Source organism: Cyanistes caeruleus, chromosome 16 (genome assembly GCF_971803275.1).
Source record: "Cyanistes caeruleus chromosome 16, bCyaCae1.hap1.1, whole genome shotgun sequence".
Classification (NCBI taxonomy): Eukaryota; Metazoa; Chordata; class Aves; order Passeriformes; family Paridae; genus Cyanistes; species Cyanistes caeruleus.
This window is the reverse complement of record NC_141716.1, coordinates 15,514,173-15,580,744: the sequence shown is the minus strand read 5'-3', so window position 1 is coordinate 15,580,744 and position 66,572 is coordinate 15,514,173. Positions and strand designations below refer to the sequence as shown.

Here is a 66,572-nt window from a genome sequence, read left to right as displayed (position 1 = left end):
GTTGCCTGCGAAGGACAGAGCAGCCTGAGTCAGTGCTCAGTGCTCAGGTGTCCATGTGGCAGGGCCCGAGCGTGGCAGGGAGAGGCCAGTGGAGATGTAGGGACAGCAGCCGGCCTGGTGGCCCTGGAGCTGCTCCTAGGCCAGGTTGGAGCCCAGTGCCTGATGCAGGGAGATGCCATGGGAGGAGGGAGGATGGAGACCTGAGGGAGAGGTGACCTTGGGGTGAGCAAAGGTCAGCTGCAGAAACTCACAGCCAGGGCAAGGACAGCCGTGTGGTCCCCGTCGGAGGTGCACATGCTGAGCTCTGGCCAGGTGCCCAGCACATCCAGAAGTATCAGCATGGCTGGCTCTGCAGCCCTGCACGAGCACATGATGCTCTTCCACATGGTGGTAGCAGCTCTGTGGGGACAGAGTTCTGTGTCAGGGGGGTCTGGGACACATCCCCGTGGCCTGGGCAGCAGCAGGGAGCTGAGCTGGCTGCCAGCCCTGCCTCTGCCCACTTTCCCTCTGTGGCAGCCCAGCCCTGTGGGGACTGGCCCCTGAGGGCAGCAGGCTCGGGGGCTGCTGTGCCAGGGCTGACAAAGGGAGGAGCCACAGGGCCCTGGAATCCTCTGTTTGTCTGACACCTGGGCCAGGCTGTGCAGGGGGATGCCCTGAGCCCTCTGGGCACGTGGGCCCTGTACCTGTCACACCATGGGGCCACACGCAGGAGAGCCATCACCACGTCAGCAGGCTGTGCCTCTGTCAGATCCAGAAGGGGCCTGCACAGATTGTACTCAGGAAACTCATTAGCCTTGAGCCACTGGTGGATGAACCTCACCATGGGGAGCACCTGGAGAAGGCACAGGGAAACTTGGAAAGCTGCCAGCAGGAGTAATGTGCCCAGCTTCCCAGAGAAGTGCTTCCCTTCCCACCGCACTGCCACGGCCTCAAAGGCTCGCAGTGAGCAGCTGGCGTGGCCAAGCAATTCCTGGGAGGATCGAAGCCAGGCCACAGGCTGCTTACTTGCTTTGGACTGGAAGGACCCTCCTCCACAAGCATGTCCAGCAGGGCAGCACTGGCCTTGGTTTTGAAGATGGGAGAGTATGCTCTGACCACAGTGCCCATGGCACTGGTCTCTTCCTCCCGAATTCTCTTCATGAATTTGCAAATCATCTGCAGCAGAAGGGCAAGAAATGAGGGACATTGTATGGATGCTCCAAGCGTGGTGCTGGGCTGAGCAGGAGAGGGGATGGCTGCAGGTACCTGCGCTGTTGTGCGGAAGAGGCCACGGCTGCGTTCCTGCTCTCGAGTGCGCTCCATGGCTGCTCCTGGCAAAGAGCGAGCACAGCTTGAGCTGAGGGGCTGCGGGAGAGGCCGGAGAACACAGCCCAGCCCTGCACTCCCCAGGCAGGGACAGCCCCGGGAGGCCCCAGGGCACAGAGTACAGCTCCAGGGTGTCTGCCCCAGCCCCACTTCTGTCCTGTCCATGGGCGTGTCCCCGGGGGATGGGATGGGATGGGATGGGATGGGATGGGATGGGATGGGATGGGATGGGATGGGATGGGATGGGATGGAACGAGGCCAAGCTGGCTGCAGGCCCAGGTCTGCCGCTCACCCTGCTGCGGTGGCTGGAATTGCTCCAGCTCTCCAGGCTGCTGTGCTGGGGCAGTCCCAGGGCCTTCTTTCTCCTCCTTCACCCAGGTCATCTTGGGGACACTCGGAGGTCTCTGCTCAACATCACTGCCTGGATTCATGGCTACTTGCTGCAGAGATGGCTCGGAAAAGGGCTGAGTTGGCAAGTCCTGCAGCTGTGCCTGGAAGGCACCTGCAGGAGTGAAGTCTTGGCAAGGCTGCAGGACAGCCTGTCCTGCACTTGGGTCTCAGGGGCTCGTGCCACAAGGACAGGAGACTCGTCGTCAAGGACCGCAGTGAGGAAATGCCACGGTCTGGGCTCGAGCACACCTGAGAAGTGTGGTGCTTCACCTCACCAGAAGTGAAGCCTCGGGAAGGCTGCAGGTCACCGAGTGCTGTGGTCTGGCCTCGAGGTGACCTGCAGGAGTAACGCCTCAGAAAGGCTCTGGGTCAGCAAGGAATGAGTGCGCTGTGCGGGGGCTCCTCACAGCACCACTCTGTCCCGTCCTGCCCTGTCACGTGCACCAGGCACTGTGGTGTGGCTGTGTCACCGCCAACACTAATGTCACCCCATGTCACAAAGGGCCCTTGGACACCCTGTCCCGTTCCATTCCACGGTTACCATGCTGCACCGTGTCACCAAGGGCCGTTGCACACGCTGCTCCCTGCCCTGGGGCTCCACTCAGCCCGGCCAAAGTGGCCCAGCTTGGAAGCAATGCCTTGGCCCAAGTGTCTCAGACAGCCCAACAGGATCTTTAGGAACAGCTCAAACAGCAAAGGCTGCCCTGCTCTGTGGGCTCAGGGCAGCAGAAGGAGCCCCCTGGGTTGCCGAGGCAGCCGTGGCGGGAAGGGCGCGGGGCCCTCCACAGAAGCTGTCACGGCCTCCTTGGGACATGTCCCGCCTGGTGGCCATCCTAAACGTGGCGGTGTGACACAGACCAGGAACGTGTGGGCCAGGGCCCGAGAGCTGTTCTGACCCCACTGAAATCAGCAGGGGTGTCAGAATCCTTGCCAAAGCAGGCCTGCCACCCCCCGAGCCCTGGCAGCGCTGGTGCCCATCTCCTGCCCCAGAGACCTGTGCCTTGGGGGGGCTTCTGTGCCAGAGGGCAGCCAAAGCCAACGTGCATTGGGGGCTGTGCTCCATCCTACAGGGACTGTTGGCCAGAGCACCTGGAACAACTGGTGACAACACTTGGGATGTGTCAGATGATGTTGCTCCTTCCTGGAATGTTGTTTTTCATGGAAAGGATTAGCAGTAGCACAAAAACACCAACAGCTACTGAATTTCGCTGGACAAAGAGACTCCACAGAGATGCTGTCATGTATCCTTGTGCCTTTCTGTCTTTCTTGCATTTTGGAAGAAAAAGAATTGGCCCAGCCTCTGCTGCAGTTGCTGTGTGTCTGCCTGTGGCAGCTCATGTGCAAACACAGCTGGTTGCCTGCTGAGCACGGCAATGGACGGCCACAAACAGGGAGGTCCCCAGTGAACATCGAGGCAGACACCTGGGGAAGTGCAGAGCATAGGGATAACTGTGGGAACAGAAGCTGGTCTGTGTCTCTGATCTTGGTGCTGATGCCATAAAGCTGGGCAAGAAAACAGTACTCCATGGTATAAAGGCCTATAGAGCAGGTATTTATTTATTTGATGCCGGGAGGGAGTGGCATAGCTTCTCAAAAGCTACAGCACAAACTCACTCCTCCATTCTTCACACAGTACTACCTTTTATACAGTTTTTTAACTTAATGTTCACATTATACTTTCCAAACCTTCATATTGCAACCTATTTCATAATCACATGCTAAATTTGCTGATTTCCAAAAAATTCTGCATTCACATACCCTTTTACAAAGTAATTAATTCTTTCTGCATCCAGCTTTTTGCATAGCTGAAGCATTATCTCACTGCCTCGGCACCAGCGTGCCTGGTGTCCAGCCTAGTGTCAAACTAGGACACTGCAATAAAATGGAACAAGGCAGTGTTGGTACCTCCAACACAACAGTGGCAGTAGAAAGCAGGGCTGTTGTTATCTCAAGCCAACCATTTGTGTATCCACTGGAGTCACAGAAGCACCTGGGCATTTCTGCAGCTCATTTAGGATCCAGCTGGGAGGCTCCAACCAAAGCAGCAGGGCTGCAGTTGATTTGTGCCCTGCGCTAGGAACATGTGAAGCCACAGATGGCTGCTGAGGAGACGGGGCTGTGATGCTCGCGCGCAGCCAAGAGAGCAAGAGCAGCACCTTTCCAGGGTGTGAAGGGGCTACAGAGAAGTGGGAGAGTGACTCTTTGTCAGGAACTGTAGTGACAGGACAAGGGGAAATGGGTTCCAATGGGGAATAGGAGTGGATTTGATGTTAGGAAAATATTCTTTGGTGTGAGGTGGGTGAGGCCCTGGCCAGGCTGTGCAGAGAGGCATTAAAGGACAGGCTGAACAGGGTCCTGAGCAACCTGGTGAGGTGGGAGGTTACTCAGGGCTGAACAAGAGGACCTATAGGGTCCCACCCAAGCCAAACCATTCCAGGATTCCATCATTCCAGGCCCTAATGGAAGTGGTCCCAGGACTCCTGTAACATCACTACCCCCAGAGTTGTGATGTCTCAGCCCGTGTTCCAGCAGCAGAAACGCAAGCAGGGCAGGATCCCCTCACTTGGCTTTTGTCTCTTGAACAATCTGAGCACGGGCAATGCAAAGCAGAGGAGGGCCAGAGCTTTTGGGGGCTCCAAGCCCTTAATATCAGCCCCTGCAGCTGCAAAAGCTGCTCCCCAGATGCTGGCTCCAGCAATTCCCAAGGCCATAAAGGCCTTCAGAGCCTGAATGTGGATTTTTCATCCGTGTAGCTTGGTGCCAGCTCTCAGCCCAGGAGTCCCTGTGGCTGCAGCAGGAAGGGTGGCAGAAGGTTTCCTGCCTGCTTTGCATTGCTGCAGGGGCTGCTCCTGTCAGAGCCCCCTCTCTGCTGGTGACAGCTTTGCTCTTGGGGACACCGCTCTGCAGCAGCCCAGGAACACGAGCGGTGCCCAGTGCCAGGAGCGCCACCAGTGGTTCCCTCCTGTGCACGGGGACCCCAGCCCCAGGGTGGCTGTGCCAGCACCCCCAGGGACCTCCAGCCTCAGGAACTCAGGACAAGGGGAAACCACAGCTGTGCAAATGCTGCCTGTGCCCAAAGCAAATGCAAAGACAGACAGCCTGTGACAAACAAGGACAATTTATTTACACGACAGCACCACCACCACCAATGAACTACAGAATGTATTTACGTTATAAGAATCTTCATAGCAACAATCTATAAAATGTATTTACAATGAAAGGACCTCTATAGCAATTGCAATCTAAGAAATGTATTTACATTAGAACCTAACTGCAGCCTATAGAACATATATACTGAAGGGACTGTGTCCATCATCTCTGTTATTCCTGCAAGAGAAGGAGGCATCTTGGCCACTCCAGCCCAGCCCTGAGGGCTGTTCCTGTGCACACTCTGGTGCCGTTTCTGCTCTGTCCAGAGCCGCTTCAGCAGCAGCGACTCAGCAGCGCTGCTCGAAGAGACATCACCACCCTCCCCATGGAGGCAGAAGCTGTGCAGACACAGAGCTCTGTGTCAGGGGAGCCTCGGTCTCAGCACCGTGGCCTGGGCAGGCGCGGGGGCCCGGGCTGGCCGCCAGCCCTGCCTCTGCCAGCTGCCCTGGCAGCACCCAGTGGCTGTGCCCTGCCAGGGCCTCCTTGCCCTCCTTGTCCCCAGCCAGCCCAGCCTGGGCACCTCGGGGCTGCTGAGGCCCAGCCTTGAGGGCTTCTGCTGCAGGCATGGCAGTCTCTCAGGGGAAGCACCAGAGCAGCGGGTGACAGGAACAAGGTGACTGCCCGGGGGCTGCTCGTGGCCTCTGACACCCAATTCCTCAGGGCTTCCACCACCCCGGCCCCTCAGGGGCCTCCTGTGCCCTTGGAGCCTCCTGCCACCTCCTCCCTCACACCTGCCCCTTGTGCCTTCCCACTGCCTTGTCCCGTCAAGGCCTCTGCAGCACCGCATTCCTTCCAGGCCTCCCTCCACCCCAGCCCCTCTGCTCTCCCCCAGCCCGGCCAACCTGCCCGGCAGCGGCGCAGCCCCGATGGAGCTCCAGAGGAACCGGATTGAGAGAGCCTCAGAGCCCTCAGCAATCCCGCCAGCAACCCACAGGCTGCAGGACACAGACGGCGCTTCCTGGCTGGGAGAAGCCTCGTGCCCATCTCCAGGCACCACAATCACAGCGATCCCCACAGCTCCAGCCCCTGCCCAGCTCCTCTGTGGGCAGCGTTAAGGCTTCAGCAGAAGCACCAAAGGCCGAGGGCCTTCTGGCCATTTTCCCTTCCCCACTGCACGCCTGGGCGGCTTGCTGAGCACAAGCACCCTTTTCCCCTCTCCCCCTATGCCCTGCGCACACTGGGCACCAGAGAAAGCACCTGAGACACTGGGTATGAGAACACATTCTATATTTCTATATATAATTCTGTATCTATATTCTATATATTTCTAATTCTATATTTCTATATTAAAGAAGAACAAAGAAAAAGGAAAAAAAAAAATCTTAAAGAAAAATCCTGCCCGGCTCAGATGGCCCCGGCAGACAGAGAGCCTCTCAAATCAGCTCTCCTCAGAGCTCCAGCAGCACAGCCAGCCACGGGCCCACAGACAAGGGCGGTTCTTGCGTGCCCTGCAGAATCCATCTTGCCACTTCTGCAAGATGGAGCCTGGAGCTGCCCGGAGGACAAAGGCTGTTTCCAGAGCCAGCCTTCTGATGGCAGGGCTGATGTCCTGTGCCTTGTCATCAAGGGCTGCAAGAGAGAGGAACAGAGCCATGGTCAGATCTGGATCTGCAGGGACCCGAGGAGAGCCCCATGCAAGGGCCAACCCAGGTGGCTCTGGCCATGGCCAGGAGGGAGCAGGGACCAAAGGGATCAGCCCAAAGCCACTGGACACTATTGGCACTCGTGCCCCTGAAATCTCTGTGTGTGCCCTGGCCACACCAGGCCTGGTCCGCACAGGGAGCAGAGCCCTGGGCAGCCGGGGCAGGGATTGCAGCTCCCCTTGGCAGCCGGGGCTGGCAGCCCGCTGCCCTCACTCACCCTGACAGATGCTCTGGAGCTCTCGTTTGTTCCCCCGGAGGTGCTGCCCGGCCATCCCTGGGAACACAGAGCCTGTCAGGGTCCCAGCAGCACAGCTCCCTGCCAGCGGCGCTGCCAGCCCTGGGGCCACACGGCCTCCTGCCCCGGCAGGGCTCAGCCCCGGCCCTTGCCGCATCCTGACTCAGCCCAAGGGCCCGGCTGCCAGAGGCCGGCAGCAGCAGCCCCGAGGGCAGCCGGGGCTCCAGGGCCGGGGCAGCAGCCGGGGCTGGGGCCGAGCTGCGGCGGGGCAGGGAGGGAGCCCAGCCCGGTTCGTGGCTCACCAATGAACCTGATGGCCGCCGCTCGCAGGGACTCCTGTGGGCTGTCCAGGTAGAGCAGGGCCCGGTGCAGGTGCTCAGCCGCTCGGCTCCTGTCCTGTGCCAGCTGCAGAGAGCGGCGGGAGGGAAGGGTTGGTGCGGGCTCTGCCCCTCGGCCGGGCACTGCTGCCTGCGGCCAGCCCCGGCCTCCCGTGCCCGCCCAGCCCTGAGGCACCGGGCAGCAGCCGCTGGCGCCGGGCTCTGGAGGGGGCAGAGGGCCGGGGGCTGCCCGGGGAGCCGCGCTGCTGCCCTGCCCGACAGACCAGCGGTGCCGGGGCTCCATGGGCACACGGCTCGGGGCCACAGGGGGCTGGAGTAGAGCCCGCGGGGCCCAGGGAAGGGAGCAGCGTGTGGGGCACAGGCTGGCGGCCCTGGGTGCGGCACTGGGCAGGGCACAGCTGCCAGCCGCACACACTGAGCTTCTCCAACCTGGGGCTGGGGCTTTCAGCCCGCCCTTACCAAGCCCTCGCCGAACCTCCAGGTCTGATCCACCCGCAGCATCTGCTGGAGATCCTTCCTCTTCAGGAATCAGGCGGAACAGAGCAGCGTTTCCCGGGAGGCCTGGAGAGCAGCAGAGACCCAGAGATGGCACCACAGCCCAGGGCACAGGACCCACGTCCCTGGACCAAGACCGGGAGGGAGCTGCAGCCTGCAAGGCAGCAGAGCAGGAGGCAGCCGAGCGCCCTGCCAGGGATCCACGGCAGCTGCCGAGTCCTCACATCAACCACGCACTGGTTCTCGTCATGGCAGTGCAAGGAGAGTGGGAGCCATCTCTTGTAACTCTGCATGGTGTCTTTCTTGCCCTTTTTTTTGAAGAGGGGAGAAAAATTTTCAAGATGAAGTTGCAGCGAAGCTCCCTGCTGAAAAAAGTGAAGCTTCATCCATCCCACAAACCCCAGCCTGAAAAGACAACAGCACTGGCTTTCTGCACTCCAGAATTCATGTCCTGCATGGGAATTTAAGAGGAGGCTCAGCAGCTGCAAGAATCACAGCCTCCTGGAATCATTTCTGTTGGGAAAAACCTTCACAAGCATTGAGCCCAAGCACTCACAAAAGGAGGTGTCACCTTCCCCTCCCTGATGCCCCAGCCACAAGCACTGAAGGACCAGGGGCCTGTTCCATTGGCTTCCAGCCCAAACCTAATCCCTTTGTCAATCATGGAAGCACAGCAAGAAAGGAACTGAGTTCCCACTCCTGCAGCCAGTGGCACTGATGGCATCTGCTCCATGTTGGCATCTGCTGCATGTTGGCATCTGCTCCGTGGCAGGAGGGATTCAGGGATGATCCTGCCCTGGGCTGTCACACTTTGGGTGGGCACTGCCCAACCTGCTCTGGAACTCCTCTTACGCCCTCACTGGAGCCGTGGCTGCATTTACTGTCCCAGCACCAGCCTGGGGGGCTTCACACACCTCCAAGTCTGAGATGCTGACTCTGCTGCCCAACCCAGCAGCTGGAAGCCTCTGGCAGAGGATTGCTACCCTTTCTCATCCTCAGGTTCTGCTTGAGCTAAACCTTCCCACAGGCCCAGATCAGACAATTCAGGAGCATATTGTCCCCTACCAGGTCTTGCAGGAGCTTCTTTATTTCCCTTTGATGATCCACAGGCTGTGCATCAGCAGGAGGGCTACTGCTGCTCCCCTGAGCTGCTGGAGCTTCTTTCAGAAGTTGACCTATTTTGCTGCTCAGACTTGGAGACACTGAACGTAAAGGACTCTGGGGGGAACACTCTCCTAAAAGTTCTGATTCTTCTTCCTTCACGTTCCACCTGCACATTGGATGGGAGAAAGGTCACAGAAACCTGTCAGCAAACATGGAGCAAAAGAACCTCTGGACATCAATGCAAGATCTCTGCTCTGAGAGCCTGAATTGCACCAGACAACACTGGGGGCAAAAAGCTCTCGCTGGGGGCTGCGCAAGAGAGGCCAGGGTGTGTCCAGGGACACGGGGCTAGGGAGGGAGACAGTGCAGTGAAGGCACCTTTGAGAAAGCCATGAGCTGCCGCAAGAGACAGAACAAACAAAAGGCTGTGCCTGCAGCAGGGACAGGGAGAGGCAAGGAAACAAGCAGGGCACTGCAAAGCACTGCCTGGGCAAACATGCTGTGCTCCAGAGGAGCCTGAGGCTCTGCACAGGTGGTGTACTTTACCTGCTCGAGAGTCCTCCTGGGCACAGTGGTTGATCCAAGATTCTCTGTCTTGTCTTTTGCTGATGTTGCAGCCACATCCCGTACATGTTCCACAACCTTCCTGGAGTGCTCTGATAGCTGCTTCCCTTCTGCTCCAACAGCCTGCTGGGTATTCAGAGAGGAGATGATTCCCTTATTTCAGACACCACAAAAGCTGTCCCTTGGAAATCTGTCTCACAAAGCATCCATGTGGCACCAGCAGTGCAGCTTCTGTTTGGCTCTCTCAGTACAAAACTACTCACTTGCTCCATTCCTTCCCACACCAAATCCAAATCCCCATGTGTTGCCATGATCTTGTGTGAGCACAGGAGAAGCAGCTCCCCATGCCCAGCATTTGGCTTGCAGCTGATCTGAACAGCAAACTCCAGAGCTGTAGCAGTCATTCTGGGTGTGCCAGGAAACAATCTGCCAGTCAATGGTCTCTGGCTGGGGCCAGGCAGACAGACAAGGCTGCCTGCCGCAGCTTGGGCTGCTTTGGCCAAGCAGGCCTGGACTCACAGGGATATAGAGTCCCACTTCTTTATGGGAAATATCACTGGAATCCTTCAGGGACATTGGAGTGGACTGAAGGTCAGTGCCTGTGCCTACCTGGAGATGAGACTGGCCCATGCAGTTGTCAGGAGATTTTCTCTGCAGGATTACAAAGTTTTTCTTCAGAGTCCCTTTGGCCATTTCGCTCTTCCTCAGTGCAGCACTCAGGAGTTGAGCATTCTCTGTCCCTTTGATTTCTTCTCTTCCTCTCTTCTTCAAGGCAGCAGCAGTCCCGTGGTCCAACTCTTCTTGCACGTCTTCCCTCTCCACTTCCAATTCCTGGGTTATCTTCTTCCCTCTTTGGATGTCAGGTGCACCCATGTCTTTTTCCAGGTCCCTCAGCTGCTGGTGGTACAATTCCCGTTCATGCTTCCAAAACAGGGAGAAGAAAACTCACTCATTGCCTCCCTTGGTTTGCTTCTCACACCAGATCTGGACTCCTGCTGCAGGGGCAGGCACGTGCTGCCCCCCTCTCTCTCTGCCTCTCGGGCTGCTGCAGACCTTGGCTGGGTCCCCCCATTGACGCTGCCTCTTTCCCAGCTCGCTCAGCCCATCCCAGCTTCCTTTCTGCCCGTCCCCGACCTCTGGCAGCTCCACTCCCGTGTTCCTTTGGGCACGAGCTGCCAGAACTGCAGCCAGGATTTCAAGTCAATGCTAAGCAGGATTTAGGCAGTGCCATGAGGATGTGCTCTCCATCAGGAAGGAAGAGAAAACACCCTCAGCATTTCATTCCAAGGCCTTGGGGCAACAGGAGTGGTTTTCCAACACTCCTGTGTAGAGTTTCCATGGCAGCATCCCCGAGAGCCCCACTGCCCTCTCTTGCAGCACCAATGGCCAGATCAGTCTGTCATTCCCTGCTGCCACTCAGGACGAGTTCTCCCCTTGCAGGCACACGTCCTGATCTGCATCAGCACCTGGCTTTCCTCTCTTCTCTCCCCACTGCCTGCTCTCACACGGCCAAGGCCAAACACCTTTCAATTAACAGCAACCTAGGTCTTCTCATCCCTCCTGCCAGCTCCAGATATTTAGAAATCTGAACATGGATTTGGACGCAAGGAATTGCCCAAACCATGCAATGTCAATGGAGACAATGTGGACATGGAGAACTAAAGCTTCCAGGGCACAGAACTCCAGCATGGAGGAAAATCAGCAGCCTCAGTGCTAACTGGCTTTGACATGGCTACAACATCATTTCCTCCTTGTTCAGAAGAATGCAATTAGGAAAGTAAACTGGAAAAAGGTGCTCCTTAGAACTGGTAACACAAGGTGCAAACATAGCTAGGAAATGGCCCTTTGTGGCATCTGCCATTCTCACCAGCACATCCTGCCTTTCCTTCTCCTGGCTCTCCAGTTTCCTCTGCAGTGATGCCACCTCTGACGAACAGTCACAGCCTCTTCCTTCAAGGCAGTTTCTAGAGAGGTCTTCTGCTGTTCTGCCCTCCATATTGCTGCAGGAGGGAAGGGGAAAGAGAAGGGAGAAAGCAAAGCAAAGTAAACTGATGGACACCCTGCAGAGACAACAGCACTGTCTTCTCTGCCTGCCGTGGTTTGCCAGGCCTTAAGCCCACAAGAGCTTCCAAAAGTGAGAGAAATGAAGGAAACTTCCAGGCAGAGAAAAAAGCAGGAATGGCAGGGGCAAGGTTCAGAGGAATAGCAAAGTGTGTTTGCTCTTGGCCTTGTGCTGAGTGAGCAATCCAAGAGAGACAAAGCAGCTGGGATGCCTGTGCAGCCCTGCTCCAGAGAGGCCAATAGCCTGGAGGCTCTGGCAGGGCCTGAAATTTGGGGGAATTGAGCTGAGGCATCCAGCTTCAGCTGCTTAGCACAGACACAGCACCTGAAAGGCACCAGCTGTGTATGGGATCAGCCACAGCAGAGCCAGTTGGCACCGCCAGCCACAGCATCATCCTTGAGATAAACTTTGACTGGCGCCTGGATGGATAAGTCTCGTGCTGGTTGTTTTTCCTGTCTGCCATCTCTGGGCAAAGGCCTTTACCTCTGCATGGGATCAGAGATCCCCGCTGGTGGAACAGGATGGGGCAATGGATGGGAGAGAAGTTGTACCTTGCTGAGTTTCCTCCAACAGTGTCTGCAGCTCCTGATTGCAGGCCTTGATTTGGTTGTTGGCTGAGCCATCCTCAGCTCCATCTCCATGGCCTCACAGTGTGTGGCCATGGCCTCTGCTCTTTCCTCAGAGCTCTGGAGCCTCAGACGCAGCTCAGACATCTCAACCTGCAGCACATGCACAGTGTCCCTCAAGCTCTGTTCTCCTGCTTGGGACTTTTCCAGCTCCTGCAGCAGCTCCTTCTCTCGAGTGTCCTGCTGAGCTGCCTTCTCTGTCACTGCATCCTGCAGGGCCTGGATCTGGAAGATGGATGCAGAGAGCCTCAGGGACTGGGCTGCTCCTGAGGCAGCAGAGCGGGCAGTAGGGAGGAGAGCATTGAAGGAGAAATGACTTCAGGCAGAAATACACCAGAAACAGAAGGTGCAGAACCAGGAATCCAGTAGAGACAAAGGTAGAGAAAACAGGGGAAGGGAGGCAAGGGGCACCCTTGAGGCTGCAGCTCTGAACACGGGCTGAACTGGCTGTGGTGGAAGTGCCCTGCCCAGCCTGCCATAGCCACGTCTGTGTCCCCACATTGCTCAGTGCCTGGCACAGGCACCAATCCTGTCGGGGACAAGCACTGCTAACAGAGGGACAGAGAAGCTCCAGAGGAGTGTGCTGCTGCTCCCAGATTTCCTGCTGGGACCCAGGAGAGAATGGGGGAAAACTTTGGCAGCAGACACCAGATCCAGCCTTGGCCTGAGGGTGCAGCAGCAGCAGCAGCCCTGGGCAGAACACGGCGGCAGTGGATGCTGCTGGGAGGGGAAAGAGGTTGGGACTAGCATGCCAAAGGTGGTGTTGTGTGTCCCTGGAGAAGAGGATGGAGTGCACAGCTTACCTGGGTGTTGAGCTGCTTCAGTTGTCGTGTACAAATTGAAGAGAGTTGTTCGGCCTGCTGAAGAGCAGAATGAAACTGAGACAGCTCATTGTTCAGTGCCTGGTTCCTTTCTTCCAGCAATCTGAGGCACAGGGTCTTTTCCTCCAGAGACAGAATCAGCCTAGATAGGAAGCATGCAACTCATTACTGTATGCAATCACATTTTATAAATTCTTAAGATCTGCTCCACCTCAGAGAAAACTGCTCTGTCCGATGAGGCTCTGCACACTGATGCTGCCTGGAGCAGGAACTTGGAACTCATGAGCTGGGTCCCTGCCCAGCTGCCCAGCAGGGTTGTGGGGACATGGGGGAGGCAGGGCTGGTGCCAGGGCCAGCAGGGATCAGGGATGAGGCGAGAGCCGGGGAGGGCCTCTCCAACAGTCCCTGCAATGTTGGGACTCAGACCGTGGCAACCGTCAACAGTCCATGAAATGTTGGGGGTTGCACCCTGGAAACAATCAACAGCTCTTGGCTATTTGGGTTTGGACCATTGAGCTGTCAACAGCTTGTGACCATTGGGGCTTGGACCTTGCAACGGCCAACAGCACTTTGATCGTGTTTGATTGCTATTGACCCTGCAAAGGCCAAGAACCTTTGGAGATTGGGGTTTGAACCGTGCAAAGGCCAAGGGCCTTTAGATACTGGGGTTTGGACCCTGCAAAAGCAAACTCCATTGGACACTGAGGTTTAGACTTTGCAAATGCCAAGTCCTTTTAGGCACTGAGAGTTAAACCCTGCGAAGGCCAAGGGTGTTTGAACATTAAGGGTTAAACCCTGCGAAGGCCAAGGGTGTTTGAACATTAAGGGTTAAACCCTGCGAAGTCCGAGGGCCTTTGAACAGTGGGGTTAAACCCTGCGAAGGCCAAGGGCCGTTGGACACTGCACTTTGGACAGTGCTCGTGCCAAGGAGCGGATGGACACGTGACGGGTGAGTGAGAAGGCCACTGCTCTCCTTGTGCCAAGCCCTGCAGGGGCCTGGGTGGGCCTGGGCTGTGCCTCAGGGAAGGCTTCCCTCTGGGAATAGCAAGGGTTTAACAGTTGCTGTTCCAGAGCTCCAGCAGCTTTGGTGCTTGCTGTGGGGACAGGCCTGAGAGGGAATGGGGGGCACCTGGCCATCCCAGAGCACAGCCACATCTCCTCCTCCATCCTTGTCCAACCGGAGGGGCCATGGGCACAAACAAGGGTCATCGCCTTCCCCTCAGCCTAATTTACAGTGCAGCCTCAGCGCTTCCCAGAGACAAACCGGGGTTTCTCTCAGACATTTCTGAGATGATCCCCAGTGGCCTAGGGGAGGCCATGGGGATAACAGGAAGATGCTCCAAGGGCTGGAGCACCTGTGCCAAGGGCAAAGGAGGCAAGAGTTGGGGTTGTCCAGGTGGGAGAAGGTTCCAGGGTGATCTTAGAGCCCCTATCAATGCATGAAGGAAGGGCCTGCAAGAGAGCTGGACAGCGACTTAAGGCAGGGGCCTGCAAGGACAGGACGAGGGAAAATGGCTTCCCACTGAGACAGGGCAGGGATGGATGGGATATTTGCAGGGAATTCTGCCCTGTCAGGGTGCTGGGGACCTGGGGCCCTGGCATAGGATGCCCAGGGAAGCTGTGGCTGTCACTGGATACCTGGGAGTGTTCAAGGCCAGGTTGGAAGGGTCTCTGGGCAACTCCCGTTTTGGTGTCCTTAGAAATGATGAGACACATTCCAGCATGTTTGTTTGTGCTGCTGTCAAACTAGTGGGCTGAAAATATTCCCAAGGAGGGGAGGAAGAGCTCAGCTGGAATTGCTGCGCTCTGGGACAGGCTGGGAAGCACTTAGATGCGACTGGGCAGGCATGCAGTCTGAGTGTGCTCTTCCCTGTGCTCTTCCAGGGAGCTCGAGGTCTTTCTCACCAGGGACAATCCTCCCGAGCCCCTGAGGTGAGTAAACTGTGCTGAGCTGGCTGGGATTTTGAAACTGAATGGACACTGGTTCTTGTGGGATCAGAAGACGCATCTCAGTGGTCCTTTGGAATAGGAAGAGAATGCCTGACTAACAGCTGGATGTGGGCTTTCAGGCACTGACAGACGACGGTGACAGCATGGCCCATTCCATCATCTGCACTGACAATCCTGGCAGCATCCTCTCATCTCTGACATCCACGGATAAACAGGATCCCTTTGCATTGCTTCGGGAAGTCTCAGGGAATTGTGGGCCCTTGCAGGAACGTATTGGTCAAATGGACGAGGAAACCCAAACGGTCACAAGCCGCTATCAGCAGATGGAGGATCTGACAGAAGAAATCAGAGGGTGAGCATTTCCTCCTCCTCCTCCTCCTCTTGCATTCCAGATGCAATCTGCTTCCAGGTCTGGGAGTTCAGAGGTTCCTGGGTGAAGAAATCACCTGCCCTACCATGTGTGGCTCTTGAGCATCGTCCTGTCATGGTTTTTCATGCTCTACTGTGACTCCTAAGGCTGTGTGGGAGATGCACAGCCATGTTGGAATAGAAGACTCCTTCTTCTCACCATACCGCTTCCCTGAATTCTGTTCTTTGCGTGCCCCTGCCCAGCCACTGCTTCTCACTGAAGGAAGGCAAAATCCTGCCTTCCTTTCCCTTTGCCTCTGGAGGATTTCCTTGGGAGGGAAAGAGCAAGGTCTTCCTTAGCCCACTGCCCCCTGCTCCAGCCTGGAGTGCTGGAAATGGGATTGGTGACTCTTGAGGCCTCTTTGTTCTTCTGACTGAGCCTTGTCTCTGCAGTTTCTGCGAAAACGTTGAGAAGTCCAGGGAAAAGCTGCAGCAATGCATGGGAATCCCAGAGCCAGGAGCCTTGTGGCTGCGTCAAAGGAACACCGAGCAGCAGAAGGAAACGTCACCCCAGGTGGAAAAGGCCCAGCAGCAGGACAGGATGGAGGTTGGTTTTGGAAATGAGACTGGCTTTCCCTTGAATACTTGTCTTGGCCCTTCTTGTACAGTGGAGGCTGCACTGGAGGGAGAAGACCCCTCATTGCAGAGCAAGCTGGAAGTCAAGAGGCAGACACTGGAGGAATTGCAGCTTCAGAGGGATCTGCTGGAGCAAAGGAGGGATGATGTCACCATGGCTCTGGACACCTCATTGCTAGGCAGCACCTGTGGGAGTGGGAGTTGTGCCAGCCAGATCAGCCCAGATGCTGTTTCTGGCAGAAGAAGACAGGGACACTGCTGTGGACAGCTGCCTCAAGATGGCACACGCATTTTTTAGCCAGGGATATGGGTGTTTGTCAGCAAAGTGTTGCGTGCTTCTGCAAAATTTGTTGCTGTGAGCAGCCACAGAGCCTCTAAAACAGGGAATGGAGCTGGGAAAGGGTCTGGAGCACAGGTTTGACAAGGAGCAGCTGAGGGAGCTGGGTGGGCTCAGCCTGGGGAAAAGGAGGCTCAGGGGGCACCTTCTTGCTCTCTACAGCTTCCTGTGACAGGAAGGTGCAGCAGCTGAGGGTTGGGCTCTGCTCCCAGGGAGTAAGGGACAGGACACGAGGAAACTGCTCCAAGCTGTGCCAGCATAGGTTTGGATTGGGCGTTACAGGATAGCTGCAAGAGAAGGGTTTGTTTCTGATGGTCCCTCTCAGACAGTCTCCGTTCTGGGGTATGTGGTAGGTTTGGCAAATACACAGCAGAGATTTTGCTTTTGAAGAAAAGAGCTCAAAAACACGGTTTGGTCATCTGGCTTGACTAGCAGCAAGGGCCATTAGACACCTTCTCTGTGTAAGACAAGTCAGTGGTATTGTTGGTGTGAATTGCTGCACCAAGACATCTGCATTGGCCGCATCAGCCAGACTTCCATCAGTCACTAAATGTCTGCTCACCACAAGAGCCATTTCCCTGCCAAGCATCCCCTCGTTGCAGAGAGCTGCTCTGAACATGTGGAGAGGTGACACTTTGATGGGGGTTTTGTTCTAGAAGAGGAAGTCCTGTGTATTTTCCCTTGCTTCAGAGAGCAAAATTGCTTTCCCCAACCTTCCTGAAAATGTCCAGTGCTGAAATAGATCCTGAGAGAAATTTTGTTTGCCAAGTGTCACTTGAGGAAGATGCAGTGTTTTTGGGTGACAACATCACGTTTGGAGTAGGGATGTTTGTTGGCAAGGTCCCAGGCAAGGCAGCAGGGCCTGACACAGCAGCTCCAAGGTAACAGTGGCAGAGGCTTTTGCAGCCCAGGGTATCAGAGCTGCATAGGGCAGATGCTGTGAACCTTTGAGGCCAGAGCACAGGTGCTCCTTGTCCTCTGGCTGCCTGCGAGGTGGCACTGGCTGGCTCTGCACAGGGCTCCTGAGGAAGGGCTCAAGCTGTACCTTGTCCTGTTTCCAGGTTTCCAAGGAGCAAGAGTCATCGAGCAGGGCTCTGGAGCAGCTGCGCCAGCAATCCTCTGGCCAAGGGCACGCACTGGCCCAGGTGCGCAGAGAGAAGGAGCTGCTGGGCCAGGAGAAGGCTGCCCTTAAGGGAGGAATGGATAACATGGAACGGCACCGACAAGAGCTTTGCAAGCAGCTGGCTGAGACCAGGTAAAGGCAGGGAGCAGAGCCTTTCAGATGTTTTTACATTCCATGGAAAGAAAATGGAAAGGTCTCCAAAAAAAGAGAAATATGCCACAATGTGAAGGTTATTTTTCTGACATCTAAAGCCAATAAAGCTCTCATGAGCCTTGGGCTCCTGTTTGTGCTGCCAAGCACATTCCTGTGGGAAGTCAAAAGCAAGCCACCCAGCCCTGAATTGAGTAGTAGTTAAAGCATGCAGAGGTTGAGTGAAACCTGAAGTTTCTCTTGCGTTTGGTTCCTTTTTGTGAGCATCCCTGGTTCACTGAACATCCCTCGTTCCTTACCAAGTAGCTTGACAAGATCCTGATCTTCAGAACTGAAGCTGCATCTTGAGCATTCCAGGCTCTTACCTGGGGACGTTGGGAGTGTTTTGTTCTAGAAGGGGAAGTCCTGTATGTTTTCCCTTGTTGCTTGCTGCCATTGTGGGTGAAGCCAGAGGCTCCTGCTGAAAGTCTTGAGGCTTTCTGCTTCCAAGCCTGCTCTTGAGAAGTGTGGGCCAGGTGCTAGAGGTGGTTAGAGAGCAGCAGGGAAAGCCCTTTGGAATCCTCAACGACCTCTGGGGATTCTTGCTAATTGTTGATGGGCATCCACCTGCCAAACCCACCGAGGTCCCTTTGCACGGTCCCTCTCACTCTGTAAAGAAGGACAAGCCAATTGGGCTACTGCCTGTTTAGCCAACAACACTAAAATAAAGGTGGCAAGCCTACTCCTTGACCTTGCATGAGTTTAAACAGCAGTCTCTGAATTCAAGTAGTTATTGTTCAGACAAAAGGGTGTTGGGATCTTTTACAAGTGCTGCCATGACCATGAGATTTTACTGTATCATGCAAAGTAGTTCTGAAGTCTCTTAAATACATGGTGTCTGGAAGATGATGTAACTTTATGTCCATTTTCAAGAGTATTAAAATGTCAGGAGTCAGCCAGAGCAAGAGTCTGTCCTGTCCCCCTGCAGAGCAGCTTGCAAGTGCTGATGACAGAAGGGCTGTGAGCAGAGGCTGAGACTTCGCTCGTCAGCCCATCCTGTCCGGGCACAGCTCCCCAGTGTTGTAGGTCAGGAATGTTAAGAATAATATGTTACAGTTGCTGTTTGTAAACTCCTTATTTACCTTGTACCCGTGTCCCAGGTTTACTTACCCTTGTACCCCTGTCGCAAATTGCTGTACCCCATATTTTTGTTCCTTGTTCAGCCAGGCCCTGCCCCCTCTCCCAAGTTGCTGTACCCTGTGTTTCTTGTTCTGTGTTCAGCCAGGCACTGCCCCCACTGCTCCTAGACTCCCACATGGCAACACTGTATCCCTTTCCCGAGTTGCTGTACCATCCTGAGGAGGAAGATGACATACGGACTTTTATGCAAATGAGAGAGACCAGAGACTTATGGGACGCACCCAGACTGGAAAAAACCCCAAAACAATGAGCCACGCAAAAGGGAAGGAATAGAACCAGCACCATCTAACAAGGAAGACCCAGAGGAGTCCCCTGACTTCTTTCCAGAGGCCGACATAACCTCGAGGAGACTCGACTGGGATGACAGCCTAGACTACGAGCCCAAAAGAACGAGTCTCCCTGGGGACTCCCGTGAGGAAGGAAGGCCCAGCTCTGCCCTAGTGACAGAGCTGCACGGATCCTCCTTTTCTGCGGTGTCCAGTGGGAGCAGTGGCGGTGTGCATGACCCCTCGGGCCCCCACCCCAGATCTGTGCTGCTTAATAAAGGCCTTTTAAAAAGGAGCTGGTCTCCTGGCCCTTTTATCACAGCTTGGGGGCTCGTGTGGGATAGCCACGCCCTGAAGAGGACCAGGGACGGGACGGCCGCCCACCCTATTGGGCCTCCGGGGGACAGCTGGCTATACCGGACCCAGAAGAACAGCCTGGGATCGACATCGCAGAAGAGCGCCGGATTGGGTAAGCCACCGGTGGCGGGAGTAGGAGGCGAGTGAGTGGATGTGTGAGTGAGACGGGGGCTGGCAGCTCAGACCCCCGGGGCGAGTGCAGAGTGCCCAGTACCGCGGTTCCGGACTCCCGCGAGGGGGCCGGCCGGGAACGGCAGGAAGCGAAAGAGGCTCACTTGGGCCCAGAGAAACGAGTGAGGTGTCTCCTGGGGATAAAAGCCCCCCCCCCTCTGAGTGCGCAGAGGGTACCTAAGAGAGTGAGTGGCGCACATAGGGGTAGGCCCCTCTACTGAAAAGGGCTAAACGGCCTAGGCTGCTCCGGGCGTGTGGAAGGCTTAGGGTGAGTGAGAGTCAGACACAGGCAATCTAGGTAACTCCCGGGGTGGTGTGTGGGGGTGCCTAGGTTCGGTGTGAGTGAACACACCCCCCCCCCCCCCCCCCCGCTTGGGTACTCAAGACGACCTGACCGGGGAATTGGAATTGGGGGTCCCCAGGCCCTACCGGCACCAGGTGGGCCAGCGAAGGGCCCTCGCTTCCCAGGGTCTGTGACACAGGACGTGCTGAAAGGCTCTAGTTGTCGCGGCTCGGTCTCGGCTCAGGGGGTTCCTGAGAAGGGAGGTTGTTAACCTGCTGCCGGAGAGCACAGGGGCAGGTAGTCTGTGTGGGCGGGCGAGGCAGCTAGAGTAATACACTCACGCATCCCTTAGCCGAAGCCATTCCCTGGTGGGCGGAGCGGCTAGGAGGCAAGGGGGAATTCTCCCACCACTCACTTACAGTCAGCCCTTGCGCAGAAGCTATTCTCACTGGGGAAGGGGGATAGTCGGGGAGCGGAGGGGCAGGGGGTTCCGGGGTGAGCCCTGCTGACCAAATCTTGTGGACGGCACTGAGACAGGGACGGGGGAAGGTCCCAGGAGTGTCTAGTGCTAGGGTCCCCTCGACGTCGACCCAGGAGTGCTCATAGTCTTCGCTGGCAAGGGGGTCAGGGAGGCGAGGCGTGAGGGGAACGTGATTGGGGTGTAGGGAGGGGCAAGCGGAACCTGCAAGCCCCGCTGGGACCTAACCCCCGGGGCAAGCGGAGACTGCAAGCCCCAGAAAATTCAAAGTGTGAGTGGAAGGCCGGCCGAGTGTAAGAAAGGGTGTGGATTCCTGTGTGAGAAGATTGAGTGTATTCCCTAGTGTGAAAGGAGAGAGTGAGTTCCTAAAGTGTGAGTTTTTGTTGAGGTTTGAAAGGTCAGTTGTCCGTCATTAGAAATTTTTAGTTTGAGTAGGAGCACCTTTATAAAGTTTGATTTAAGTAAGAGCCAATTTTAAGTTGGTTAGAAGTTGTGTTGTCTGTCAGTTCCAGTTTTATTCAGGTAAAGGCACCGTAAGTTTTTTTTTAAGTGAAGGTCCAGAGATAGGAGGAGCAATGGGACAGTGTTTAAGTAAGAGAGTAGGTCCCAAGGGGAATGAAGAGGCCACCAGAACCATTCCCCCTGATAACCCCACTAGGGCAAATGTTAAATTGCTGGGATGCACAAGAGGCCACCAAGGGCCTAGACCGGATCAAGATGATCCATTACTGTATAGAGGTCTGGTCCAAACTAGAGATACAAGCTCATGTCTCTCTGTATTTGCAACTTGTAGGTCAGCAAAGGAGAGCCTGGAATCCAGCCTGTCTGCTGCTCAGCAGCAGATACCTCAGCTGGAGATGAGCAGGAACCATCTGGAGGCTCAAGTGCTCAGAGTCACGCAGGCCAAGGCAGTGGTAGAAGGTGAGGACCTCGTGTGCTTTGTTTGTGGTGCCGCCCCTGCCGAGAGAAGCTAAGCACCCTGTAAAGCCACCTCTGTCCACAGGGCTTCTGAGGAGTGGTGGGGCTGGAGGCACTGAAAGGGCCTGAGGTCAGTAAAGTCAGTAAAGACTCTGACTCCTGCTGTTGGTGATGTTTGCAGGACAAGTGAAATTCCTGCAACGAGAGCTGGAAGCAGAGGGAGCTCTCAGGACATGGTTTCTGGAGTGCAGAAAGCCAGTGCTGTTGTCTTTCCAGGCTGGGGTTTGTGGGATGGATGAAGCTTCACATTTTTCAGCAAGGAGCTTGCTGGGACTTCATCTTGCAAATTTCTCCTCCCCTCCTCAGGCAAGTGAACGTGAAAGGCACCGTGCTGAGGTGCTGGAACAATGGCAAGAAGAGAAGGCAAAGAGAGAGCGGGAACACGAGAAGGTGCTGCTTGAGCTGAGGCAGAAAGTTCCCACCCTGCAGGTCTAACAAGATGAACAAACTAGATTTGAAAAAGCCAAGCGACAGGTAATGGTTCTGAAGGGAGAACTGGTGTGATTTTTTGCAAGGCTGGAGCTGTGGAGATAGCAGGCTATGGGGGCTGTGTGGAGCATGTCCTCCATGTCCTCTCCATTGAATTTGGGCAGGTGAAAATTGAACAGGTCTGTCTTTGGGACCAGGAATGAGCCCTCTCACAGGAAGCCAGGCAGAAACATCAGCTTTAAGTTGAGATTTTTGTGCTGCTCTTGTGTTCTGTTTTTCTAAGGCATACCTCAGAGTTTCTTCACTGTTCTCTTACCACTCCCCTTTTGGTGTGTGCTGGTAGGTGTTCAGTGCCAAAGTGAGATTGTAGGACTTTTGTGGGCACAGGGAGTGTGAAGCAGGAATGCTGACAAGGATGAGAAAAATCTTTTTAACGACTCATCTGGAGTATTTCTGAAGAGGAACCCAGAGATGTCTTCTGGGCTGTGTTTTAAGTCACTTCCTGGGCAGCTGTGGCTCCCCGGGGCAGACAGTGGCCCAGGGGAGCAGCAGCCAAGTGCTCTGAGGGCGCATGAGCCCATCCGTCTTTGCCTCTTGCCACACAGATGTTGCAGGCAAGTGTGAAACCCTCTGCTCTTTGCTTCTGTGCAGGTGCTGCAGGAAGAGCAGAATGAGAAGAGGGCTTTAACAGAGACACTGCTCCAAACTCGGGGACAGCTCAGCCAAGCGTGCCAGCAGGTCCAGCAGCTCAGGCAGGAGGTGAAAGAGCAGCAAGAGAAGGGACAGGTAAGTCTGAGTAGGCAGGGAATGGAGTGCAGGGCAGGGACAAGGGCACAAAAGGCAGCTCCTGGGAGTGAGGGGGCAAGGGCTGCCTCAGGCTGTGGGAGCACAGAGCCTGGTAAGCCCCAGAGCTCAGGCCCAGGAAGGAGGGCTTGCAGTGCAAGCAGAGCTGGGTCGAGAAGCCACAAGAAGTGGCTGAAGGAATGGGGTTTGGAGACAGCAAGTGCAAAAATCTGAGCCTGAGGGCAGGTCCCAGGAAGTCACTCTGCATTTTGTTGCCAGACCATCAAGGCAAAGCTGCAAGCTGAGCTGCAGGAAGCTCACAATGAAATGCTGGCAGTGCAGAGGAGGCACAAGGAAGAACTTCAGGGCATCAGAGAGAGGAGATGAATGTCTTCCTTGAACAGAGGGATGCTCTACAAAAGCAGGTGAGTGAAACAGCAATGGCACTGCAGTCACCCAGGGAAGACTCTGTGGCCTTCTTGCTTTTCCATGGCAGAGCAGCAGCTGATGGGGTGATCCCTGGGGCTGCCTCATGCTCTGGGGGCTCCATGGCAGCTGCTCTGAAGGACACTCAGTGCTCTGCTGAATCTCAGCTGCTGCCCCCTGGACAGCTAGGCCAGTCCTCTGGGCTGTTGGCCAGCAACCATCAGCAATGGACTCCTGCTGGCCTCTTCTTGCTAGCCTTGGTTTGGGAGGTGCTTTTTCAGGTGGGCCACTTAGAGATTTAACCTTAAGTTGTCCGTCTCTATTGGGAATCTGCCAGTCCCAGGACAGGGAGAAAGGGAAAGTTTTCCTTTCTCATTCCTAAGTGCCTCTACTGTGGCTGACAGTGGCAGGCTGTGGCTGTCGCCTCTGACTGCTTTGGTCTGTTTGACTGGAGGTGGAAGAGTTGACATCTCACTGGCAGCCTCCTTGAGAGTTCCTGGAAAGCACAGTCCAGAGAGCCCAGCAAGATGTGAGCGAGGCCCAGGCACAGTCAAGGCAGAAGCAATTGGAGGCTGAACACATCCAGAAGAGGCTGGAGGAGGCAGAACATAAGAAGGAGCTCCAAGTGAAGCTGCAGAAACTGGAGAGGGAATGGAGTGAATGCAAAGAAGTGGCACTGGAAAATTTTGAATTGCAGGCTTCCGTGAATGTCCTAGAGAGGGAAAGAGACAGGTAAATGAAAGCCTGTGGGACTCTGCAATGTGTTGAATGCATTCCCTCTTTGCCATCTTTGCACCTACCTGGGGCTCTGGCAGCATTTCCTAAGGGGCAAATTCTGAACTCTCCATGAAGACACATCTCATTATCTGTATGTTGTGTTCATTCTCTAATATTTTAAGCCTTCACTTGGAGTTTTTCTGAAGACAAAGGCTTTTGGGGTAGCTCTTTCCCTCTAGGGAGTGTTGTGCTGTTAGGTTAGGTGGGTGTGTTAACAGTGCTGGAGCTGCAGTGTAAGGAGCTGCATACATCCATCAGCTCCACCTTGGCTGCTGTAACTTGAAGCCTTTGGGATCTGATCAGCCTGGCATCTGATGCCTTTGCTGGGCAGAACCTTCTTAAGGCCCTGAGTGCTGATCAAGCCCAGATTGCCCTGGGAGGCACCCAAGAAACAAGAATGTTTCTTGAAAGAAATTGGCCAGGAGACAAGACTCCTGTTTGATGCATTTAATTAGGATTCAGCTCTTGGGGTGGGGGGCCCGAGGGCTTGTTTGCACCATGGCCGTTCCCACACTGGCAGCTCCAAGGAGGAGGCACAATTCTGCTTTGCAGCACACACTGCAGAGCTGGGGCTTCCATCCTCATGAGAATAGCCAGAAGGCCTGTTGTTCTGGCTCATTGTCTAGGGGTGTTAGTCCTTTCCAGTCCTCTTAGGTCATGGTGATGCAGGAAGATGGTTTCTAAGCAGGCTTAGGTGATGCAGGGAGATGATCTTAGCTTGCTAGAATATGTTTCCTTGTCCTTTTATTCCTCTGTTAGCTCATTGTTTTGGTGTCTTGCATGCCTTAGTTTGCGTATTACTTGGTTGCACAGCTTCCTGGGAGTTTCTTTGTTCTAGTGTGGCACAGCAACCATGGGAGTTGTCTCCTTCTGTGGCATACCTTTCTAATGGGTTGCTTTTGTTAGTTTAATTTAGCCCCCATGGGAGCAGCTCTGTTACAGTAGTAGCAGGGAAGGAAGGGAAAGGTACAGGAATGTCTCATAAGAACCTTTCAAACACTTCAGAACCTGGTAAGTAATTAACATTACTAATAACCATCGGAGTAAACAAGGGGTACAAGGTTTACAAACGGGATAAGAACATTAACTGTATGTAACTAAACACAGTATTTTAACTGGGCTGGATTTCTTGAGAGATTTTATTCATGATATCTCTGGTGCATTGCTCCTGATAAAATGCACACACACACACACACACACACACACACACCCCCCCCGCCCCGGTGCCTGGAGGGGCTCAAGCAGGGTCCCTGCCACCCTCCACACTCACAGGTGTTACTGACTGTGCAAAGAATGCAAGAAACCAGAGCAAGGTTAGGGGGGCTCCTCCAGCTGATCAAGTCAAGCCAGTCTTCAGTGCCACAGGATTTTTCTTCCAAGAAGAAGACAAAGGAAAGGCAGAGCACTCTTGCTTGCCTGGAGGTTTCTGCATCTTCCATCAGCTTGAGCTCCAAGCCTCTGTTGCCACTTCTGCCTTGGGCCTTTGTTCCTCCAGCTGAAAGTAGGATGGGTGCTGGTAAATCTCAGGGAACTTCCCAGACGTCCCCTGGCTGTAGGGTGCTGCTCCTCCCACCTGGACATACAAGATGGGGGAAGGAAATGTCTCTTCCATGTTGACCAAACCTCTTCCCCTTGGAGCCTGGTTAGTCAGAAGAAAATTCTTCCTCTCCCCTAATGTCTTCATTGCAGGACTTTGTTAGGTTTGAATTCAATTTCCCAGCTCAAATAGAAGGTAGGCCATGAAGGCAGCAACTCCCTGTTCTTTCAGGAACAAAAGCAGAGTGGGCACATGCTGGGCTGTGACTGCAGGGGGGAACAAACAGCCAAGTTGTTTAGACAAACCTCATCGGACAGAGCTGTTTTCTCTGAGGTGGTGCAAGTCCTAGGAGTTTATAAAATGTGATACCATTAGTAATGAGTTGCATGCTTCCTTTCTAGGCTGATTCTGTCTCTGGAGGAAAAGAGCACGGATCTCAGAATGCTGGAACAAAGGAACCTGGCGCTGAACAATGAGCTGTCTCAGTTTCATTCTGCTCTTCAGCAGGCCGAACTGGTCTCTTCAAGCCGTGCAGGACATCTGAAGCAGCTCAACACCCAGGTAAGCTGTGCACTCCATCCTCTTCTCCAGGGACACACAACACCACCTTTGGCATGCTAGTCCCAACCTCTTTCCCCTCCCAGCAGCATCCACTGCCGCCGTGTTCTTCCCAGGCCTGCTGCTGCTGCTGCACCCTCAGGCCAAGGCTGGATCTGGTGTCTGCTGCCAAAGTTTTCCCCCATTCTCTCCTGGGTCCCAGCAGGAAATCTGGGAGCAGAAGCAGCAGCACACTCCTCTGGAGCTTCTCTGTCCCTCTGTTAGCAGTGCTTGTCCCTGACAGGATTGGTGCCTGTGCCAGGCACTGAGCAATGTGGGGACACAGACGTGGCTATGGCAGGCTGGGCAGGGCACTTCCACCACAGCCAGTTCAGCCCGTGTTCAGAGCTGCAGCCTCAAGGATGCCCCTTGCCTCCCTTCCCCTGTTTTCTCTACCTTTGTCTCTACTGGATTCCTGGTTCTGCACCTTCTGTTTCTGGTGTATTTCTACCTGAAGTCATTTCTCCTTCAATGCTCTCCTCCCTACTGCCCGCTCTGCTGCCTCAGGAGCAGCCCAGTCCCTGAGGCTCTCTGCATCCATCTTCCAGATCCAGGCCCTGCAGGATGCAGTGACAGAGAAGGCAGCTCAGCAGGACACTCGAGAGAAGGAGCTGCTGCAGGAGCTGGAAAAGTCCCAAGCAGGAGAACAGAGCTTGAGGGACACTGTGCATGTGCTGCAGGTTGAGATGTCTGAGCTGCGTCTGAGGCTCCAGAGCTCTGAGGAAAGAGCAGAGGCCATGGCCACACACTGTGAGGCCATGGAGATGGAGCTGAGGATGGCTCAGGCTGACAACAACCAAATCAAGGCCTGCAATCAGGAGCTGCAGACACTGTTGGAGGAAACTCAGCAAGGTACAACTTCTCTCCCATCCATTGCCCCATCCTGTTCCACCAGCGGGGATCTCTGATCCCATGCAGAGGTAAAGGCCTTTGCCCAGAGATGGCAGACAGGAAAAACAACCAGCACGAGACTTACCCATCCAGGCGCCAGTCAAAGTTTATCTCAAGGATGATGCTGTGGCTGGCGGTGCCAACTGGCTCTGCTGTGGCTGATCCCATACACAGCTGGTGCCTTTCAGGTGCTGTGTCTGTGCTAAGCAGCTGAAGCTGGACGCCTCAGCTCAATTCCCCCAAATTTCAGGCCCTGCCAGAGCCTCCAGGCTATTGGCCTCTCTGGAGCAGGGCTGCACAGGCATCCCAGCTGCTTTGTCTCTCTTGGATTGTTCACTCTGCACAAGGCCAAGAGCAAACACACTTTGCTATTCCTCTGAACCTTGCCCCTGCCATTCCTACTTTTTTCTCTGCCTGGAAGTTTCCTTCATTTCTCTCACTTTTGGAAGCTCTTGTGGGCTTAAGGCCTGGCAAACCACGGCAGGCAGAGAAGACAGTGCTGTTGTCTCTGCAGGGTGTCCATCAGTTTGCTTTGCTTTCTCCCTTCTCTTTCCCCTTCCCTCCTGCAGCAATATGGAGGGCAGAACAGCAGAAGACCTCTCTAGAAACTGCCTTGAAGGAAGAGGCTGTGACTGTTCGTCAGAGGTGGCATCACTGCAGAGGAAACTGGAGAGCCAGGAGAAGGAAAGGCAGGATGTGCTGGTGAGAATGGCAGATGCCAAAAAGGGCCATTTCCTAGCTATGTTTGCACCTTGTGTTACCAGTTCTAAGGAGCACCTTTTTCCAGTTTAACTTTCCTAATTGCATTCTTCTGAACACGGAGGAAATGTTGTTGTAGCCATGTCAAAGCCAGTTAGCACTGAGGCTGCTGATTTTCCTCCATGCTGGAGTTCTGTGCCCTGGAAGCTTTAGTTCTCCATGTCCACACTGTCTCCATTGACATTGCATGGTTTGGGCAATTCCTTGCGTCCAAATCCATGTTCAGATTTCTAAATATCTGGAGCTGGCAGGAGGGATGAGAAGACCTAGGTTGCTGTTAATTGAAAGGTGTTTGGCCTTGGCCGTGTGAGAGCAGGCAGTGGGGAGAGAAGAGAGGAAAGCCAGGTGCTGATGCAGATCAGGACGTGTGCCTGCAAGGGGAGAACTCGTCCTGAGTGGCAGCAGGGAATGACTGATCTGGCCATTGGTGCTGCAAGAGAGGGCGGTGGGGCTCTCGGGGATGCTGCCATGGAAAGTCTACACAGGAGTGTTAGAAAACCACTCCTGTTGCCCCAAGGCCTTGGAATGAAATGCTGAGGGTGTTAGCTCTTCCTTCCTGATGGAGAGCACATCCTCATGGCACTGCCTAAATCCTGCTTAGCATTGACTTGAAATCCTGGCTGCAGTTCTGGCAGCTCGTGCCCAAAGGAACACGGGAGTGGAGCTGCCAGAGGTCGGGGACGGGCAGAAAGGAAGCTGGGATGGGCTGAGCGAGCTGGGAAAGAGGCAGCGTCAAGGGGGGGACCCAGCCAAGGTCTGCAGCAGCCCGAGAGGCAGAGAGAGAGGGGGCAGCACGTGCCTGCCCCTGCAGCAGGAGTCCAGATCTGGTATGAGAAGCAAACCAAGGGATGCAATGAGTGAGTCTTCTTCTCCTTGTTTTGGCAGCATGAACGGGAATTGTATGAGGGGAAGATGAGAGATCTGGAAAAGAAGATAGAAATGCATGGACCTACGATGAGAAATCATAAGGGAAGCACTCAGGAATTGGAAGTGGAGAGGGAAGGCATGCAGGAAGATTTGGAGCGTGGGGCTGCTGCTTTGGAGAAATGGATACAGAACACTCAAGTCCTGAGTGATTCACCGAGGAAGAGTGAAATTGCCAAAGGTTCTCTGAAGAAACACGTGGACATCCTGACGGGAAAGACCTGTATCCAGGTGGGTACAGGCTCTGACCTTCAGTCCACTCCAATGACCATGAAGGATTCCAGTGATATTTCCCATAAAGAAGTGGGACTCTATATCCCTGTGAGTCCAGGCCTGCTTGGCCAAAGCAGCCCAGGCTGCAGCAGGCAGCCTTGTCTGTCTGCCTGGCCCCAGCCAGAGACCATTGACTGGCAGATTGTTTCCTGGCACGCCCAGAATGACTGCTACAGCTCTGGAGTTTGCTGTTCAGATCAGCTGCAGGCCAAATGCTGGGCATGGGGAGCTGCTTCTCCTGTGCTCACACAAGATCATGGCAACACATGGGGATTTGGATTTGGTGTGGGAGGGAATGGAGCAGGTGAGCAGGGCGATGGACTAAACCCAGCAGAGTTTTGTACCAAGAGATGTGAGCAGCAACAGATTCTCACCTCGGCTGAGAGAAAAGAACAGAGTGACGACACGTAGAAAGACAAAGTTGAAGACTGGGGTCAGGAAAGAAAGAGCCAAGCGTCTGATGGAAGGTAAATGAGGAGATGCCTTAGTATTGAGCCTGAAAGCACTTTTGGTAAGGCCAGGGAGATGGGCTATGATCCACTAAAATATCCCCTTTAATTCAGGGGAAAGTATAGGGGGATAAAGTGTTCAAACTGTATATGTGACAAAGGCATCCACTGATGAAGCAGTGTAGATGTTGAAAAGCTGTGATCCCATCAGAAGCTTGAACAGAGAGACACAGAGAGACAGTGATGAAGACCCTTTGCCCCCAGGGAGGGAAGACCTCTGTTCCCAGAGATGAAAATGATTGCAGAGATAAATGAAGAGCACCTTTGGTTTTGAAGAACTCATCCTTAAAAGAATAGCCCATAAGTTGACATAGCCCATAATTGCAACTGTAGAAAGGCTGTGAAAATGGGAGCAACTTCACAATTGCAGGTTTGTTTTTTTTCCCCAGGCAGCTGCTATTTGTGAAAATGAAAAGCCCCAAGGGAATTGTTTCTTGTGGAGAAGTCTCCATGGCATGGCAAGAGAAAATTCCTCTCCCTACAAGAACTCATGAAAGACTATTGTAGATTTAGTAAGTGATTTTAAATCCCCAGGTGTTGTCTCTGTGTTGTCTGTTGGAAAAGAAGCCTGGCAGGGGGAGGAAAACTGTTCTGAGGGTTTTATTCTGACTCTTTTTATAATTTTAGTTTTGTTAATAAAGTTTTCTTCTGTCTTGGTTTGGAAGACAGGTGTCTGCTAGGGAGGGCAGGAGCCTCCCTTGGAATGAAAATGTAAACCCCCTCCCTCCAAATTACTATAATTTTGAAATCAAGGGTCTCTCAGGCAGAGATCTGGGGATAGGAATAACAGTTCTTTACTATTATGTGCAACAAGGCCAACAACAATAACTACAGCATTAACAACAAAACAGAACCAAGGACCCTGTGACAACCTTCTCAGCCAAGGCAGGAAGGGATGGAGGAGAGGCTTTGCTTCACAAACCCCCTCGGGCGGGCAGTCCCGGTGCTCCTGCAGGGCTCTGAGGAACACTCAGCTGGAACAGCAGGGATGAGCTGAGATCCTGGGCCAGTGGATGAGGTGTATCAGCAGCTCCACAGCAGTGGCTGGCACTGCCACATCTCAGCAGGACAGGGGGCACAAGGCCCACTGATGAAGAGGGAAGAAGAAGCAGCAGCAGCTTCATCTGGGTGATGGCAAATTCTCTTCTCCAAAACCTCAACAGCTCCAAGAGAGAGTGTCTTGCTCTCCAGCCCAAGAAACCAGCCAGCCCCCAGCTGTCCCCCACCCTCCCTTTTCCCTGCATCTCTTCCCCCCTGGCCCAGCCAAGCTCGTTGTGTTTCTCAAGTACTCACTAAGTACCAGCAGTCAGATTTCCCTGCCACTAAAGGGTAAAAATTCCATAGCTGAGAAGGAACAAGAAGGAGGACACCGAACCCCCAACATCTTCATACCTTTTAAGTATTGAGCCTGTTTTGCCCTCCTCCTAATCCATATCTCACAGCAAGAAATAAGTACGTTCACTAGTAATTTTAGCCAGCACTAGACCCACCACATCATTTGGTGTATTGGCTGGGAAACTCAAATTGGTGAACTACAGGCTGAAACTGCAATTCTGTGAGTTCCTTTACCTCCTAGGTCAGTTTTTCCATTAATGATAGCAGATTGTCCTGGTTTAAAAGACAGATGTCTGCCAAGAAAGCTGGAAATCTTCCTGGAATGGAAAGATTGCCCCCTTCCTCCAAATTATAACTTGAAATGACAGGGCTTCCAGGCAATTATATGGGAAAAGGAATAACAGTTCTGTTTAAAATGACAAGTAATATTGGCTTTTGCATTTCTGTATTAGCTTTTACTTGTTGGTATTGGATCATAAGTATTTGGATATGGTACAATTTGTAACTCTTTTTGGCTGCTTGTTAGTGTAACACAATCTATTAGTTTTGCACTGTAAAGCTTGCAGAAATAGTGGTGCGATGACTGTATTATATTGTAGGCCTTAGCAAACCACAAAATGTTAAAATGCTCCTATGCAACTAAAAGAATGGTGTAAAGCAATCATGCTTGTTTCCCCCACATCTGCTGACTGACCTCTCTAAGTGATAACAGTGACATAAACTAGAGCGCTGGAGAAGAATTTTAGAAGAACTCTTTATCAGGGTGTGGAACAACAGGGTGGAAACAGGAGAAGAAATAAAATATATGGACTTAACCCACAGGATATCATACAGAAAAGTTGGAGTGTAAAACTAAACAAAAGAGTTCTTGAGACATCAAAAATCTCACAAGAATGTTTGAATAATGCATGAAACACATGAATGTGCATGGACCTCCTGTAATATAACAGTATATCGGGAACATTTTCTGAAGCTAATGTAGTGGTTTAGATTACCAATTTAAGTTTCCTGGCCAATGCACCAAATAATGTGGTGGCTTTTAGCGCTAGCTAAAACCACCAGGGTACTTACTAATTTCTTGCTGTGAGATATGGATTAGGAGAAGGGCAAAACAGGCCTAAAACTTAAAAGGAATAAAGAAACTTTATTAACAGAACCACAAGAATAAGAAGCATCAGAATAAAACCTCCCAAAAACTTTTTTCCTTGCCCAACTGACAATGTAGAGACAAAGCCTGGGATGTTAAAGCAGCACCAACTGTACAATAGTCTTTCATCAGTCTTTGTAGGGAGAGCAGTTTTCTCTTGTGCCATGGAGACTTCACAAGACAGAGTTTTCTTGTGGCTTTTCATTTATACGAGTGACAGCTGCCTGGGGAAAAAAAACTCTGCCATCGTGCCCTCCTAGAGGTGTGCCCTCCATTTGAACAGCCCTCCTAGAGGTGTGTCCATGGGCCATGAACTCATGGGGTATTATTTTAAGGATGAGTTATTCAAAGGCAAAGGTTATTTCCATCTGTCTCTGTGATCATCTTTGGGAACAGAGGTTTTCTTCTTCTCTCCCTGAGGGCAAACGGTCTTCAGCTCTCATCTCTCTCTTTCTCTGTTCAAGCCTCTCATGGGATCACAGTTACTTCACCATCTGCTTAACTTCGTCAATGGATACCTCTGCTTAGATCTGCAGCTTGAATACTTCATCCCCCCAATACTCTTTCATGAATTAAAGGAGTTCTTTTTCAGAACATAATTGTCCATCTCCACGGCCCTACCAAAAGAATATTTCAGCTTATTAGAGCATCTCCTCATTCTCCTTCCATCTGAGGTTTGAATCCCTCTCTTACTGACCCCGATGTTTCATGTTGTCTTTCTATGTGTCGATTATTCTTTTATCTCCCTGGAGGAAAAAGCCAGGTCTGCAGGTCTCATCTGTGTAGTGAAAGGGTTAAATCTTGCCCAGGCCACAAGAGGTAGTTACGGTGTCAGATTTTAAAGCCACGCTGGTGCCTCTTTCAGCCTGGCAGCGGCTGGGCCATCTGTGGGGGCTGAGGGGGATGTGGGGCATGTTGGTGAGTGTCAGCAGCCATGGCCTGGCCCCGCCTGGGTTGGGGGACTCCCCTGGGAAGGGCTTTTTCCACCCCACTGGAATGGGACCGAGAGAGCTTCCTGGGAGAAGCCAGTGCTGCAGCAGAGACCTGCCCGGCCTGCGGGAGGGCATTGGGTTGGGGAGGGGGGGGGCCTCAGTCTCCATTCCCCACCCAGGAGCCGATGGGGTTTGGCCCAGTCCCCCACCCCCAGGCAGGTCGCACAGGCCATGGGGGAGCAGGGCCAGCCGCACCAGAGTTCTGCTGCATTTCATGGCTGGAAAGAAAGAGAAGTTCCCGAGCTTGGTTTTTAAAAGGCGGAATTCACAGAGGTGGACTTACTTTTCAGTGGTGCAAAGTGCTGTCAGTTCTCAGAACTGGCCAGCTATTGGCCTATCTCAGGCACAGAAGAAACTCCCAGCAGCTTCTCTCAAAGAAATCCCTTCCGTGGGTGGCTCTTACTGCTTTCCCTAAATGTCAAACTTCCATAGCTAAGGTGTGGTTTTTGGCCGATTGCCAAATCCACCCCAGCCCTAGAGATTTGTCCCTTTCTTCCCCTTATTAAACTTTTAAATATTAATATAACTATAATAATTAATATAACTTTAAAAAACTCTAAAGAGTGAAGCCTGTTTTTTTTCTTTACTAGCACATATATAAATATACAGAGAGAGAAAGAGGTAACAAGAGAGAACAAACAACAGCATCCCTCCAAACTAATCACGGATTCTTCTCACCCACTGAGCAGTTCTGCCTTTGCTGTAGTTATGATCACAACTGGCAGAGGCTGCTGTTGGCTCACGTCGAGGCAGAGTGGCTGCAGTGACTCTGCCCTGGTTCCAGGGGGTGGTGTTGGCTCAGGCGGCTTCAGGGGGCCAGCGATGGGAGCTGTGAGCCACCCCAGGGGTTAATGGCAGCCTCAGGGGGAGAGAGAAGGTGGGGGTCTGGTTTTCCCACGTTCTCACCTGTCTATTGCAGTATCCTGGAGATGGCAGCTCTGGTGAGGCTCCAGTTGAACAGCAGCTGGGGCTCCCTCTCTGCAGAGAGAGAGAGAGAGGACAGGTGGGGTTGTCCAGTTTCCCCTGAAGCTCGCAGGCAGATGGTGAGGGCCTTCATGCTGATGGCGAGTGCTGAAAAGTCCCCGTCAACCAGCTGCTGCTGCAAGCAACAGGCTCACCCATGGGTGGCAAGGAGAATTCTGAAGCAGTGCCGGGCCCAGCACCAGAAACTGCCCCAACTGCCCTGCTCCTAGCATAGCCAGATGGTTCTTCCCTCAGCAAGCCCGTGCCTAACCCCACCCTCCCTCCCTGGAAGCTTCCAGTGGAATGGGAGGGACATCGGCCAGTTCTTTGGTATCTCAATTGCCCATCATCCCTTCCCAAGGGGTGTCAACTTCCCCCTCCTCATGTATCAACATCCCCCTTTTCATGTAACAAATAGGAGAAAATCCACCAAAACAAACCCCGCAAACCCACAACATTTGCCACCCTGAATGTTTTCCCATACCAACATATCACATCAAACTTTGATTTTCAAACCGTATAACTACATGTATTATCCTAATTGTACACATACATACATGCAGGTATGGCTACAGGCACAGTGTCTTGGGCAATTCATCCCAAAACACGGTCTCCTTGAGACATACATCATGTTTCTCCATCTTTCTGCATCACTCAGCAAGTGCAAATTGGTGCACTGAGCAACCCCACAGATGGGTTTGTCTTTGATTGAGGCAGAATTAATGCAAACAATCTTTCCCAGCATACCTCTCATATGCACCACCAGATCCTTGTCTCCATCTGCTGTGCACAGGGGTTTGGATCAGGAATAGGCAGCTTCATTGGTGGAACTTCTGGTGTTAACTAACCATGTAGCTTTTGCTAGATGCAGCTGCCACTGCTTGAAGATCCCATGCCTCCCATTGCTTTCAATATTGTTTTTAAGAGTTCATTGCACCGCTCAACTTTCCTGGCAGCTGGTGCATAGAAGGGAATGTGATTCACCCACTCGACGCCATGTTCTCTAGCCCAGGTGTTTATAAGGCTGTCCGTGAAATGAGTGCCTTTGTTGGACTCAATTGTGTGGCAGGTACCATCCTTCCACAGGACCTGCTTTCCAAGGCCCAGGATGGTGTTCTGGGTAGCAGTGTGAGGCACAGGCTAGGTCTCCAACCATGCTGCGGTGGCTTCTACCACTGTGAGCATGTAGCACTTGCCTTGGAGGGTTTGAGGCAGTGTGATGTAGTCTGCCAGGCCTCCCCACTTACATTTGGACCACGGCCCCCATACCACAGGGGCTTCACCCGCTTAGCTTGCTTGATCGCAGCTCATGTCTCACCATTATGGATAACCTGAGAGATGCTGTCCATGGCTTGATCTACCCCTCGGTCTCATGCCCACTTATAGGTGGCATCTCTGCCCTGATGGCCTGAGGCATCATGGGTCCATCAAGCTAGGAATAACTGTCCCTTGTGTTACCAATCCAAATCTATCTTGAACAAAACAACTTGATTTTTTCAGCCTGATCCGCCTGTTCATTATTTCGGTGCTTCTCATTAGCCTGACTCTTGGGGACATGGATGTGACAGACTTTCACAGGTAGCTTCTCTACCCAAATAGCAACATCTTGCCATTCGTCAGCAGCCCAGAATAGTTTTCCCCTATGCTGCCAATTGGCCTTTTTCCACTTCTCCAGCCAGGAAACAGCTCCACAGAGCATTGGCTACCATCCATGAGTCAGTGTAGAGGGAAAGTTCTGGCCACTTCTCTCGCTCAGCAATGTCCAGGGCCAACTGGATGGCTTTGAGTTCAGCAAGTTGTATATTTCCATCTTCTCCTTTGGTAGCTTCTGCAGCCTGTCGTGTTGGGCTCCATACAGCTGCTTTTCCCTTTCAGTTCATCTTTACAATACAACAGGAGCTGTCAGTAAAAAGAGTGTAGCATGCTTCTTCTTGTGGCAGTTGGTTGTAAGGTGGAGCTTCTGCAGCAAGCGACACCTGTTTGTGCTCCTCTTTTTCTGGTAGACCAAAGTTTTCACCTTCAGGCCAATTCATAATTACCTCCAAGATCCCAGAGCAATTTGGGTTTCCAGTACTGGCATGTTGTGTGTTGAGGGCAATCCATTTGCTCCATGTGGCATTGCTGGCATGGTGGGGAGAAGGAAACTTTCCTTTGAAAATCCACACCAGCCCTGGCAGTCGGGGTGCCAGGAGGCGTTGTGCATCTGTGCCAGTCACCTCTGAGGTGTCTTGAACTCCTTCATAGGCTGCCAGGATCTCCTTCTGTGTGGGAGTGTAGTCGGCTTGAGACCCTCTGTAGGTTTGACTCCAGAATCCCAGTGGATGGCCTCAAGTCTCACCAGGCACTTTCTGCCAAAGGTTCCAGGACAGACCGTGGCTCCTGGCTGCAGAGTAAAGCACATTTCTCACCTCTGGTCCTGTCCTGACTGGACAAGGGCTACTGCATGAGCGATCTTCTGCTTGATCTAGGCAAAGGTGGACATCGTCCCTCTTGCGGGTTACCAGGTAGAGAGGGCTCACGATCTGTACTCAGGAATTTTTATGTGAAGTCATGGGTTGGAGACAGATTCATGACTCAAGTCCAATGATGATGTGACAAACAGCAAAGAGTTTATTATGGCAACTCTTTATATAGGGAGTTCAAAATTATTGGGCTTGGACTGTTGATTGGTTGAGATCTCTGCACCGCCCACATCTCTGGCCAGTGATATGTCTGCAATTAGGATAAAAAGGGATCAGCTGAAGGTCCCCTGTGTAGGTTTGCATCCAGCCTATCCTTACCATACCCAAGGACTTGTTTATCTTCTAGGCTGGTCGAGTTTGAGGGTCTGATACGGCCAAATTTTTCTGGCAGCTACAGCATTGTGACACAAGGAATGTGCATTCTCCAAAAACCTATGGCACCTAGGAAGGCTTACGTTTGCTTCTTGTTGGTCGGTGGAGACACTGTTTTGAGCTCGTTGATTGCCTCAGTGGTATCTGGCTTTATCTGTCTTGCCACTTTACTCCCAGGTGTGGTGGCCTACAGCTGGCCTGGAGGCCCTACAGTTATAAATAATCCCAACTCTATAGCTGACATGTGGTTCATTACTAACTCCCTTGCTTATAAAACTCAACCAGTAACGTCCGTTGGAGAGCAGGCCCAGGCCGTTGGGGATTCAGGCCGCTATTGGCTGGTTGTCCGGGTGGCAGCTGGCTCAACCAATGAGGATTGGCCATGCGTGCCTTCTGATCTATATAAGCTGAAGAGGTCTCGATAAAGTTGGCTGTTGTGCGTGAGCTTTGGTGCATTTATTTCATGTCCTTGTCTCCAACATCAAAGTGGCACCCAGGAACTGGATCTCTCGGGCAGATCCCTTGACTTTGCTCTTTTTGATGGCAAAGTTTGCTTCCAGGAGAATCTGGATGATTTTTAATCCTGTCTCCAATACTTGCATTGCTGTGTTCCCCCACACAATGATGTCATCGATGTACTGCCGATTCAGCCTTTTCCAGTGCAGCCTGGATCAGTCCATGGCAGATGGTGGGGCTGTGCTTCCACCCCTGGGGCAGTCGGTTCCAGGTGTACTGCACTCCCCTCCAGGTGAAGGCAAACTGAGGCCTGCATTCTGCTGCCAGGGGAATGGAGAAAAATGCATTAGCAATGTCAATAGTGGCGTACCACTTCACTGCCTTGGACTCCAGCTCGTACTGGAGCTCCAGCATGTCCGGCACAGCAGCGCTCAGAGGTGGAGTCACTTCATTCAATGCACGATAGTCCACAGTCAATCTCCATTCTCTGTCAGACTTTCACATAGACCAGATAGGGCTGTTGAAGGGTGAGTGGGCCTTGCTGATCACCCCTTGACTTTTCAGCTCACAGATCATCTTTTCGATGGGGATCACGGAACCTCAATGTGTCTGATACTGCTGGCAATGCACCGTTGAGGTGGCAATTAGTACTAATTGTTCTTCAGCCTTCAAGAGTCTGACAGCAGAAGTATTTTCCGACAGCCCAGGCAAGGACTCTCAATTGCTTAATAACCTCTGCCTCCACAGCAGCGATTCCAAAAGCCCACCTGAATCCTTTTGTGTCTTTGAAATAACTACTTAAGAGGAAATCTATGCCCAGAATACTCGGGGCCTCTGGACCAGTCACAGGAGGGTGTTTCTTCCACTCTTTCCCAGTCAAATTCACCTCAGCTTCCAGCAGGATCAACTGCTGCGATCCCCCTGCCACCCCAGCAATAGATATGGGTTCTGCCCCCACAGGTCCCAATGGGATTAGAGTACACTGTTTCACCAGTGTTGACAAAAGCCTCGTATTTCTATGGTTCTGATGTGCCAGGCCATGGGATCCACACAGCCCAAATGACACAATTTTCCCTGGCCTCCACCTGGCTAGAAGCAGGGCCTCTCTAGTCCTGGCTACTGTTCCCTCCCTGGATGTTTTATTCATCTGTTCTGGATGTTCCTTTTAGGGGATCTAACATATCATCCTCCCTTTCTATTATACCTGGCAGCTTGGTCAGGGGAAGCTGGGGCTACATTCATTTTGGTGGAACTCCCTCTGTTAGTTTCCTCCCTTGGCTTGCATAGCCATGCTGCTAGGACAGAGATGGGTTTTCCATTCCTCCTCCTCACGTCTTCCCCATGTTCACACAGGAAGAACCACAAGTCAGCTCGTGGGGTGTACTCCCTCTCCCTAGTTGGGGGATGTTGGGCTCTGATGTTGGGGCCTCTGGTTTGAACTGGTGCCACATGGGAACTGTTCTTCCTCATCTCCTTCCTCATCTTCTCTCGAAATTTTTCCTGGTCATCATTGAGACTCAAACACAGCAGAGACATGAATGTACATCAGGCCATGGACCATGGTCTCATAATTCCTAAATTTGCTTGGTACTGAGAAGAATGACAGATTTGTCTTTACAGACAAGCTGTGGGTGTGCTGGTAGATAAAACTAGCACTGAGAGATAAAAGAAGCAATGGGAAGGATTCCACCAATTGATGAATGAAAAAAAAGATATTTGCCTTTATGAACAAACTGTAGGTTTGCTGAGAAATGAAATTGGGTGTTGAAAGATGAGAGAAACAATGGGGGAAAAAACATAAATTCCATAAGAATTAAAAATTAAAAGAGATGTTTATATATTAGAGGGGAATCTTAGGTATCAGGTGTTCCAGGAAGTCTCTACCTCTCAAGTACCTTAGACAATGGGGAAAGAGAGAGGGAAATGTGGTCGGGAAATTAGGATAAAAAGGAGGCTGTGTCCTCCAAAAATTTGAGAGACCCCAGGAGTATGCCCCATGGCCTCTCCCTTTATTTGAAAAAGGTAAAAGGACTCCTCTGTCTCCTTTTTGGAAATAAACCTGGCATTTGTGGATTGATTTCCCTTACACACTGAAGCCTTAACATTCACTACAGAGGGGCTGGGCAGTGGCTGGAGCTGTGGGGATCACTGTGATTGTGGTGCCTGGAGATGGGCACGAGGCTTCTCCCAGGCAGGAAGCACCGTCTGTGTCCTGCAGCCTGTGGGTTGCTGGCGGGATTGCTGAGGGCTCTGAGGCTCTGTCAGTCCGGTTCCTCTGGAGCTCCATCGGGGCTGCGCCGCTGCCGGGCAGGTTGGCCGGGCTGGGGGAGACCAGAGGGGCTGGGGTGGAGGGAGGCCCGGAAGGAATGCGGTGCTGCAGAGGCCTTGATGGGACAAGGCAGTGGGAAGGCACAAGGGGCAGGTGTGAGGGAGGAGGTGGCAGGAGGCTCCAAGGGCACAGGAGGCCCCTGAGGGGCCGGGGTGGTGGAAGCACTGAGGAATTGGGTGTCAGAGGCCACGAGTAGCCCCCGGGCAGTCACCTTGTTCTTACCACCCGCTGCTCTGGTGCTTCCCCTGAGAGACTGCCATGCCTGCAGCAGAAGCCCTCGAGGCTGGGCCTCAGCAGCCCCGAGGTGCCCAGGCTGGGCTGGCTGGGGACAAGGAGGGCAAGGAGGCCCTGGCAGGGCACAGCCACTGGGTGCTGCCAGGGCAGCGGGCAGAGGCAGGGCTGGCGGCCAGCCCGGGCCCCCGCGCCTGCCCAGGCCACGGTGCTGAGACCGAGGCTCCCCTGACACAGAGCTCTGTGTCTGCACAGCTTCTGCCTCCATGGGGAGGGTGGTGATGTCTCCTCGAGCAGTGCTGCTGAGTCGCTGCTGCTGAAGCGGCTCTGGACAGAGCAGAAACGGCACCAGAGCGTGCACAGGAACAGCATCACCCTGAATGTCAGCACCTGCTCAATGAGGTGTCTGCACCAGCCGTGATGCCAAAAGGAGAGACACTGTGGCACCATTGCACATGGTTTGGCAAAAGGCTTCAGCAGAATTGGCCACAATGGTTTCTCTTGACTTGCCAGCCTCACAGCAATGCTTGGCAGCTGCAGCTGCAGCTGCAGCCTGTGCCCCTGACTGGCTTCAATGGCAGGGCTTGAGGGCAGACTCGCCTCCCAAGGCAGCAGCATTGGTGCCATTGCTGCAGGTGCTGTCCCTCGCCTCCATGCAGGTACCTTAAAGACACGTGATTGGTCTTACAAACTAAATCCTGGACTGGCTTAGAACAAAGGAATAATCAGCAGGCGCTGCTGCTAGAAGATCCTGCTTTATTCTTGCTGGAGGCCATCCCCTACCAATGCATGGCCCTCCATTATTCCTGGATCAGGTCTGGTGGACCTTTGACAACAAGTCTGTCCCGTGTGCATGTGACAGCACAAAACGGCAGGACATGTCAGCTTCCAGCACTTGTCTTGGCTGGCAGCATCTTCAGAGAGAGACACAGAACAGCTTCTCCTCCCAGAGTTATCCCTGGCCTCTGCACTTCCCCAGGTGTCTGCCTCGATGTTCACTGGGGACCTCCCTGTTTGTGGCTGTCCATTGCCGTGCTCAGCAGGCAGCCAGCTGTGTTTGCACATGAGCTGCCACAGGCAGACACACAGCAACTGCAGCAGATGCTGGGCCAATTCTTTTTTTTTCCAGACTGGAAGCACCACCCCTGTCCTGCCCTGCACTTGCTTTGTCCCACGCAAGCGCCATCCCACTGCCTGGCGCTCGGCTCCCAGCCCCAGCTGGGCTCAGTGCTGGTGGCAGAGTCCCACTGTGCCAGTGTGTGCCAGCCTGGGGGCACAGGGAACAGCCCTCAGGACCACACTGGAGTGACCCTGCTGCTTCCTTTTCTTCCAGTACTGACCAATATGATGGACACCTATAGATGTTTATCAATTGTTGTTGTTATAATTTTCTTTCAGGACATTTATTATGTTACTGTTTCTAGATAGGTCCTTCTACTATAAATATATTTCACAGATTGTTCTTCTTATAAGGATTCTCATAATGTTTGGGAGAGACATATATAGTATTTAGCTAAGAAACTTAATAATACTGAATTTTATAAGGAGTAGTATTGAAATTATTTAAGAAATATGTCTTTCTGTGATTTTGCTTTCTTCATTTTTTTTTTAATCTTATTGCTTTAGCTTCTCTTAGTTCTAGTTAAGGATATCTTCTTTCTAATATAGTAAAATATTACGGTGAAGAACAGGGAGTAACTCAGGCTTAGACTTGGATGAATGTGTCACCGCTGTGGGAAGGAAAGCAGCTAAACCCGTGAAGTTTAAGTCAAAAGAGTATTGTTTTACCGAAAGGAGTCTTGGAAGTATTTTATAATGAGAGATATAAATCTAAATTTATAAATTAGATGTCTAAGAAAGAAATTAAAACAATCAAATAATAAATGGATTATCACAAGCAGAAAAAGCACATGTGGGAGGCTTGAAATGTCATCTGGAGGACAGCATGACAAAGATGATGATGATGATGATGATGATGATGATGACGATGACGATGATGATGATGACGATGACGATGAAGTAAGAGGGGATATCCCCCAATCTCTTCTCAAGATTACCATAAAAGAACATTGGATGACAATATTGCTTCACAGAAACCCTGCAAGAAGAAACATGATACACCTGTGTCTGGGGAAATCATAGGCTGATCTCAGCAAAAGGGGGATAAACGTTTACAGAAACTCCTGAAAGTCTTTGTTTTGCAGGCAAATAATGGTGAATAAATGACTGTTGGTCTCTGATACTGACCAGCATTGCAGTTAGGAATGTTACTTCAACAGCACCCAAGGTGTTGAAGTTTAAACTTTTGGGTCTCTCCTTTGATTCAGTTAATATGTTCTGTAGTTCATTGTTGTTGCTCTTCTAGAAATAAATTGCCGTTTTAAAAATAAAAATAAATTTAAAATAGAAATAAATTGCCTGGGGTTTATCACACCCCAGCTCTATTTGAAATTCTTTCAGACACAGGCAGCGTTTGCAGAGTTTGCAGAGAGCCTGGGCCAGGGTTCCTTCCCCCTGTTCCAGACAAGGGTTGAGATCACTTAAAAAATCCCCTGGCAAGGGGATCAGTACAACCCAGAAGTGATATAAAGCACCAGCACAACAAAGTTCATTGGCAAGGTTCACTTTGCTGCTGATGAGATGGTTAAGACACACCTAGGGATAAAAAGCAACAATAAACTAAACCCAGTCCATCCAAACAGAAATGAAGTGAGAACTTTCCGTGTGTGTTGAGTACATGTGTGTGTTCAAATGTGTGTGACAAAGGCAATACGGCCAAAAAAGCTTAATAGCACTGAAACTGAGCAGGCCTTAAACTTCACTTCTACCTTAAGATTTAAGCAAGGAACAACACTTAACAGCAGCTAGCTTATCATAGAACTGACTGAGATATCCAAGGTGCTTAAACACCCAAGAGAACAGCATTTCTCCCCCCTTTGCCAGAGCACAGGTACACGTGTGTGTATGTTGGAACTCTGGACACAGAGAATTCCATGCTTTCTGTGCTGACAGGCACAGACTCACAAGAAAACACCGTGTTTGACCTGAGGCCATGGAAAAGGCTTCCAAAATTAATAGATAGAACTGAAACTGTAAATGTGTAGTTTAAGCAGAAGTGTGTTATATTCCTTATATAAGAAAATTTAGACTTTAAGGTTTTAGAATATAATAATATGTATGCAAAAGACAGAGGGTTTAGGGCCTTAACCTGCCCTGTTCGTTCTTCCTTCTTTTTCATGGTTTTGGATGGTATTGGGTGACTGGGCAGTAAAGTATGCACTGCGGAACACAGGTGTTTGGTTATTGGGCTATAAGTGAAAATAAGTTACTTGGCATTTCATTTTTGAGCAAGCTGACACTTAAAACACCTTGAAGAGATACTTCACTCTCCATTTTGTAGCTTGTTGGCCTAGTGTACCTAGCTCCTCACTGTCTGTAAAGATGTAATACAGATAAGGAAGAATAAACAACTGAGCTCAAACAAGAAAACAGTCTCTCTCTCTCTCTCTCTCTCTCTCTCTCTCTCTCTCTCTCTCTTTCGTTATCTTGGTGCTGAGGAAAAGAGCTGAGCTATCAGTATCGCATCCCGACATGTGCACACAGCCAGAAAGAGTCAGAGCAGTGTCCCTGGGAGAAATTCCCCTCAGAGGCAATCAAATGCTTACTTTGGTTGATTTTGCATCTTCCCAAGGCTTGAGCCACGAGCAGTGTGGGGACCAGCCCCGGATCTGTCCTTGTTTGGGGCTCCTCCGAGTGCAGCAAGCAGGAGAGATCCTGGCTTGGAGAGGCCCTGAGGCTCCGAGGGAGCTCGCTGGGCACTGCTGCGGCCCAGGAGAACTGCAAGGGGCTTGTTTGGGACCGCTGCTTTAGAGTCACAAGAGGTGGGCTTTAGTCATACCTGTGTTTCATCCTGGCCATAGACTGGCTCAGCAACTTTCTCTGCAAGTGTGAGAGCAGGGATGTTGTGCCACTCAGGCAAGAGAAATAGTTCCCAAGACTGTTCTTAAGGTAGCCAAGAGCTCATCAGACATCAGCAGTTCCTGGAAGCAGACAGTGTTTCTGATAAAGCCCAGCAGAGCTGAGCCAGGGGCTGTTCATCAAGGCCCAGGCCTAAGGACCATTTCTCAGATCTCAGAGTGGCCTGGAAACAGGCTGGAGGCGATGGTGGTAGTGCAGCAGTGCCTGGCTGCTGGCATTTCCAGCCAGGAGCTGCTGAGAGGCTTTGGGAGGGCAGGGAGCAGCCCAGGGTGAGTGCTGAGGACAGGCAGGAGGCCACCAAAGGGACACCGGAGCAAGCTGTGTGACAGAGCCCAGAGACAAGTCCCAGAGAAAGGCTGCCCTGTTCCACACCAAGACAGGGCCTCTCACAGCCCCAGAAAACATAAAGTCTTTTGGCTTTTCCCTTGAGTGGGAGATGAAGTCAAAAGCCAAGGGATTCTGCTCACTTCCGTCTTTGCCTGGCCTGCTCCTGTGCTCCCAGCACCACATCTGGCCTGCTGCAGAGCCTGTACTCTCCCCACATAGAGGAGCCTGGCCTCCACCAGTAGCACAGCCCTGGAAAATAGGAAATCTCTGCTTTGGTCCTGGGAATGGGACCTACTGCATAAGAGGAGACTGTGCCTAGAAATGGCTGCCTGAAGGATGGTGTGGTTCCTGTTTCCAAGCAATCTTAATGCCTCCCCTCAGGGTCCTAGGACTACAAGCGCAAGGAGGAGTTAGGGCCAAGGGAACATTTGCCATCTGGGCAGTGCAGAAGGATCTGCAATACAAGTCCTTGGATTTAGGAAAGCAGAAGTTTGTGAGTAACCCGATGCACTGCCTTGCACTATGGATTTTATATTAACAAGATAAATGGATTCATGAAGTGTTAAAAATGAAGTTAGCATTTTGACAACTAGGTCCCTTGAGTTAATAATAGTTTAATTAAAAATGAGTACAATTTAGTAAATTGAATAGTAATCTGGTACAAAAGAATACAGTTTAGTAAAAGAATACAATTTAGTAAAAATTATGATTTATATATATAATTTGCCACTAATGAAGTATGATAAAAGCAGAAGCAAAACCGACTGGGGTACAGGGAGGGCTTGTTACCCCGACCTCACGTACAAAACCAATGGGGGTACAGAGGCTTCAGAGTGCAGGGAGAGGCGTCGCTTGGCACTCAGAGGCCTTGTGGTGCTCGGCAAGAATTCCTCCATGGTGAGAAGGGGGCAGCGGCTGCCGGCGTGGGGCTGGGGAAGGCAGTGGCTTGCGCTTGGTTGGCCTTTGGGCACTGAGGCAGCTGCTGCCAGCTCTCCTGCCTCCTGCCTCTTGCCTCCTGCCCCAGGCCTTTGGCACAGGCCTTTGGCCTCTGGGCCCTGTGGCAGCAGGGTGGCATTTCACACACTTGTGTTCCACACAGGCCAAAAGAATGTGGAGCCTGCATGAAAGGCTCGTGGAGCTCCTGGGGGAAAATGACAGCCATGTGCTTGGGATGAGCATTGCTCTCCTCAGCCGTTTGTTCCTGTACAATGGTGGCCCGATAACCATCCCCCTCGGCCTGCAGCTGGCTGAGGCGCTCCTGCCGCTCTTTGACAATGTAAGGCTCTGTGTCTCCAGCCATGGCTGCAGCCTGGGCACTGTGCCCTGGGCATTTGCAGGCCTGTGCCCAGGTGGGCCTGAAGCAGCTGATGCTGAGGTCTTTATTTCTTCCTTTCGTACAGGACGATAGCCAGGTGCAGCTGTGCTCCATGTTCATCTTCCAAGAGATGATGGATTTAGTACCAAAGGAGGGGAAAAAGGCCCTGAAGTCCCACGTGCAGCAGAGCCTGCTCCCACTCTCCTTGCACTGCCATGACGAGAACCAGCGCGTGGTTGATGTGAGGACTCGGCAGCTGCTGTGGCTCCCTGGCAGGGCGCTCGGCTGCCTCCTGCTCTGCTGCCTCGCAGGCTGCAGCTCCCTCCCGGTCTTGGTCCAGGGACGTGGGTCCTGTGCCCTGGGCTGTGGTGCCATCTCTGGGTCTCTGCTGCTCTCCAGGCCTCCCGGGAAACGCTGCTCTGTTCCGCCCGATTCCTGAAGAGGAAGGATCTCCAGCAGATGCTGCGGGTGGATCAGACCTGGAGGTTCGGCGAGGGCTTGGTAAGGGCGGGCTGAAAGCCCCAGCCCCAGGTTGGAGAAGCTCAGTGTGTGCGGCTGGCAGCTGTGCCCTGCCCAGTGCCGCACCCAGGGCCGCCAGCCTGTGCCCCACACGCTGCTCCCTTCCCTGGGCCCCGCGGGCTCTACTCCAGCCCCCTGTGGCCCCGAGCCGTGTGCCCATGGAGCCCCGGCACAGCTGCTCTGTCGGGCAGGGCAGCAGCGCGGCTCCCCGGGCAGCAGCCGGCCCTCTGCCCCCTCCAGAGCCCGGCGCCAGCGGCTGCTGCCCGGTGCCTCAGGGCTGGGCGGGCACGGGAGGCCGGGGCTGGCCGCAGGCAGCAGTGCCCGGCCGAGGGGCAGAGCCCGCACCAACCCTTCCCTCCCGCCGCTCTCTGCAGCTGGCACAGGACAGGAGCCGAGCGGCTGAGCACCTGCACCGGGCCCTGCTCTACCTGGACAGCCCGCAGGAGTCCCTGCGAGCGGCGGCCATCAGGTTCATTGGTGAGCCACGAACCGGGCTGGGCTCCCTCCCTGCCCCGCCGCAGCTCGGCCCCAGCCCCGGCTGCTGCCCCGGCCCTGGAGCCCCGGCTGCCCTCGGGGCTGCTGCTGCCGGCCTCTGGCAGCCGGGCCCTTGGGCTGAGTCAGGATGCGGCAAGGGCCGGGGCTGAGCCCTGCCGGGGCAGGAGGCCGTGTGGCCCCAGGGCTGGCAGCGCCGCTGGCAGGGAGCTGTGCTGCTGGGATCCTGACAGGCTCTGTGTTCCCAGGGATGGCCGGGCAGCACCTCCGGGGGAACAAACGATAGCTCCAGAGCATCTGTCAGGGTGAGTGAGGGCAGCGGGCTGCCAGCCCCGGCTGCCAAGGGGAGCTGCAATCCCTGCCCCGGCTGCCCAGGGCTCTGCTCCCTGTGCGGACCAGGCCTGGTGTGGCCAGGGCACACACAGAGATTTCAGGGGCACGAGTGCCAATAGTGTCCAGTGGCTTTGGGCTGATCCCTTTGGTCCCTGCTCCCTCCTGGCCATGGCCAGAGCCAGCTGGGTTGGCCCTTGCACGGGGCTCTCCTCGGGTCCCTGCAGATCCAGATCTGACCATGGAGATCTGTTCCTCTCTCTTGCAGCCCTTGATGACAAGGCACAGGACATCAGCCCTGCCATCAGAAGGCTGGCTCTGGAAACAGCCTTTGTCCTCCGGGCAGCTCCAGGCTCCATCTTGCAGAGGTGGCAAGATGGATTCCGCAGGGCACGCAAAAACCGCCCTTGTCTGTGGGCCCGTGGCTGGCTGTGCTGCTGGAGCTCTGAGGAGAGCTAAATTGAGAGGCTCTCTGTCTGCCGGGGCCATCTGAGCCAGGCAGGATTTTTCTTTAAGATGTTTTTTTTTTCCTTCTTCTTTTTTGTTCTTTAATATAGAAATATATAGAATATAGATACAGAATTATATATACAAATATAGAAAGTGTTCTCATACCCAGTGTCTCAGGTGTTTTCTCTGGTGCCCAGTGTGCGCAGGGCATAGGGGGAGAGGGGAAAAGGGTGCTTGTGCTCAGCAAGCTGCCCAGGCGTGCAGTGGGGAAGGGAAAATGGACAGAAGGCCCTCGGCCTTTGGTGCTTCTGCTAAAGCCTTAACGCTGCCCACAGAGGGGCTGGGCAGGGGCTGGAGCTGTGGGGATCGCTGTGATTGTGGTGCCTGGAGATGGGCATGAGGCTTCTCCCAGCCAGGAAGCGCCGTCTGTGTCCTGCAGCCCGTGGGTTGCTGGCGGGATTGCTGAGGGCTCTGAGGCTCTCTCAATCCGGTTCCTCTGGAACTCCATCGGGGCTGCGCCGCTGCCGGGCAGGTTGGCCGGGCTGGGGGAGACCAGAGGGGCTGGGGTGGAGGGAGGCCCGGAAGGAATGCGGTGCTGCAGAGGCCTTGATGGGACAAGGCAGTGGGAAGGCACAAGGGGCAGGTGTGAGGGAGGAGGTGGCAGGAGGCTCCAAGGGCACAGGAGACCCCTGAGGGGCCGGGGTGGTGGAAGCCCTGAGGAATTGGGTGTCAGAGGCCACGAGCAGCCCCCAGGCAGTTGCCTTGTTCCTGTCACCCGCTGCTCTGGTGCTTCCCCTGAGAGACTGCCATGCCTGCAGCAGAAGCCCTCGAGGCTGGGCCTCAGCAGCCCCGAGGTGCCCAGGCTGGGCTGTCTCGGGACAAGGAGGGCAAGGAGGCCCTGGCAGGGCACAGCCACTGGGTGCTGCCAGGGCAGCTGGCAGAGGCAGGGCTGGCGGCCAGCCCGGGCCCCCGCGCCTGCCCAGGCCACGGTGCTGAGACCGAGGCTCCCCTGACACAGAGCTCTGTGTCTGCACAGCTTCTGCCTCCATGGGGAGGGTGGTGATGTCTCCTCGAGCAGCGCTGCTGAGTCGCTGCTGCTGAAGCGGCTCTGGACAGAGCAGAAACGGCACCAGAGCGTGCACAGGAACAGCCCTCAGGGCTGGGCTGGAGTGGCCAAGATGCCTCCTTCTCTTGCAGGAATAACAGAGATGGTGGACACAGTCCCTTCAGTATATATGTTCTATAGGCTGTAGTTAGGTTCTTTATTGCAATTGCTATAGAGGTCCTTTCATTGTAAATACATTTTATAGATTGTTGCTATGAAGATTCTTATAACATAAATACATTCTGTAGTTCATTGGTGGTGGTGGTGCTGTTGTGTAAATAAATTGTCCTTGTTTGTCACAGGCTGTCTGTCTTTGCATTTGCTTTGGGCACAGGCAGCATTTGCACAGCTGTGGTTTCCCCTTGCCCTGGGTTCCTGAGGCTGGAGGTCCCTGGGGGTGCTGGCACAGCCACCCTGGGGCTGGGGTCCCCGTGCACAGGGGGGAACCACTGGTGGCGCTCCCGGCACTGGGCACCGCTCGTGTTCCTGGGCTGCTGCAGAGCGGTGTCCCCAAGAGCAAAGCTGTCACCAGCAGAGAGGGGGCTCTGACAGGAGCAGCCCCTGCAGCAATGCAAAGCAGGCAGGAAACCTTCTGCCACCCTTCCTGCTGCAGCCACAGGTTTGAGCTGTTCCTAAAGATCCTGTTGGGCTGTCTGAGACACTTGGGCCAAGGCATTGCTTCCAAGCTGGGCCACTTTGGCCGGGCTGGGTGGAGCCCCAGGGCAGGGGGCAGCGTGTGCAACGGCCCTTGGTGACACGGTGCAGCATGGTAACCGTGGAATGGAACGGAACAGGGTGTCCAAGGGCCCTTTGTGACATGGGGTGACATTAGTGTTGGCGGTGACACAGCCACACCACAGTGCCTGGTGCACGTGACAGGGCAGGACGGGACAGAGTGGTGCTGTGAGGAGCCCCCGCACGGCGCACTCACTCCTTGCTGACCCAGAGCCTTTCTGAGGCGTTACTCCTGCAGGTCACCTCGAGGCCAGACCACAGCACTCGGTGACCTGCAGCCTTCCCGAGGCTTCACTTCTGGTGAGGTGAAGCACCACACTTCTCAGGTGTGCTCGAGCCCAGACCGTGGCATTTCCTCACCGCGGTCCTTGACGACGAGTCTCCTGTCCTTGTGGCACGAGCCCCTGAGACCCAAGTGCAGGACTGGCTGTCCTGCAGCCTTGCCAAGACTTCACTCCTGCAGGTGCCTTCCAGGCACAGCTGCAGCACTTGCCAACTAAGACCTTTTCTGAGCCACCTCTGCTGCGAGTAGCCATGAATCCAGGCAGTGATGTTGAGCAGAGACCTCCAAGTGTCCCCAAGCTGACCTGGGTGAAGGAGGAGAAAGAAGGCCCTGGGACTGCCCCAGCACAGCAGCCTGGAGAGCTGGAGCAATTTCAGCCACCTCAGGAGGGTGAGCGGCAGACCTGGGCCTGCAGCCAGCTTGGCCTCGTCCCATCCCATCCCATCCCATCCCATTCCATCCCATCCCATCCCATCCCATCCCATCCCATCCTATCCCATCCCATCCCCTGGGGACACGTCCATGGACAGGACAGAAGTGGGGCTGGGGCAGACACCCTGGAGCTGTACTCTGTGCCCTGGGGCATCCCGGGGCTGTCCCTGCCTGGGGAGTGCAGGGCTGGGCTGTGTTCTCCGGCCTCTCCTGCAGCCCCTCAGCTCAAGCTGCGCTCGCTCTTTGCCAGGAGCAGCCATGGAGCGCACTCGAGAGCAGGAACGCAGCCGTGGCCTCTTCCGCACAACAGCACAGGTACCTGCAGCCATCCCCCCCTGGGCTGGGCCTGCTGTCCCTGCTCAGCCCAGCACCACGCTTGGAGCATCCATACAATGTCCCTCATTTCTTGCCCTTCTGCTGCAGATGATTTGCAAATTCATGAAGAGAATTCGGGAGGAAGAGACCAGTGCCATGGGCACTGTGGTCAGAGCATACTCTCCCATCTTCAAAACCAAGGCCAGTGCTGCCCTGCTGGACATGCTTGTGGAGGAGGGTCCTTCCAGTCCAAAGCAAGTAAGCAGCCTGTGGCCTGGCTTCGATCCTCCCAGGAATTGCTTGGCCACGCCAGCTGCTCACTGCGAGCCTTTGAGGCCGTGGCAGTGCGGTGGGAAGGGAAGCACTTCTCTGGGAAGCTGGGCACATTACTCCTGCTGGCAGCTTTCCAAGTTTCCCTGTGCCTTCTCCAGGTGCTCCCCATGGTGAGGTTCATCTACCAGTGGCTCAAGGCTAATGAGTTTCCTGAGTACAATCTGTACAGGCCCCTTCTGGATATGACAGAGGCACAGCCTGCTGACGTGGTGATGGCTCTCCTGCGTGTGGCCCCATGGTGTGACAGGTACAGGGCCCACGTGCCCAGAGGGCTCAGGGCATCCCCCTGCACACCTGGCCCAGGTGTCTGACAAACAGAGGATTCCGGGGCCCTGTGGCTCCTCCCTTTGTCAGCCCTGGCACAGCAGCCCCCGAGCCTGCTGCCCTCAGGGGCCAGTCCCCACAGGGCTGGGCTGCCACAGAGGGACAGTGGGCAGAGGCAGGGCTGGCAGCCAGCTCAGCTCCCTGCTGCTGCCCAGGCCATGGTGATGTGTCCCAGACCCCCCTGACACAGAACTCTGTCCCCACAGAGCTGCTACCACCATGTGGAAGAGCATCATGTGCTCGTGCAGGGCTGCAGAGCCAGCCATGCTGATACTTCTGGATGTGCTGGGCACCTGGCCAGAGCTCAGCATGTGCACCTCCGACGGGGACCACACGGCTGTCCTTGCCCTGGCTGTGAGTTTCTGCAGCTGACCTTTGCTCACCCCAAGGTCACCTCTCCCTCAGGTCTCCATCCTCCCTCCTCCCATGGCATCTCCCTGCCTCAGGCACTGGGCTCCAACCTGGCCTAGGAGCAGCTCCAGGACCACCAGGCCGGCTGCTGTCCCTACATCTCCACTGGCCTCTCCCTGCCATGCTCGGGCCCTGCCACATGGACACCTGGGCACTGAGCGCTGACTCGGGCTGCTCTGTCCTTCACAGGCAACTGTGGTGATATGGAAGATGCTCCAGCTGCCCTGTGTCCCACATGCAGTGACAGTGTATTTCCCCCGTCTCTTGGTGCATCTGCTCTTGCAAGTGCTCTTCAGCACATTGGATCTGCCAGAGAAAGTCGATACTTTCTGGAAGAGATGCCAGCAGCAACACGGCCTTGCCATCAGCCCCAACAGGTGCTCCATGCCAGTCCTCCTGTCCCTGCCATGTCCCCAGGGCAGCAGCCCGTGCTCCCAGCATCACCTGGGCTTTGCTGTGCACACAGGTTTGCAGTGCAGACCCTGAAGGCCCTGCTCTGCCGACTGCACTATGAGGATGTGGTGGCAGCAGTGGAAGACGAGTGTGGCTGGGACACGCTGCTGTGTGCTGGCACGCACCACTGTGCTGTGGGTGTGCTGGCCAGGTGAGCTGCCCCCAAACAGCGTTTGTGCCCCGTGCCTGGGGTGCCCCACACAGTCCCCGTGGTCAGGGGCCAGAGGGCCTTGTCACCAAGGGATGGCCAAGGACACTGCACAAGCCTGGGAGAGGAGGGTGCCCAAGGGCAGCTTGGCCCCCAAAGGACCCCAGGTCCCCTTGCAGGGTGGTGGAGAAGGGCCAAGCTCCGCCTGGGAGTCAGTCCATGGAGAGGTTTGTCCCGCTGGCTCAGGGTCTTGGTTCCTTTTTCCTCCCGTCAGAGCAATGCGTCACGTGTCCCTACCCTTGTGTTCTGCGATTGCATTCTACCTGCTCGGGCTGCTCAGCAAAGACACGGCACACGGGGATTTGGCCGCCATGGCGTTCCTTGTGGAGGTGAGCCTGAAGGGCAGCGCTGTCTCGCTGAGCTGTCTCCCAGCTCTCTGCCCTCTCGGTGCCGCAGCCGCCCGGGACGGTGCCCACGCCCTGTGCTGCTGCCTGGGCCCAGCCCTGTGCGCTGCTGCCCCATCACCGGCCTGTGCCCTTCAGATGTTGGAGTGCCTGGACTCGAGTGAATACCGTGACAGCGTCCTGGAGATCGCATCAAACAAACTGCAGAGCGAGTGCAGGGAGAGGCGTCGCTTGGCACTCAGAGGCCTTGTGGTGCTCGGCAAGAATTCCTCCATGGTGAGAAGGGGGCAGTGGCTGCCGGTGTGGGGCTGGGGAAGGCAGTGGCTTGCGCTTGGCTGGCCTTTGGGCACTGAGGCAGCTGCTGCCAGCTCTCCTGCCTCCTGCCTCTTGCCTCCTGCCCCAGGCCTTTGGCACAGGCCTTTGGCCTCTGGGCCCTGTGGCAGCAGGGTGGCATTTCACACACTTGTGTTCCACACAGGCCAAAAGAATGTGGGGCCTGCATGAAAGGCTCGTGGAGCTCCTGGGGGAAAATGACAGCCATGTGCTTGGGATGAGCATCGCTCTCCTCAGCCGTTTGTTCCTGTACAATGGTGGCCCGATAACCATCCCCCTCGGCCTGCAGCTGGCTGAGGCGCTCCTGCCGCTCTTTGACAATGTAAGGCTCTGTGTCTCCAGCCATGGCTGCTGCCTGGGCACTGTGCCCTGGGCATTTGCAGGCCTGTGCCCAGGTGGGCCTGAAACAGCTGATGCTGAGGTCTTTATTTCTTCCTTTCGTACAGGACGATAGCCAGGTGCAGCTGTGCTCCATGTTCATCTTTCGAGAGATGATGGATTTTCTACCAAAGGAGGGAAAAAAGGCCTTGAAGTCCCACGTGCAGCAGAGCCTGCTCCCACTCTCCTTGCACTGCCATGATGAGAACCAGCGCGTGGCTGATGTGAGGACTCGGCAGCTGCTGTGGCTCCCTGGCAGGGCGCTCGGCTGCCTCCTGCTCTGCTGCCTTGCAGGCTGCAGCTCCCTCCTGGTCTTGGCCCAGGGACGTGGGTCCTGTGCCCTGGGCTGTGGTGCCATCTCTGGGTCTCTGCTGCTCTCCAGGCCTCCCGGGAAACGCTGCTCTGTTCCGCCCGATTCCTGAAGAGGAAGGATCTCCAGCAGATGCTGCGGGTGGATCAGACCTGGAGGTTCGGCGAGGGCCTGGTAAGGGCGGGCTGGAAGCCCCAGCCCCAGGCTGGAGAAGCTCAGTGTGTGCGGCTGGCAGCTGTGCCCTGCCCAGTGCCGCACCCAGGGCCGCCAGCCTGTGCCCCACACGCTGCTCCCTTCCCTGGGCCCCGCGGGCTCTACTCCAGCCCCCTGTGGCCCCGAGCCGTGTGCCCATGGAGCCCCGGCACAGCTGCTCTGTCGGGCAGGCCAGCACCGCGGCTCCCCGGGCAGCAGTCGGCCCTCTGCCCCCTCCAGAGCCCGGCGCCAGCGGCTGCTGCCCGGTGCCTCAGGGCTGGGCGGGCACGGGAGGCCGGGGCTGGCCGCAGGCAGCAGTGCCCGGCCGAGGGGCAGAGCCCGCACCAACCCTTCCCTCCCGCCGCTCTCTGCAGCTGGCACAGGACAGGAGCCGAGCGGCTGAGCACCTGCACCGGGCCCTGCTCTACCTGGACAGCCCGCAGGAGTCCCTGCGAGCGGCGGCCATCAGGTTCATTGGTGAGCCACGAACCGGGCTGGGCTCCCTCCCTGCCCCGCCGCAGCTCGGCCCCAGCCCCGGCTGCTGCCCCGGCCCTGGAGCCCCGGCTGCCCTCGGGGCTGCTGCTGCCGGCCTCTGGCAGCCGGGCCCTTGGGCTGAGTCAGGATACGGCAAGGGCCGGGGCTGAGCCCTGCCGGGGCAGGAGGCCGTGTGGCCCCAGGGCTGGCAGCGCCGCTGGCAGGGAGCTGTGCTGCTGGGATCCTGACAGGCTCTGTGTTCCCAGGGATGGCCGGGCAGCACCTCCGGGGGAACAAACGAGAGCTCCAGAGCATCTGTCAGGGTGAGTGAGGGCAGCGGGCTGCCAGCCCTGGCTGCCAAGGAGGGCTGCAATCCCTGCCCCGGCTGCCCAGGGCTCTGCTCCCTGTGCGGACCAGGCCTGGTGTGGCCAGGGCACACACAGAGATTTCAGGGGCACGAGTGCCAATAGTGTCCAGTGGCTTTGGGCTGATCCCTTTGGTCCCTGCTCCCTCCTGGCCATGGCCAGAGCCAGCTGGGTTGGCCCTTGCACGGTGCTCTCCTCAGGTCCCCGCAGATCCAGATCTGACCATGGCTCTGTTCCTCTCTCTTGCAGCCCTTGATGACAAGGCACAGGACATCAGCCCTGCCATCAGAATGCTGGCTCTGGAAACAGCCTTTGTCCTCCGGGCAGCTCAAGGCTCCATCTTGCAGAAGTGGCAAGATGGATTCCGCAGGGCACGCAAGAACCGCCCTTGTCTGTGGGCCTGTGGCTGGCTGTGCTGCTGGAGCTCTGAGGAGAGCTGAATTGAGAGGCTCTCTGTCTGCCGGGGCCATCTGAGCCGGGCAGGATTTTTCTTTAGGATATTTTTTTTATTCCTTCTTCTTTGTTCTTTTTAATATAGATATATAGAAATAGAAATATATAGAATATAGATATAGAATTATATATAGAAATATAGAATTATATATAGAAATATAGAATGTGTTCTCATACCCAGTGTCTCAGGTGCTTTCTCTGGTGCCCAGTGCGCAGGGCATAGGGGGAGAGGGGAAAAGGGTGCTTGTGCTCAGCAAGCTGCCCAGGCGTGCAGTGGGGAAGGGAAAATGGCCAGAAGGCCCTCGGCCTTGGGTGGTTCTGCTGAAGCCTTAACGCTGCCCACAGAGGAGCTGGGCAGGGGCTGGAGCTGTGGGGATCGCTGTGATTGTGGTGCCTGGAGATGGGCATGAGGCTTCTCCCAGCCAGGAAGCACCGTCTGTGTCCTGCAGCCCGTGGGTTGCTGGCGGGATTGCTGAGGGCTCTGAGGCTCTCTCAGTCCGGCTCCTCTGGAGCTCCATCGGGGCTGCGCCGCTGCCGGGCAGGTTGGCCGGGCTGGGGGAGAGCAGAGGGGCCAGGGTGGTGGAAGCCCTGAGGAAACTGGGTGTCAGAGGCCACGAGCAGCCCCCAGGCAGTTGCCTTGTTCCTGTCACCCGCTGCTCTGGTGCTTCCCCTGAGAGTCTGCCATGCCTGCAGCAGAAGCCCTCGAGGCTGGGCCTCAGCAGCCCCGAGGTGCCCAGGCTGGGCTGTCTCGGGACAAGGAGGGCAAGGAGGCCCTGGCAGGGCACAGCCACTGGGTGCTGCCAGGGCAGCGGGCAGAGGCAGGGCTGGCGGCCAGCCCGGGCCCCCGCGCCTGCCCAGGCCACGGTGCTGAGACCGAGGCTCCCCTGACACAGAGCTCTGTGTCTGCACAGCTTCTGCCTCCATGGGGAGGGTGGTGATGTCTCCTCGAGCAGCGCTGCTGAGTCGCTGCTGCTGAAGCGGCTCTGGACAGAGCAAAAACGGCACCAGAGCGTGCACAGGAACAGCCCTCAGGGCTGGGCTGGAGTGGCCAAGATGCCTCCTTCTCTTGCAGGAATAACAGAGATGGTGGACACAGTCCCTTCAGTATATATGTTCTATAGGCTGTAGTTAGGTTCTTTATTGCAATTGCTATAGAGGTCCTTTCATTGTAAATACATTTTATAGATTGTTGCTATGAAGATTCTTATAACATAAATACATTCTGTAGTTCATTGGTGGTGGTGGTGCTGTTGTGTAAATAAATTGTCCTTGTTTGTCACAGGCTGTCTGTCTTTGCATTTGCTTTGGGCACAGGCAGCATTTGCACAGCTGTGGTTTCCCCTTGCCCTGGGTTCCTGAGGCTGGAGGTCCCTGGGGGTGCTGGCACAGCCACCCTGGGGCTGGGGTCCCCGTGCACAGGGGGGAACCACTGGTGGCGCTCCCGGCACTGGGCACCGCTCGTGTTCCTGGGCTGCTGCAGAGCGGTGTCCCCAAGAGCAAAGCTGTCACCAGCAGAGAGGGGGCTCTGACAGGAGCAGCCCCTGCAGCAATGCAAAGCAGGCAGGAAACCTTCTGCCACCCTTCCTGCTGCAGCCACAGGTTTGAGCTGTTCCTAAAGATCCTGTTGGGCTGTCTGAGACACTTGGGCCAAGGCATTGCTTCCAAGCTGGGCCACTTTGGCCGGGCTGGGTGGAGCCCCAGGGCAGGGGGTAGCGTGTGCAACGGCCCTTGGTGACACGGTGCAGCATGGTAACCGTGGAATGGAACGGGACAGGGTGTCCAAGGGCCCTTTGTGACATGGGGTGACATTAGTGTTGGCGGTGACACAGCCACACCACAGTGCCTGGTGCACGTGACAGGGCAGGACGGGACAGAGTGGTGCTGTGAGGAGCCCCCGCACGGCGCACTCACTCCTTGCTGACCCAGAGCCTTTCTGAGGCGTTACTCCTGCAGGTCACCTCGAGGCCAGACCACAGCACTCGGTGACCTGCAGCCTTCCCGAGGCTTCACTTCTGGTGAGGTGAAGCACCACACTTCTCAGGTGTGCTCGAGCCCAGACCGTGGCATTTCCTCACCGCGGTCCTTGACGACGAGTCTCCTGTCCTTGTGGCACGAGCCCCTGAGACCCAAGTGCAGGACTGGCTGTCCTGCAGCCTTGCCAAGACTTCACTCCTGCAGGTGCCTTCCAGGCACAGCTGCAGCACTTGCCAACTAAGACCTTTTCTGAGCCACCTCTGCTGCGAGTAGCCATGAATCCAGGCAGTGATGTTGAGCAGAGACCTCCAAGTGTCCCCAGGCTGACCTGGGTGAAGGAGGAGAAAGAAGGCCCTGGGACTGCCCCAGCACAGCAGCCTGGAGAGCTGGAGCAATTTCAGCCACCTCAGGAGGGTGAGCGGCAGACCTGGGCCTGCAGCCAGCTTGGCCTCGTCCCATCCCATCCCATCCCATCCCATCCCCTGGGGACACGTCCATGGACAGGACAGAAGTGGGGCTGGGGCAGACACCCTGGAGCTGTACTCTGTGCCCTGGGGCATCCCGGGGCTGTCCCTGCCTGGGGAGTGCAGGGCTGGGCTGTGTTCTCCGGCCTCTCCCGCAGCCCCTCAGCTCAAGCTGCGCTCGCTCTTTGCCAGGAGCAGCCATGGAGCGCACTCGAGAGCAGGAACGCAGCCGTGGCCTCTTCCGCACAACAGCGCAGGTACCTGCAGCCATCCCCCCCTGGGCTGGGCCTGCTGTCCCTGCTCAGCCCAGCACCACGCTTGGAGCATCCATACAATGTCCCTCATTTCTTGCCCTTCTGCTGCAGATGATTTGCAAATTCATGAAGAGAATTCGGGAGGAAGAGACCAGTGCCATGGGCACTGTGGTCAGAGCATACTCTCCCATCTTCAAAACCAAGGCCAGTGCTGCCCTGCTGGACATGCTTGTGGAGGAGGGTCCTTCCAGTCCAAAGCAAGTAAGCAGCCTGTGGCCTGGCTTCGATCCTCCCAGGAATTGCTTGGCCACGCCAGCTGCTCACTGCGAGCCTTTGAGGCCGTGGCAGTGCGGTGGGAAGGGAAGCACTTCTCTGGGAAGCTGGGCACATTACTCCTGCTGGCAGCTTTCCAAGTTTCCCTGTGCCTTCTCCAGGTGCTCCCCATGGTGAGGTTCATCTACCAGTGGCTCAAGGCTAATGAGTTTCCTGAGTACAATCTGTACAGGCCCCTTCTGGATATGACAGAGGCACAGCCTGCTGACGTGGTGATGGCTCTCCTGCGTGTGGCCCCATGGTGTGACAGGTACAGGGCCCACGTGCCCAGAGGGCTCAGGGCATCCCCCTGCACACCTGGCCCAGGTGTCAGACAAACAGAGGATTCCAGGGCCCTGTGGCTCCTCCCTTTGTCAGCCCTGGCACAGCAGCCCCCGAGCCTGCTGCCCTCAGGGGCCAGTCCCCACAGGGCTGGGCTGCCACAGAGGGACAGTGGGCAGAGGCAGGGCTGGCAGCCAGCTCAGCTCCCTGCTGCTGCCCAGGCCATGGTGATGTGTCCCAGACCCCCCTGACACAGAACTCTGTCCCCACAGAGCTGCTACCACCATGTGGAAGAGCATCATGTGCTCGTGCAGGGCTGCAGAGCCAGCCATGCTGATACTTCTGGATGTGCTGGGCACCTGGCCAGAGCTCAGCATGTGCACCTCCGACGGGGACCACACGGCTGTCCTTGCCCTGGCTGTGAGTTTCTGCAGCTGACCTTTGCTCACCCCAAGGTCACCTCTCCCTCAGGTCTCCATCCTCCCTCCTCCCATGGCATCTCCCTGCCTCAGGCACTGGGCTCCAACCTGGCCTAGGAGCAGCTCCAGGACCACCAGGCCGGCTGCTGTCCCTACATCTCCACTGGCCTCTCCCTGCCATGCTCGGGCCCTGCCACATGGACACCTGGGCACTGAGCGCTGACTCGGGCTGCTCTGTCCTTCACAGGCAACTGTGGTGATATGGAAGATGCTCCAGCTGCCCTGTGTCCCACATGCAGTGACAGTGTATTTCCCCCGTCTCTTGGTGCATCTGCTCTTGCAAGTGCTGTTCAGCACATTGGATCTGCCAGAGAAGGTCGATACTTTCTGGAAGAGATGCCAGCAGCAACACGGCCTTGCCATCAGCCCCAACAGGTGCTCCATGCCAGTCCTCCTGTCCCTGCCATGTCCCCAGGGCAGCAGCCCGTGCTCCCAGCATCACCTGGGCTTTGCTGTGCACACAGGTTTGCAGTGCAGACCCTGAAGGCCCTGCTCTGCCGACTGCACTATGAGGATGTGGTGGCAGCAGTGGAAGACGAGTGTGGCTGGGACACGCTGCTGTGTGCTGGCACGCACCACTGTGCTGTGGGTGTGCTGGCCAGGTGAGCTGCCCCCAAACAGCGTTTGTGCCCCGTGCCTGGGGTGCCCCACACAGTCCCCGTGGTCAGGGGCCAGAGGGCCTTGTCACCAAGGGATGGCCAAGGACACTGCACAAGCCTGGGAGAGGAGGGTGCCCAAGGGCAGCTTGGCCCCCAAAGGACCCCAGGTCCCCTTGCAGGGTGGTGGAGAAGGGCCAAGCTCCGCCTGGGAGTCAGTCCATGGAGAGGTTTGTCCCGCTGGCTCAGGGTCTTGGTTCCTTTTTCCTCCCGTCAGAGCAATGCGTCACGTGTCCCTACCCTTGTGTTCTGCGATTGCATTCTACCTGCTCGGGCTGCTCAGCAAAGACACGGCACACGGGGATTTGGCCGCCATGGCGTTCCTTGTGGAGGTGAGCCTGAAGGGCAGCGCTGTCTCGCTGAGCTGTCTCCCAGCTCTCTGCCCTCTCGGTGCCGCAGCCGCCCGGGACGGTGCCCACGCCCTGTGCTGCTGCCTGGGCCCAGCCCTGTGCGCTGCTGCCCCATCACCGGCCTGTGCCCTTCAGATGTTGGAGTGCCTGGACTCGAGTGAATACCGTGACAGCGTCCTGGAGATCGCATCAAGCAAACTGCAGAGCGAGTGCAGGGAGAGGCGTCGCTTGGCACTCAGAGGCCTTGTGGTGCTCGGCAAGAAATCCTCCATGGTGAGAAGGGGGCAGCGGCTGCTGGCGTGGGGCTGGGGAAGGCAGTGGCTTGCGCTTGGCTGGCCTTTGGGCACTGAGGCAGCTGCTGCCAGCTCTCCTGCCTCCTGCCTCTTGCCTCCTGCCCCAGGCCTTTGGCACAGGCCTTTGGCCTCTGGGCCCTGTGGCAGCAGGGTGGCATTTCACACACTTGTGTTCCACACAGGCCAAAAGAATGTGGGGCCTGCATGAAAGGCTCGTGGAGCTCCTGGGGGAAAATGACAGCCATGTGCTTGGGATGAGCATCACTCTCCTCAGCCGTTTGTTCCTGTACAATGGTGGCCCGATAACCATCCCCCTCGGCCTGCAGCTGGCTGAGGCGCTCCTGCCGCTCTTTGACAATGTAAGGCTCTGTGTCTCCAGCCATGGCTGCTGCCTGGGCACTGTGCCCTGGGCATTTGCAGGCCTGTGCCCAGGTGGGCCTAAAGCAGCTGATGCTGAGGTCTTTATTTCTTCCTTTCGTACAGGATGATAGCCAGGTGCAGCTGTGCTCCATGTTCATCTTTCGAGAGATGATGGATTTTCTACCAAAGGAGGGAAAAAAGGCCCTGAAGTCCCACGTGCAGCAGAGCCTGCTCCCACTCTCCTTGCACTGCCATGACGAGAACCAGCGCGTGGTTGATGTGAGGACTCGGCAGCTGCTGTGGCTCCCTGGCAGGGCGCTCGGCTGCCTCCTGCTCTGCTGCCTTGCAGGCTGCAGCTCCCTCCTGGTCTTGGCCCAGGGACGTGGGTCCTGTGCCCTGGGCTGTGGTGCCATCTCTGGGTCTCTGCTGCTCTCCAGGCCTCCCGGGAAACGCTGCTCTGTTCCGCCCGATTCCTGAAGAGGAAGGATCTCCAGCAGATGCTGCGGGTGGATCAGACCTGGAGGTTCAGCGAGGGCTTGGTAAGGGCGCGCTGGAAGCCCCAGCCCCAGGCTGGAGAAGCTCAGTGTGTGCGGCTGGCAGCTGTGCCCTGCCCAGTGCCGCACCCAGGGCCGCCAGCCTGTGCCCCACACGCTGCTCCCTTCCCTGGGCCCCGCGGGCTCTACTCCAGCCCCCTGTGGCCCCGAGCCGTGTGCCCATGGAGCCCCGGCACAGCTGCTGTGTCGGGCAGGGCAGCAGCGCGGCTCCCCGGGCAGCAGCCGGCCCTCTGCCCCCTCCAGAGCCCGGCGCCAGCGGCTGCTGCCCGGTGCCTCAGGGCTGGGCGGGCACGGGAGGCCGGGGCTGGCCGCAGGCAGCAGTGCCCGGCCGAGGGGCAGAGCCCGCACCAACCCTTCCCTCCTGCCGCTCTCTGCAGCTGGCACAGGACAGGAGCCGAGCGGCTGAGCACCTGCACCGGGCCCTGCTCTACCTGGACAGCCCACAGGAGTCCCTGCGAGCGGCGGCCATCAGGTTCATTGGTGAGCCACGAACCGGGCTGGGCTCCCTCCCTGCCCCGCCGCAGCTCGGCCCCAGCCCCGGCTGCTGCCCCGGCCCTGGAGCCCCGGCTGCCCTCGGGGCTGCTGCTGCCGGCCTCTGGCAGCCGGGCCCTTGGGCTGAGTCAGGATGCGGCAAGGGCCGGGGCTGAGCCCTGCCGGGGCAGGAGGCCGTGTGGCCCCAGGGCTGGCAGCGCCGCTGACAGGGAGCTGTGCTGCTGGGACCCTGACAGGCTCTGTGTTCCCAGGGATGGCCGGGCAGCACCTCCGGGGGAACAAACGAGAGCTCCAGAGCATCTGTCAGGGTGAGTGAGGGCAGCGGGCTGCCAGCCCCGGCTGCCAAGGGGAGCTGCAATCCCTGCCCCGGCTGCCGAGGGCTCTGCTCCCTGTGCGGACCAGGCCTGGTGTGGCCAGGGCACACACAGAGATTTCAGGGGCACGAGTGCCAATAGTGTCCAGTGGCTTTGGGCTGATCCCTTTGGTCCCTGCTCCCTCCTGGCCATGGCCAGAGCCAGCTGGGTTGGCCCTTGCACGGGGCTCTCCTCGGGTCCCTGCAGATCCAGATCTGACCATGGAGATCTGTTCCTCTCTCTTGCAGCCCTTGATGACAAGGCACAGGACATCAGCCCTGCCATCAGAAGGCTGGCTCTGGAAACAGCCTTTGTCCTCCGGGCAGCTCCAGGCTCCATCTTGCAGAGGTGGCAAGATGGATTCCGCAGGGCACGCAAGAACCGCCCTTGTCTGTGGGCCCGTGGCTGGCTGTGCTGCTGGAGCTCTGAGGAGAGCTGAATTGAGTGGCTCTCTGTCTGCCGGGGCCATCTGAGCCGGGCAGGATTTTTCTTTAGGATATTTTTTTTTTTCCTTCTTCTTTTTTGTTCTTTAATATAGAAATATAGAAATAGAAATATATAGAATAGATACAGAATTATATATAGAAATATAGAATGTGTTCTCATACCCAGTGTCTCAGGTGCTTTCTCTGGTGCCCAGTGTGCGCAGGGCATAGGGGGAGAGGGGAAAAGGGTGCTTGTGCTCAGCAAGCCGCCCAGGCGTGCAGTGGGGAAGGGAAAATGGCCAGAAGGCCCTCGGCCTTTGGTGCTTCTGCTGAAGCCTTAATGCTGCCCACAGAGGAGCTGGGCAGGGGCTGGAGCTGTGGGGATCGCTGTGATTGTGGTGCCTGGAGATGGGCATGAGGCTTCTCCCAGCCAGGAAGCGCCGTCTGTGTCCTGCAGCCTGTGGGTTGCTGGCGGGATTGCTGAGGGCTCCGAGGCTCTCTCAATTCGGTTCCTCTGGAGCTCCCCAGAAGGGAGCCCTGGGGCCTCTGAGCCTGGGCTCAGGCTCCAGGAAGCATTGGGGACAGTCTGGGCTGTGTGGGTACCCCAGGGTGCTGCAGGCTCAGCTTCAGCTGCAGGGTGCCAGCGTTGCACGGCTGCTGTGTCCCCATGGGCAGGGTTTGCTTTGGAGCCTGTGCTTATGGTGGCACAGGGAGCTCCGAACTGAGCTGGGCATGGACCCACAGCCCAGCCCTGCCACCCTTGCAGCTGCTTTGGGCAGGGGCCGGAGCAAGGGGAGCCCTGGCATCTGCCCCTGACAGATCCCTTCAGACTGCACAAGGAAATGCTGGTGCTGGTGGCAACCCTGCCCAGGGCAGGCTTGATTCCTTTCATTTTATCCCTCAACACCAGAGTGCATTTAGTTCCTCTCCAGGGATAACACAAAATTCCCTGCTGGTGCCCATGAAGCTGCAGCCCCTCCCGGGCTCACCCCTGCCCCAGCTCTGGGGTCCTGAGCACAGAAGGAGCTGGAGCTGTTGGAGGCAAGGCAGTGGAGGCCCCAGAGATGCTGCAGGCTGGAGCCCCTCTGCTCTGAGGAAAGGCTGAGAGAGCTGGGGCTGCTCAGCCAGGAGGAGAGAAGACCTTGAGGAGGCTTCACTGCGGCCTCCCTGGCTGGGGGCTGGACATGGGGGTGTTCCTGAACACTCATGAATCTCAGCCCAGCCCTCTCCTCAAGCAGAAAATAGAAAGAAAAAAATATTAAATGGACAAAGAAAAGGGGGAAGTGTGTTTATTTGTGTATCAAGAACTTGGGGTGAAAAAATTAGCCAGGTGTCCTCAGATCCTTTGTGTGATGCAATGGATAGGTACAATAAATCCAGTGGAATCCCAGTGTTTCCTTGGCTGAGGAGAGCCAGCTGCCCCTGTTGGGGACACCAGCCCAGGAGGCTCCAGGGCATTCTGGGATTTGGGAGCATTTTTCCTCCAGCTTGTTTTCCTGCTGACAGGTGCACAGCTTCCAGGCCACTTCCACTCTCCCAGGCAAGGCATCAGAGGGGTTTAATGCAAGCTGTGATAAAATGTCTCTGTCTTTACTCACAGCTATAAACTAACCAAGGAAAGCCGTACTCCTGGTAAAAATCACTGGATCACTTTGGACTTCAGGCTTTAATTTTTACCAAGCTTTGATTTTCATCAGGATTTAATTTTACTCAGATCATCTGACTTTCAGGACATACATTAATCTTTCATTTTCATCAGACAGTGAAAAGCTGTCTGATTGGTAAAAACCCATTGGTGAAAGCTCAATGGGTTCTGGTTAGGGTGGTGGGCCTGAGCTTTGTGGGTGTCTCACTGCATTCCCTGGCTTGGACAAGCTGCTCTTGGTCCAAGTGTCCCGAGCCAGAAGCCTGATGAGGAGAAAGGCATATGGGAAAACAAGTTTCAATAAAACCTTTGAGCTCTTGTTATAAATGTTGGGAAGAGATGCTGACTATTCCTTGCTCACCAGGTAAAGCTAAGGAGTTTTTAAGCATGGAGCTGAGAATAGCAGATTGGCTGGAGAAGAGGGTGATGCCCAGACGTGCACACTGCCCACCAAGGCAGGAGAGGACCGTGCCCTCACACCCCATGAGACAGCCCTGGTGGTTGTGCTGACCCTGTGCCAGGATTCCCTGGGGCTGCTCTGCCTGAGCCCCCCTCAGCTGGCTGTGCTTGTCCTGCCTCCCTCCTCCTGTGGTTGTGCTCCCAGAGGGGTGTTTGTGAGGGGCTGTTGGAAAAGCAGATTAATGAGCGAGACATTGAGAATTAAACCAATCCAAATCCACACAGTAAATAGGGCTGCTGTCAAGTGCTGTTCCCGAGGGAGATAATATCCCTTCCCCCTTAATTTCTTAGTAAATCCATTATGATTAATGTTATTACAGTGGGAACACTATTATTATAAATACATGGGTGATGGCAGAGCTGCAGCATTAATAACACTGGGTATTACTTAAGTAATTAGCTGCTGTTTTTGGTAGGACTCTTACCCTGCTGCATTAAGCTGAGCCTTGCATTGCAGCCTTCTCTGGGCTGTCTCTGCTGCAAGGACACAAAGTGAGAAGCATCTCCTTCCTTCTGGCCAAAAGCCACCCCCCCCACCCCCCGTGGCACTGGCACTCAGCTGAGCTCCCAGTGGGTTGGTGGCACCTGTGGAAAGCCTAGGACACTGCTGATGGAGTCTTGTGGTGTTGGAGACTAGCAACAAGTGAAGGAGGGAATGGAAGCAGGACCTGGCACCTCCAGGTGAACCTCAGCCCTTGGGGACCAGGGGACATGAGAGGACACTGCAGCCCATGGGGACCTGTCGCCCTGAAAACTCAGCTTCTGAGCTTGCTAACATAGTTTTCTAAGGACTTTCCCAGGACAGTAACTGTAAACATAGATATGTGTACATCCTTTCTGTTACACGTCTTCTGATGGGCATTTCTCATGGCCAGGCAGTGAGAAAGTGTTATCCTGAGCATCCAATCCCTGGCCATGGTAAGAAGCCTATAAATCCTGGGAGGAAAAATAAACTCTGCTCTTTCTTCACCACACCTCAACCTGTGTCCGCGTGATCTATTGATCTTCAGCGGTAACAGGGACCAGGGCCAGCTTGGCAATATTCTTGTCCCTCCTTGTGGCCTCACGGCGTCAGAGCTTCTCTGAAGGATTTTCCAACACCTTTTTTGCTGTATTTCATAGATCTGTGGAATCATTAAGGTTGGAAAAGTGCTCTATGATCATTGACGGCCAGCTGTTCTCCCAGCACTGCTAAACTAAACCATGTTCCCAAGTGCCACATCAACAGGGGTTTGAAATTCCTCCAGGGATGGAGGATCCACCACTGCCCTGGGCAGCTGTTCCAGTGTTTGACAGCCCTTTCCATGAAGAAATTTTCCCTAACATCCAACCTAAACTTCCTCTGGTGTAACTGGAGGCCCTACTCCTTTTGTCACTTGTTGGGAGAAAAGCCTGACTCCCACCTGGCTCCACTCTCCTGCAGGAATGGAATCAGCAGGAGCCCTCCTTAGCTGGGAGGTGGCTCTGCCTTTTGCTGCTCCTGCCTTAGCGCCCTGCCCCTGCTCCCCAGGGACCCCAGGTGCTGCAGAGGGCCCTTCCCCTCCTCCATCCCCATCCCCTGCTGCTCCTCACACAAGCAGGCTGCACGGCTCTTTTTCATCCCTTCAAATTAGCACCTACTTAAAATTCCAAAGCAAATACATTTTTAATTTCCTTAATTAAAATGATTTCCTCGTTAGAGCTGAATAATGGGATTTGAAGCACTGAAGTAATGGGGTGTGCCAGGCTGCATGGGAGCTGAGGCACTGGTGAGCACAGTGAGGTCTTGGGAGTGATGGGATCATGTCCCACCTTAGGGAGCCAGAATGAGCCAGAGCTCAGCATCCTTTGCACCTCTAGGGAGTAAAATTCACCCAAGTGGCAGCTTAAAATGATATCCCAGCAGTCACTGGTTTTCCAAAGGTTGAGGGTGATGGATTGCTCCCACTGCCTCCCCTACAGCCCAAAATGACACCCAAAGGGCATGCTGAGGGGGCTGGCCCCTTCTCACTGTCGGGGGCTTTGGGGGGGATCAGGGTCTGGGGTGAATGTGGAGGAAAATCATACCAGGACCCCAGGATGAGATGGGGTGACCTCCTCTCCATGTGCTGCTTTACCCCAAGATGCCTGTGCCCAGAATAACTCTGGGGTTTGGCTTTGCAGGGGTTTCTCAGCCTGGAAGTTGTGTCGGTGGGATACCAGAGAGCCGTGTGCTGGGGCTCTGGTGAACATGTGACAGGGGAGGAAAAGGGAGAATACATGATGATAATGAGTTAAAATGCATTTAACGAGCTCCTGCTGCCCTTACACACCCCAGTGCTGGGGCTCATGGATGGGAGGTTCTGCAGCAAAGGGATGGATTAGTCCCACTTGGATCTGACTGAAAGACTGCTCAAAGCACAGATTTCCAGCTCCAAACCTCCAAACCCTCTCTGCTGTTTCTGTCTGGATGCCTCCTTCCCCTTCCCAAACTCTCTCCTCTGATGTATTTGGGAGTTTTTCATGTATTTATTTAAATTAATAATAATTTACCCATTAAAATGCTGCAGATCAGTGGGTTCTTCCTGAAGGAGGAGTGTGTTTGGCTCCGGAGGGTTCATTAGCCGCATGTTGGGATTGGGGGGTGCTGTGCATGGAATGATTTATGCACATCCCTGCCACTCGAGCCAATCCAGCCTAGAATAATTCAAAACCAATTCCATAAATCACTTATTAGTTATTACTGAAATATTTATGCAGCAGAGGTGTCTTCCTGTGAATTGTTGGGGTTTTTTGCCAGCTTTTTCTTCACGGACAAAAAAAAAATGTTGACTCTTGGTGCATCTTGAGTGCAAGAAGATCCAAAGTTTTGGAGTTGCCTTGCTCTGCCTGGCTGGGGTTTGAGCAGAGCCTCTCACTACAGCCCCAAGCCTGACCACAGTGTGTGTGCCTGCTCTGTGAGTAACGAGCAGGTATCCTAATTAATCCTCATTTCCAGCAGCAGCCCGAAGGAGCTGCACGATGAGCATGGTGCTGTTTGATGCAGATGAACTGTGCTTTGGTGGGAATTCAATTACCCAGCTTTTCCTTGCTGAACATAATGCATTTGGACGATACAGTAGTTCCGGTGTTAATGAGATGCATTTTCACTGCTCTGAAGTCTGTATTTCTCCCTGTACTTAGTGCACAGCATCCACATTAATTACAGTTCCAGTGGAGAAA

General features: G+C 55.0%; 4 protein-coding genes and 2 long non-coding RNA genes across 9 annotated transcripts in view; 3 read left to right on the top strand and 3 right to left on the bottom strand.

Annotated features, from left to right (window-relative positions):
- LOC147650291 (maestro heat-like repeat-containing protein family member 7) overlaps positions 1-6,762 on the bottom strand; it is an 18,367-nt gene extending 11,605 nt beyond the window's left edge. The window contains exons 1-6 of one of the 2 annotated variants that reach the window (XR_015277152.1): positions 1,598-3,129; positions 1,246-1,310; positions 1,006-1,155; positions 684-832; positions 252-399; positions 1-5 (exon numbers count right to left, since the gene is read on the bottom strand). The exon at positions 1-5 is cut by the window's left edge and continues 183 nt beyond it. Coding sequence is in view for 1 of the 2 variants with exons in the window: in XM_086853505.1 (XP_086709631.1) it covers positions 1-5; positions 252-399; positions 684-832; positions 1,006-1,155; positions 1,246-1,310; positions 1,598-1,736 (656 nt within the window). In the remaining variant the exon portion in view is untranslated. Of the gene's footprint in view, positions 6-251; positions 400-683; positions 833-1,005; positions 1,156-1,245; positions 1,311-1,597 lie in introns of both variants that reach the window. The other variant, XM_086853505.1, reaches the window with a different exon arrangement.
- Positions 6,763-18,847: 12,085 nt separating this feature from the next.
- On the top strand, positions 18,848-29,558 carry LOC111942189 (uncharacterized). Of its 3 annotated transcripts, XR_015277153.1 has the most exons (10): positions 18,848-19,191; positions 20,805-20,932; positions 21,296-21,463; positions 22,070-22,204; positions 22,481-22,626; positions 23,082-25,502; positions 26,087-26,390; positions 26,999-27,131; positions 28,074-28,852; positions 29,284-29,558. XR_015277153.1 is itself a non-coding variant. In XM_086853514.1 (9 exons), the coding sequence occupies exons 5-9, from the start codon at positions 22,589-22,591 to the stop codon at positions 28,102-28,104; spliced, it is 666 nt and encodes a 221-aa protein (XP_086709640.1). In that variant the 5' UTR covers positions 18,848-19,191; positions 20,805-20,932; positions 21,296-21,463; positions 22,070-22,204; positions 22,481-22,588; the 3' UTR covers positions 28,105-29,558. The 3 variants fall into 3 exon arrangements, 2 of the variants coding, with proteins under 2 accessions (XP_086709640.1, XP_086709642.1); XM_086853514.1 differs by having other exon boundaries at positions 25,343-25,502; positions 28,074-29,558; XM_086853516.1 differs by lacking the exons at positions 18,848-19,191; positions 20,805-20,932; positions 21,296-21,463; positions 22,070-22,204; positions 29,284-29,558 and having other exon boundaries at positions 23,082-23,359; positions 25,343-25,502; positions 26,999-28,686.
- Positions 29,559-33,114: 3,556 nt separating this feature from the next.
- Positions 33,115-34,168, bottom strand: LOC147650290 (uncharacterized). Its single transcript, XR_015277157.1, has 3 exons — positions 34,079-34,168; positions 33,275-33,346; positions 33,115-33,197 (listed from the first exon to the last, which is right to left on the bottom strand). It is a non-coding gene; the product is annotated as an uncharacterized LOC147650290 (long non-coding RNA).
- A 1,750-nt stretch (positions 34,169-35,918) lies between these two features.
- LOC147650289 (uncharacterized) lies at positions 35,919-36,437 on the bottom strand. The gene is made up of 2 exons (XR_015277156.1): positions 36,249-36,437; positions 35,919-36,043 (listed from the first exon to the last, which is right to left on the bottom strand). It is a non-coding gene; the product is annotated as an uncharacterized LOC147650289 (long non-coding RNA).
- Positions 36,438-48,553: 12,116 nt separating this feature from the next.
- LOC111944326 (maestro heat-like repeat-containing protein family member 7) lies at positions 48,554-54,072 on the top strand. The gene is made up of 15 exons (XM_086853506.1): positions 48,554-49,105; positions 49,398-49,462; positions 49,571-49,720; positions 49,894-50,042; positions 50,326-50,473; positions 50,720-50,907; positions 50,997-51,134; positions 51,406-51,520; positions 51,674-51,811; positions 52,014-52,190; positions 52,315-52,470; positions 52,629-52,730; positions 53,123-53,225; positions 53,489-53,545; positions 53,837-54,072. The coding sequence occupies exons 1-15, from the start codon at positions 48,967-48,969 to the stop codon at positions 54,025-54,027; spliced, it is 2,016 nt and encodes a 671-aa protein (XP_086709632.1). The 5' UTR covers positions 48,554-48,966; the 3' UTR covers positions 54,028-54,072.
- A 1,781-nt stretch (positions 54,073-55,853) lies between these two features.
- Positions 55,854-61,470, top strand: LOC147650288 (maestro heat-like repeat-containing protein family member 7). The gene is made up of 15 exons (XM_086853502.1): positions 55,854-56,428; positions 56,671-56,735; positions 56,844-56,993; positions 57,167-57,315; positions 57,599-57,746; positions 57,993-58,180; positions 58,270-58,407; positions 58,679-58,793; positions 58,947-59,084; positions 59,287-59,463; positions 59,588-59,743; positions 59,902-60,003; positions 60,396-60,498; positions 60,762-60,818; positions 61,112-61,470. Exons 1-15 carry the CDS (start codon positions 56,290-56,292, stop codon positions 61,300-61,302), a joined length of 2,016 nt encoding a protein of 671 aa, XP_086709628.1. The 5' UTR covers positions 55,854-56,289; the 3' UTR covers positions 61,303-61,470.
- Positions 61,471-66,572: the final 5,102 nt, after the last annotated feature.

What these genes read in the sequence shown, in the direction of transcription:
- LOC111942189 (XM_086853514.1), top strand. Translation starts at nt 22,589, where the DNA reads ATGTCTTCCTTGAACAGAGGGATGCTCTACAAAAGCAG. An exon ending in GGGATGCTCTACAAAAGCAG is followed by an intron (nt 22,627 to 25,342) that starts GTGAGTGAAACA and finishes CTTCCTTTCTAG; the next exon opens with GCTGATTCTGTCTCTGGAGG. An exon ending in AGGAAAGGCAGGATGTGCTG is followed by an intron (nt 27,132 to 28,073) that starts GTGAGAATGGCA and finishes TTGTTTTGGCAG; the next exon opens with CATGAACGGGAATTGTATGA.
- LOC111944326 (XM_086853506.1), top strand. Translation starts at nt 48,967, where the DNA reads ATGAATCCAGGCAGTGATGTTGAGCAGAGACCTCCAAGTGTCCCCAAG. An exon ending in GCTGTGGGTGTGCTGGCCAG is followed by an intron (nt 51,135 to 51,405) that starts GTGAGCTGCCCC and finishes TCCTCCCGTCAG; the next exon opens with AGCAATGCGTCACGTGTCCC. An exon ending in GGCGGCCATCAGGTTCATTG is followed by an intron (nt 53,226 to 53,488) that starts GTGAGCCACGAA and finishes CTGTGTTCCCAG; the next exon opens with GGATGGCCGGGCAGCACCTC.
- LOC147650288 (XM_086853502.1), top strand. Translation starts at nt 56,290, where the DNA reads ATGAATCCAGGCAGTGATGTTGAGCAGAGACCTCCAAGTGTCCCCAGG. An exon ending in CGGCTGTCCTTGCCCTGGCT is followed by an intron (nt 57,747 to 57,992) that starts GTGAGTTTCTGC and finishes TGTCCTTCACAG; the next exon opens with GCAACTGTGGTGATATGGAA. An exon ending in GCTGTGGGTGTGCTGGCCAG is followed by an intron (nt 58,408 to 58,678) that starts GTGAGCTGCCCC and finishes TCCTCCCGTCAG; the next exon opens with AGCAATGCGTCACGTGTCCC.